This window comes from Rhyacophila brunnea, unplaced genomic scaffold (assembly GCF_057557595.1).
Source record: "Rhyacophila brunnea isolate RB1 unplaced genomic scaffold, BYU_Rbru_1.0 scaffold_19, whole genome shotgun sequence".
Taxonomy (NCBI): domain Eukaryota; kingdom Metazoa; phylum Arthropoda; class Insecta; order Trichoptera; family Rhyacophilidae; genus Rhyacophila; species Rhyacophila brunnea.
Window position 1 is genome coordinate 35,662,910 of NW_028232848.1, and position 53,447 is coordinate 35,716,356.

General features: G+C 34.2%; 5 protein-coding genes across 5 annotated transcripts; 2 read left to right on the forward strand and 3 right to left on the reverse strand.

The window, feature by feature from the left end:
* Positions 1–4,852: 4,852 nt before the first annotated feature.
* On the reverse strand, positions 4,853–11,571 carry Slc25A46a (Solute carrier family 25 member 46a). Its single transcript, XM_085945989.1, has 7 exons — positions 11,328–11,571; positions 9,435–9,535; positions 9,154–9,332; positions 8,267–8,323; positions 7,658–7,873; positions 6,463–6,673; positions 4,853–5,292 (listed from the first exon to the last, which is right to left on the reverse strand). Exons 1-7 carry the CDS (start codon positions 11,506–11,508, stop codon positions 4,993–4,995), a joined length of 1,245 nt encoding a protein of 414 aa, XP_085802115.1. The 5' UTR covers positions 11,509–11,571; the 3' UTR covers positions 4,853–4,992.
* A 1,445-nt stretch (positions 11,572–13,016) lies between these two features.
* Positions 13,017–16,885, reverse strand: LOC147072967 (uncharacterized). The gene is made up of 3 exons (XM_085945991.1): positions 16,697–16,885; positions 15,492–15,665; positions 13,017–14,307 (listed from the first exon to the last, which is right to left on the reverse strand). Exons 1-3 carry the CDS (start codon positions 16,733–16,735, stop codon positions 13,081–13,083), a joined length of 1,440 nt encoding a protein of 479 aa, XP_085802117.1. The 5' UTR covers positions 16,736–16,885; the 3' UTR covers positions 13,017–13,080.
* Positions 16,886–18,693: 1,808 nt separating this feature from the next.
* On the forward strand, positions 18,694–34,973 carry Elp1 (elongator complex protein 1). Its single transcript, XM_085945865.1, has 8 exons — positions 18,694–19,108; positions 20,637–20,862; positions 22,368–24,906; positions 26,421–26,590; positions 27,418–27,643; positions 31,610–31,814; positions 33,230–33,383; positions 34,822–34,973. Exons 1-8 carry the CDS (start codon positions 18,770–18,772, stop codon positions 34,881–34,883), a joined length of 3,921 nt encoding a protein of 1,306 aa, XP_085801991.1. The 5' UTR covers positions 18,694–18,769; the 3' UTR covers positions 34,884–34,973.
* A 44-nt stretch (positions 34,974–35,017) lies between these two features.
* Positions 35,018–40,263, reverse strand: Lrr47 (Leucine-rich repeat 47). Its single transcript, XM_085945831.1, has 4 exons — positions 39,498–40,263; positions 38,978–39,069; positions 38,738–38,895; positions 35,018–37,280 (listed from the first exon to the last, which is right to left on the reverse strand). The coding sequence occupies exons 1-4, from the start codon at positions 40,072–40,074 to the stop codon at positions 36,839–36,841; spliced, it is 1,269 nt and encodes a 422-aa protein (XP_085801957.1). The 5' UTR covers positions 40,075–40,263; the 3' UTR covers positions 35,018–36,838.
* Positions 40,264–40,528: 265 nt separating this feature from the next.
* Positions 40,529–53,054, forward strand: Uba4 (Ubiquitin-like activating enzyme 4). Its single transcript, XM_085945992.1, has 8 exons — positions 40,529–40,753; positions 41,843–42,035; positions 43,122–43,242; positions 43,618–43,843; positions 45,602–45,812; positions 47,366–47,472; positions 51,222–51,519; positions 52,852–53,054. The coding sequence occupies exons 1-8, from the start codon at positions 40,655–40,657 to the stop codon at positions 53,019–53,021; spliced, it is 1,425 nt and encodes a 474-aa protein (XP_085802118.1). The 5' UTR covers positions 40,529–40,654; the 3' UTR covers positions 53,022–53,054.
* Positions 53,055–53,447: the final 393 nt, after the last annotated feature.

Consider the following 53,447-nt stretch of genomic DNA (forward strand, 5'->3'; position numbering starts at 1 on the left):
ATAGATAGAAGAATATTTTTCATCGATGGTTTGGTTGGGCAGGGCTTAATGAATTTAAAAAAAAAACAACCACCATCTGCAATAATATGTATTCTTAATTCAACAACAAATAAGTATGACTGAAAAAATTTGCACAATTTTGTCAGATCGCCAATGCATCTTCGACATTGTCCGATCCTAATAGGATCATATGGGCCTCCACAGAGTGGAGGTTTGTATTAACAGATTTTGTTTTTACGAGAAATGGATGTCAGCCACTTGCTCAACCTATTATTAGGCCCATACTCTAACTCATACACAAATTGAAAAAATGATCGCACATAACATACGTGAACTATTATGGTTTGGTTAGGTGGGGTTTAATTGATTTTTAAAAACTAACCAGCACCATCTGCAAATTGTTTTCTTAGTTCAATGAAAAGAAATAAGTACGACTGACAAAGTTTAGTCTGCACTAGTTATGTCGAATCATAATAGCCTATCTCCACTGATTGTATACTATGAAAAGAGAAAATCACTGCGGAAGTAATAAGGTAAGGCAACGACGTCGCACAGGGGTAAGAGGGGCACTGTGCATCGAAAACGTCCACTGATTAGCCCACCCACCAGCGATTATGTCATGCTGCAGTGGTTGGTCAAAAATTCTTACTGCACTGATGTTGTATGTATCGTTTCTTACATTTTGAAAAAATCTAATTACACAGCAAAATTGACATATTATTATGATGTGGTTATTTCCAAATACCATATTGTTATTTTAATCAACATAATAAAATATAATTCAACATCACATCTGTATTTCGAGGGCTTAGTGTCAAACAACACTATCTACAAAAGTGCAACTTTACAGGAGAGCCAAAAATCGTTATTTTAGATTCTTGTAACTCAACAAGGGAAATGTTTATTTAAAACCTAATGTTAATATTTTATAATTTATTGTGTATTGTACATTTATCTTGCTTATGATGATGTTAAAATTTATAGGGATAGTTTTTAAAAAATATGAAAACAAGGGTAACTTATGTAGTTAGCGTTAAACTTTACTGACGATTTAATAGGAAATTAGAAAAGATTGACATAACATTGTTTGACTATTATGTAGCCGTAAATGTAAAATAACGTTATCCCAAAAAAAAATTTTTTGTGGATAACGTTGTCTGACTTTAAGCACTCGATTTATTCGTATCATTTTAATTAAACGGTTTTTTTGTACAGTTCTGGAAAGTTATAGATCATTACACAAAGACTATATACATAGATATGTGGACTTGAAATAGATGCTTCAAATTATTATGTATTGTCTCAAAAATCATATTTGGATATATTTGTGTTGTCATCAGTTTATTTCTGTCTGCCAATGTATAGAAAGAAGCACCCCGCAACTATAGTATCATTACATTTAATTATACCCCATCTTTTTCTATAATGTGGTGAAAAGATTTATGCACGAAAGAAAAGATAGAATATACATAGTAAATACGTTTTGATCATTGAATTTTACATGCATTTAAAAATTTTGATTGTATAGTGTATTCATCTCATGAAGGCTCTCATTCTCAGATGTTACAATTGCGTTACTACACATTCTGCCTAGCCGAGTGAGAGTGAGCTTTCGTGACGTAAATAAATATACTATACTATTTTTATTTTTTTTTGACAGTGATCATAATATAGTATACTATAACAATGCTTTAAGGGCCCACATGTCATGTAATTTATTGAATGGGTAAAATGGCTTTGGAGATAATAAAATATTAAACCATCATAAAAACTATTAATCATGGCAAACGCAAAATATTACGATTTCTTCGAAAGTATTAGTCTACTTATTGCAAATTTACTGAACCTATTTTTTGTTTATAATTTTATGTATTTTTCATTAAAATTAAAGGAATTAATGCACGCCTATAGCCACAGATATATTATGATATACTAAAATATGATTATATTATCAATTTATAACGACACTTACAATAATACCCCTTTTTATGGTACCTACCTATTAATAGTATATTTTATAAAAAAAGAGGGAATAATAACAACATATTATTATATTATACAATTTTCCTACAAAGTCCATAGATTGTTCAGACGTAGCGACCTTTACAGAGCATGTGGGCCATTAAACTAAAAAATAGTTTTAAGCTTTAGGGCCTCAATATAATCTGCAACACATGCATTGGTATAAAATATAAATAATGCAGCAACAAACACTCAGACAGACAATCTTTGGATTGATTATAATCGGCACATTAAAAAAAAAGGAAAAAAATGTCTTCCTAAACTATTTTTGAGTAAAATAAAGAAAATATTTTCTCACAATGCGAAAGTATATTATATATAAGACTTTCTTTAAAATATTGGTTATGCTATACTGCTGAAACCATCACCAACATACCAATGACATATTATTTAAGTATTCTACGTAGTTGCCTTTTTTTTTAAATTATTGCCATGCAAACTAGAATATTAATGTGTATCATGCTTTATGTTTTATGTTTAAAAAGATATTTTACATTTATATAAATGATTCCATAGAATCTACTATTTACAATTATTATCAACCTTTTCAAAGGCTCGTGTCCTCACCTGCCTAAGTATCCACTGGTCTTTACATAATATATATAAATTTATCCATTATATTTTTTTTGTTTCGGTTGACATGTAAGGATAAATTTTACATAAAATAATGTAGTACACCTGCCTGTCGCTAGGTTAAAATATAGACTCAGAACATGATATTATATACATATTAAATAAAAATGGGGATTCCTCTGTTCTCTCAGTCAAGTAGTTGTTTAAATGAATCTACCATAATAGCGGTGATCAGTTTGGGTGAAAGTTTATCATTAATTATGGGCAATTAGATTAGTCATCTGAATTTTGTATTTTTATTATAATTTTCCTTGCACAAAACCCAAAGGACCAATATAAGATAGGATACAGAAGTTAGCAAACAAAAGGGGCAAAGTAGGTTTAACGATAAATGTAAATTTGTAAATACTCATCAATGGAACTCAGGTCAACAACTATAAATGTTTTATCTTGTAGAAATGTCTACAATAATGGAGATATGTATGGTGAGATTGTTTGCAGAACCAAACTAGCATTCAGCCACCTGAAAAGTACTTTCAAAACTGACCTCCATTGCGCCTAAGGCATAGTGTGCATCCAATATGTGCTAGCATTGCTCATGTATGTATGTGAAACATTAGCGGCGATGGGTGGAGGTAGGCTGTGGGTATCCGACATAAATCATACGCAATAAACTTTATGAGTCGTACTTATTTTTTTCATTGAATTAAGAATACAAATTGTATATGGTAATGGTTAGGTTTTAAATTCAATTAAACCCATGCCATTTGTATTTTTAATTAAATGAAAACAAATAGATATGACTGATAAAGTTTATTGTGCATTTGGATGTTTCCAGCCTACCTTTCACCCTTCACCACTTTGAAACGTAGACCTTTAATGTAAAAGAGTTCAAAAAATGAATATCAGCGTGGTATGGAAAGGTGCACGTTGAGCATCATTCGGAAAGACCACAAAAGAAACCAATGGATAAGGAAGTGGACTCGAGTACATGATGTGATAGATGTTGCCATAGGAATTTGCAATAGGCTGGACATGTTGCTTGGCGAATGGATAAATGCAGTCATACAGTAGTATACAAGGAAAACAGTGCCGCCTTAAAACCCGCCGGATCGATGAACTGATTAAAACTGCCAGAAATTCATGGTGGCGAAAAACTAATAACTGAGAGAAATGGAGGGAGCTTGGAGAGGTTTGCATCCAGCAGTGGATCAACCCCTGACTGATATAATAATAAATATTAACAATATATAAATATTCCTAATTCTAGAGTTTTAATTCTACTTTCGAGCCTCATTGTCCTACTAAAAGATTGCAAATTAATATGAATTATTGAACACACTATGATTTAATACTGTCACTTTAGGGACATTCTCAATCGGACTTATTCCTGCAGAGGCTGCCTTATGCTTTTGGAAATCAAACAAACGTTTCTGCAAAACCTAGATTAATAGATTGAATAATTTTGACTATTTTAACATAAATGTACGGAATCACTGCAATACCATTTAATTTAAAACTCACACAAAGAACCATGCATCAATGGTGAAGACTAATTACTTTTTACCACGACTCATAAAAATAATTAAAATACAAGAATTACCTAAACAAAATATGTATATTTATTTATCAATCGACCCGTAAATAATATTACGACTTGAGAAAATAGCACCACCTTTAAATACTAACAAATTATCGAGTCTGTAATCGTAACTATAGTGGAACTACTTAACGATTAATATACGCAGATGTGATTTCTTCCTGTGCGCTGGAGGAACTCGGGGCGGCGCTAATGTGTTTATTGTTTGCTATTGCGGGCTTTGCTAAGATCATGGCAGTTGTATCGCCCTGGTACATCTAATATGATAGGACAAATTGCCATAAATTACTGTATAATATGTCCTTGCTTTTCCCTCTACCACCCCCTACATCTCGACACCTGTTATGCAGTCCAGGCACCCGTTAATCCCAAGACCTTCGTTGGTATGCATTAGAGTGTGCGTAATTCCTATTATGATATTATAATATAATTATTATAGTCAATCAACGATAACAAAAGACCATCTAGAAAGGGCACTATATATCCACAGGGACTCCCGAAAACCTGCTGGATAGACGAACTCATAAAGTTCGATGGGTGTAAATGGCAGCCTAAGGACCGAGAGGAGCAGAGGGAGCTATGAGGAGACTTTCAACCAGCAGTGCATCTATTGATCTGCGCTTGGCACGGCCTTTGTTTATACCTAACAATGGAGAGCATGCACATTTATCAAAATATATATAGATGCTAAATTCTGATTCAACAATAACATCTGCAAAAGTATGTCCGTACCGAGTGATACAGTATTTGCTGTTATTAATTAAAATATGTTCAATAATGCAATCAACCAATTATCATTAATTAATTAAATATCTCTGTTGACTGTACAGAGATTGCTGTGAGGAGGACGCCGTGATGGTCGGCTTGGGCGGAGGTTTCAGGAATATGGTGACTTCTGTTATGACCCATCGAGTTAGCTTAAGGACGGCAATGTGCGCTGCAAACTGCAGAACCAGTGCACCAAAACCTTTGTACAATCCCACAACACCTTCTTGGTTGAGAGCAGTCCTATAGCAGTCGATGAAGCCTTCGTAACCCGTCAAAATGGGAAGGACCGAATATCCGGTATCCAGATTGTCAATGATGGTTCTCGTTCCCTGTTGAATGAATTATTTGTCAGTAAATTGGCAGAGAACTTATTTATTAACTTGCTATACTTGTTTGATTGACTTTATATGCCCTACAGACGGTTTGATTTGGTTAGATCAGACATGACTTCAGGGGGCGTGTAAGTATGTCATCTGACATAATTCTGCTGGTGATTAGTAATGTCTGGTGGCAGGATAATCCGACTGCTGATAATAGCCTGACCAAATGAGATTATCCGTAGCAAATCCTGATCTCGTATTTCAACAGCGGGAGTAGGCAAATGCTTGTAGATACTGATCAAGTCGACAATCAATTTAAAAGACATACCTACAGATAGATATCATTGGCAAATTATATTTTTTGTAGAATATAAAATAATGAAGTTATTATTTAAATATGTACAGTACTCTTTCAGTAATCCGCCACCCCAAAAACCAGACAAGTGTCCAATTAGTGAAAGCGGCGGATTATAGTGTATGCATACAAAATATGGTAAAAATTAAAACAGGTATTTCGTAAAAATTTGTACTAGCAAATTACGGTTTTATTTATAATCAAAATTAAGAATTTACTAAATTATATATATTTATAAACTAAATATTAAACAGTAAATCACTTGACACAACCAGTTGTTCAGTGGGGCAGATATTCTTGAATGGCTTAGGATTCCTGGCTTTCCCTATGACCAGAAGCTTCATTTTGTGTGTCCCGGTTACATTGGAGCACGGCATAATTTGTGATGCGGTCCATGGGCACTTTCCTCCCTGGTACATTACTTTCTTCGCGATGAACGCACGTTTTACAAAGGAGAAGTTTCCAAAATAAACCCGTCTCATCTGCGTTGTATACTTGTACGTGGCGGATTACTGAATTTGACAATCGAATACCGGCGAATTATAGAGCTTGATTTTGTGCTTTCAACTAGTAAACATAACAGCGGATTATAGTAGTTGTCGGATAATCGAGCAGCGGATTACTGAGAGTATTGTATTAAGGCAATTACAAATTATTTTTATTAAGAATGTAGGCTTTAATTAATCGTGTAGTATGGAGTCTTCGCCATTGGAGTATAGATTAAGTCGGGCTGACCAAATCTCACGTTCCAAAATCCACTTGTGCGTCAGTAGGTGGTTTTTGGTTTCATACGAAAATATAATAACAACATTGTTAATATGAACCTGTAAATGAAGTCTGTGCATAATGGTTTCCATCGGATAAAACACGATTTCACTGATGATGAGAGCAGAGACAGACGAGCTCACATCGATGTCGTCAATCTTCATTATCTTTGAAGTCTCCCTGCGACTTTTGGGATATGAGTCTTCAATCTGTTGAATGTTCCGTTGGCGGAAGCGTAACAGTTTGCTGACAACTCCTCGGATAGAGACACTGTAAAAAACACAAAAGAAAAATGATTACATCATATAATAAGGAAGACATTGCTCTAAATGGGACTAAAATTAAGAATTTCAGGTATAAATGTACATATATGGGTAAGTTTAAGAATAAACAAGTCATAAACTTTGTTGTTAAGATATTTGTGTCATTATGATGCTCTATTTATTCTCTATATTCTTTGACTTTAGGAGTGGAGATAAGAGAACGAACCAAACAGCCTCTCATCACATTGAAAGTGAAGAGGCCACGTGCTGCAGATGCCTCAAGCAAGATTCAATTTGGCCTGCCAACCGAATTGCAGCGTCCTCGAAGGCCGTTAAATACTATCCAGAAAGTGTATACGGCAGAGCTACAGAATGCTGGCATGACATGGAATGACGCAAGAAGACTGGCGAGCGACAGGGATTCTTGAAAGTGCCGTGTCTTATCCATATGCACTAATTATTAAGGGGCGGGCATGGTCGAACAAGAAGATCTATTCTCATGTATGGATAATGATCATTAAAGACAGTTTTTTACACCACATTACATATTTTAAATCTTTTCTTCCAAAATGTTGAATAAAGCCATATTTTATTTAATATGATGACCATCGTAATTCAACTTGTTTATAACTATTTTTTTATTAACTGAGTATTATCCATCATATACATATTACAATATATATATATTACCATCCGAGTTTGCAACATTGCGCACCTTTCTGCCTCACAGACTCTGGAAAGCTCATCCTCCAGCGCTGCTACAAGATCGATCTATGCATCACAAGTTAAATATGATGTTGGCGCAACCTTGTGTGCTTGTCCTGTGCTCGGATGTTAGTTCATGCTAGGGTGAATTAAGTAAGAATACCACCACTTGATGACTTATGCTACTTTGTAATCTACACCATAAAAAGAGCGTGTAACTATAGCAATAGGTGATCCATCTGCTGATAATGAACAAATACAGACATATTATATAAGATACACTTACTTGAAGAGGTATTTGGAAACACCCAACACTACTGTGGGCACGACAATTGCCCAGAAGGGTAACATCCTACCCTTGCTCGGGGCACCCCATGATAAGAGCCTCACCGCACCCTCTTTGAAGACATCCAGGATTCCTGGTTTCTCGCTGGCAATGTCACTCTGTACTGTTTCAACGAAGCTCGCTGAATAAAATGGCGTGACGATAGCAATACTCAAACTGGAAAATAAAAAAACAATTTAGAATTCGCATTCAAGGACTGAAATTATAGATTATTATAAATAACATTTTTTAAACTATAGTAAAACTTCAATTTCTAAAGCGAGAGTGCTGTAAGGCAAATAGGCGCTAGGTTAAACTATAACCATTTTCTGCCTCCATGGCAGAATATAAAAAAACAAGGACACTTTACATAAGAACATTTTAAATATTTGTATTTAAAAAAAAAAACTCATAAACAGTTTAAATAGAATGTTTATTTGTTGACGAACAGATAATATATCTTAGTCTGAAATAGGCATTCACCAAGAATAATCAAGATTAAGTTTAGTGATAGATTTTGTAAGAATAATAATTAGTATATGTCATTGAATATTGAAAGATAATACTCACGACTTTAAAAATATATGCTGACAGAAGGTGACAAACGAATTGGTGTTATTTATATCCCTGAAACATAAAAACATATAAATTATAAGCAACTTATTAATTGAGTCAGCATTTACTTGGTAGAATTCCACTTTACGAAAGATGATATTAATTATATTAAATTCTACAGAGTGTCTCCTTAAGTCGATAGCCATATTAGTTATAACACCTGTAGAATTTAAGATAATTTATATTATCAGTAAAGTTGAATAATCATTTTATTGTTTGAAATGAATCCATGAGCTGAATAAGATGGTCGATTTAGGAAACAATGAAAATATGTGAAATAGATAATAAAATATGATAATCAACGGACATGTGGTCTTGCGGCGCGTTACCGTCCCTCTGGCGTAAACATTAAGTTTTTCGACGCTGATGTATCGTTAACCTTTCTACGTGTCCCAACCAGCGAAGTCTTTAAAATTTTACAATATCCAGCTCTTCGCAGACATCATACCGGCGTCACCATACTCCATTTTCACAGATTGGCCCAAGTATCTTTCTGAATAACCTACACTCAAACAGCAGTTTTTGAGAATCAGTGGAGCACAGGGTCCATGTATCAGCCCCGTATGTGAGCGAGAGTTTTATACAGCTGTATCTTTGTTTATCTGGATAAAAGTTTTGATGTAATTTATTTTAGTAGACCGTAGAAGCACCTATTATCTGACCGCTTTACTTATGCGCGATACGATTGAGTTGGGCACCGAGTTGAGAGACCAAAACTATACATATTTGTGATGGCAATTCAACAGGGTTATAATTAATTAGGAAAAGAGTGATGAAATGTTAATCATAAGCCATTTAAAACATAGCACGGTTCGCATAGTCCTTAATAAAATTAAGCTTACTTTGGCCATGGAGTAACTTTTGAAATGAGGTCTTCCACGGCAAGAGTCATCCCTCGAACCATGCACACCGAACCGATTCCCTTCCACAGTGTTGTGAATCCTTGCCGCTTGTGCAGATGGACGATAATGGGCGCCAAAGACAACGGGACCAGATGAAACCTCTTCGATGCATTGTGAACCTAAAATTTTAGCATTGCTTATGAATTTTATTGAGAGTCATTATCAGAGTCCAAGTGTATCCAATCACATAATAAGTTTCTGCAGATCCTTGGGATATTTACCTGACATTGTCTCCTCAGTACAACAAACGGATGACTCAACAGATTCTCCACGATCAGACTCGCGAGACTAACACCAGTCCCCACATACCTTTTTACAGAATCTGCAATTGTAAAAAAAAAAAAAATTAATTTACTATGTTTTTACTAACAGATGTTTTAAATAAATAATTTATCTTTTACAATAAAACATGCTATTTTTAGACAGTTAAATATTTTATGTATCATCACGTATGATGTAATATATTGTAAGAATGTTACCAGGTTTTTGGAACTGGAAAATGTCACATAATTTTATTATTGGATTTTATTAACTATCAAAGATTCATAAGATGGTATACAATAGGGGTAGGGAATCTGCGAACTTATAGGCCAGGGATGGCGAACCTATGGCACGCGAATGCTTCATTTTGAAGAGAAAAGATATATTACTATTTTTAAAAAAGTTTTACAAATAAATACTTATATACTTAAGTAAGTACTTACTTATATATAATATTAAAATAATTAAGTACAAGATGAAAAGAACTTTTTATATACATTTTTAAATTTTCTATTGAATCATATAAACTTGACTTGACTAGCTTCAACGATCAAAAAAAATTGTATTTGTTAGAAATAATACTGAAATGTCATTTTGACAATCATATTGATTTCCATAGTAACGTACGTATATATTAATAATTTAGTTGTTAGGACCCTAGCAACCAATAATAGTGGATTGGATTACGGATTTCTTCCGAAATAACTTTTCATACACAACAGAATTAACTGAAAATGAATTTAATTCTACTTAAAAATGGCTAAAAGTTAAAATTCATTGGCACGGTGTTCTGATATATTTTAAAACAGCCTTGCGTATTTTCTTTGGTTTTTCATATTATGTTTAGATACCAATCGATGCGGAAACGGAGAAATACGATGGTATTGGTTAGTTTTTAAAAATCAACCTTGACTAAACCAAACCATGATAGTTTTGGTATGTTTTGGGCGATACGACAAAATTATGGACATTTTTTCATTCAAATGAGATTCATTGGAGAATACATATTATACATAATATTGCTTATTTTTTTAAATTCATTAAGCCCTGCCTAAACTAAACTATAATAGATAAAAAATATTATTCGATCTATCAAATATCCAAAGTTATGTATGTTTTAATTGCATGATTTTAGATATTTTATAGATAGATGAGTATTTTTTGACTATTATCTATTATGGCTTGGTATTCGCAGGGTTTAAATGAATTTTAAGAACTATCCAACACCATCCGTAAATTATAGTCTTATTTCAATTAAAACGAATACGTATGAGTGACAAAGTTTAGTGTGCATTATTTATGACAGATCTTAACAGACTACCTCCAACCTTCGCCACTGCTTTGTACCTATAAAAGTTTACACAATTGCTAATAGATTTTAGTAAAACTATGTGATTAAGTTAGATAAGTGATACATTTAATGCCATCACCGGGTTTCGGCAATCTATATAGAAGGATTCAAGGTCTGAAGAGGAACAGCACAATCAGCCAACAGATGAGTGGTTATTTGAGTAAGAAATTAATAGTTCAATCATTGATACGGGGAAAAGAGCATATTATTGTTATGTATGAAAGTAATCTATAATGTACAGTAGGTACACTTCAATGTCTATCTGTCATAAATGGTGTAGTATCAATTAATTTAATGAAAAATGGAACAAAGGAATATCGTCACATTTACCAACAGTGTCAGATAAAACATACTGGTTGTTCTTATAAAAAGCCCATTTATAACCAGCGAATTACAGATTAAAGAACGATTATGTCAAATAAGAAAAATTGTCGAGATCAGTTCAGATTTTCGAATGTGCAATGGTATATCAGAGGCTATATAATATATTATATAAAATTACCATCTTCTGGGTTTTCCTCCAGCACCAAGGCCGGTTGAATGGGGAAACTTTGAGCAGGTTGAGACGGTAAATGCTGTGGAGCTTGTTGGAAATGACTGTTGTAGAATTCGTCCGTATTTCTCATCGGGTCGTATGAGAATGGACGCGAGTTGTAGCCGGAATATTCTCCAAAACCAGCCATTGTAAATTATTATTACGAATCAATTTAATCTAATGTCAAAATCATCTTGTTTGGTTATGTATACCTACTGATACCTACTTTCAATTTTCGCGAAACTGTCAAAATATTTTTTATGGCTGTTCTGTTTGGAAAAAAGCAATCTTCGGGGAATACTTGAATTTAAAAACAATTATTTTTTTTTTGTTTCAATTAAACGATAAATTCTTTTAATTCTCAGATTTAATATTTAGATAGGTCAAAGAGATTGTCCAATCTCTTTGAGGTAAGTACATAATCTTTAATTAGTAAATTGTACATTTTTGCTCTTGTATCTTCACAGATTTTTATGAGGAATGGTTGTTAACCATTCGCTCAATCCATCAGGCCCTTGCGACACATATTGAAAAACAACTTGTATTTTTGCTAGAAATGGCACTCTTTCAATAATTTATCAAACAAAATTGTATGTTGTATTATTCCATTATGTTTGGAACACAAAGAAATATGACGTACAATCTAGCCATCGTGTTTTTGCTAGAGTTTATAAAAAAGAATGTACCGACTACAAATTAAACTCAATTCAGAGTTTTCATGTCAAAAAAACTTCTCTCCTAGGTAGGTACCTACTTAAAAATTAATATAGTTATGAAAAAATAATGCAATGCACATTATTAACTAAGAATTGAATGTTTTAAATTACCTGTTGGTCAATTTTATAATAGGTATCATCATTAGTAAATATGAGTTATACTTATATGATTAGGTATAGTTACTAAAATCTAGATTGTTTTTATCTATTGCATTTTTTCCTCTCCGTTAACATAATAATATTATTAATAGTATATTATACTATTATGTATGCAGAACCCTAAGGACTCAAAAATCAAAATATTTAGGAGTACACATCTTGAAGCTACATACATTTAAGTTTTAATGTACATTTTTTAGTGTTCACAGAATAAATTAATAGTGAAAGACTTTTAATCATAATTTTAGATTAACTGATGACCCCCTAGAAATTACACGATCCACGAGTTGGGAGCCAATGATTTAAATTAATATTTTTTTTACCTACCTATAAAGAATTTTGAAGTGTTTTTGTCCAGAAAATGTTTTCTGTATACCTAATGATACCTATAATATTATCATTTAATTAAAGAAAAACCTTGTAATTTTTATTTCGTGACTAAATTGAATTGGAAAAAGCTGCTCTACAAGATTTAAGATAGAATAATTAATCAATTTAAATGATACAAGAGGATAATACAATGTGTCTAATAAAATAATAGTTGAATTGACAAAACAAAAATCAATTTTATAGTCGCTTTTGTCTTTTGTTAATAACACTTAACTGGCCCACCTGCCAAGCCAGGTCCGCAAACTAGAGCTCTGTCAGCCCCCGCCCCCTGTGGGGACCAAGACCTACTTTGCACTTTTACTTACTGTGTACTGTGGCGCAGTGACCAATTACCGTTTTGCCATATTTTTTCTGAATAAATAATAAAGGATCAGGAATAAAAATACAAAAATATGAGTAAAGGTATTTATTTTAAAAGAACTTTAATGAAACAAATCACAAGTAGATTTATTACATCAGTCAAATGTAACTTTCTTTCCTTGGAAAGGTAATATGGCCATCTTTTGTTTCTTCGCTTCCCATGAAGGATGTAGCTTTTCAGGGACTTTGGCGGAAGGCATACTTTTATCGTTACTATTACTCTTCGAGTAACTATTATTCTGAGACCCATAATCTGTATTTCTTTGGAATTTGGGCGAATATCCATCTTGCTTATTTACATCCTTAAAGTTTTTACTTCCTTTGAAATCTGCCATTGTATTTGATGACGTTTTGTACTGTTTTGATTCAAACGATTTCTTCATTCTAGGAGCAACACTCTTTCCAAACATTGCCGCTCTTCTTAATCTTCTATTTGTATTACTAAACTGATTAAATTCCCCATCACCAGAATCATTATTTATTACATCTGGAGGCCTAGGTATTGCCACAGTCAAATAATTGTCACCAGATTCTGTCATGAAGAATGAATCCACAGTCTTTTGCGAAGAAGAATTTATATTATCATCGTCCATATCGACAAACATTCGTTTATCTTGGTGCTTATTTTTGGAAGCCTTAACAAGCTTTTTAGGTAGATTATCTGTTATGCATTTAGAGACGTGATCTTCATTACGCTTTCCAATTTCAGTTTGATCCTTACCATCAATTATTTCCGAATCTGAATTAGAAACTTTAATGTCAAGTTCTTGATCGCTACCGCTTTCTTCATTGTCACTTTCAGTTTGTTCGGATTCATCATGAACTTCTTCATTACTGATATTCTTGGAGAATTTTATTTCTTCTGTGATATCAGCACTATCTTCTTCATCGGTATCAATGGCCTCAGATTCTTCACCATCAGAACTCTCGGCCGGCTTCACATGTTTTTTAGCATTTGTGTTATAAAATTTGTTTAATATTTCATCTCCATCTTCTTCCATATCTTCAGTAGTAGATACCGCATTACTTTCTGGGATATTTTTAATATTTGCTGACGATTTTTCCAGTTCTGCTTTTTTCAGTTTAGATTTTTCCTTTTTTTTCTTCTTTATTCTTTGCTTCTTAGGATCGATCTCCAATAGTTTCTCAGTAGATACATGAGAAAATTTATCTTTTATCAATTGTAATTTCGGATTTAAGGCTTTGTGTGCTGCAAGTTTAGCCATAGCTTTGTCTTTAGAAGCTAGTGGACTATCCATAATTTTTGTTAGTTTATCAAAATTTATCATAGCAAACCGCGCTACTTCATCATGTTTTAGTTTCTACAAAAAACAAAACAAAACCATAATAATATGACTTATACACATACATTATTATTTTTCCTTTACTATATGACTAAATATATCTTTCATCCATAGCACTTTAATAAAACTACACAGACATATTAAGTGTAATATAGCAAGAAAATTTTGATAGTATTTATTCCATTCTGACGAATGTTATATTATAATGTTGTCGGGGTCTTGTTTTAAAATGATAGTTCGTAAATGTTACCCATCTTGCAGTGTCATTTTAGGTGACACTGCTATGAAAACATTACACGCAGTCATCAACAAAAACATGGCAATACGTTTTAATCTTCTCCACCTTATGTTACACTTTATATTATGTCACAATTTATTTGTAATTTAAAATTTTTTAATGATAAATAGGCAAATATTTTCGTTAAAAAAGCAAGATCTGTTAAGATTGCAGAGATAACTGCGCAGAAGGCATTTATTACAAAAGAAATTTTATAGGAGAAAAAATCTATGTCTTTCAATGGATTTTTAAAATGATTCTCTTCTAACTAAACATGTTATAATCCACATACAATTATTGTATTTTTATTAATCAAACTGATTTCAAGAACAAATTACGTCATTATCACAACCAGGATCCAGTAATCAGGTTGACAGCAATCATGAGGCAGAAGGAATTTAAAAAAAAAAGAAGGCATAGTCTATGTTGAGTTGGGTGTATCAATATCACTGTATATCAGTGGTGAAGGGTGGAGATAGGCTGTTAAGATCCACCATAAATAATGCACATTAAACTTTGTCGGTTATACATATTTGTTTTTATTGAAATAAGACTTTAATATTTTTTATCTATTATAATTTGGTTTAGGCAGGGCTTAATGAATTTAAAAAATTGAGCCAACCATATGTGTAATATGTATTCTAATGAAAAAAAATACTTATGAATGAAAAAGTGTGTACAATTTTGTCATATCGCCCAAAATATACTTACTTACCAAAACTATTATGGTGTGGTTAGGCAGGGTTTAATTGATTTTTAAAAACTAACCAACACCATCTGTAAATTGTAGTCTTAGTTCAATAAAAACAAATACGTATGACTAACAAAGTTTAATGTGCACTAGTAAGTACAAATTGTTTAAGATTTTGACAATCTTGCTGATGTGTGTATTTTGCCAATAAAATTAATAGCAATAGAATAATACCTTCATTAAAAATATTTCTGCAACGGTAGATTCCAATTTGCGGTTATTTTTTTCTTTAATTTCGTCAGGACATTTCTCTGAAGCCTGAGAAGCTTTTAATTGTTTTCCTTTTCGCGAGAGATTGTTGATGCATTGCGTTTTTGCCTGGATGAAATGTTTTCTGATTTTCAGGACCTACAATTTATTCCACCTTTAATTCTTATGTGTAGTAGTACAACACATTAAAGTCAATAATTTACCGGGCTTTATCCAATATTGTACAGTCGAACTTGGTTATTACGAGGAAGATGGGACCGAGTGAATTTGCTCGTTATAAGCGTTACTCGTTATATCAGAGAATAGGTATTTTTAAATGAGCGGTCACATAACACAAAAAGTCGCAAATCAAACAAAAATACACAGTTAGAATTTTTCCCCGAAACAAGCATGGCATTCATAAACTACAAAAGAAGTTGTTTATTGTACGTAATGAACGCTGGTAGGTGCCTACTGACTTCACATACCTTGGATTTTGTACATGCAATTTCAACCATATGCGTGTATACTTTTTCAATATTGTCAGCGAAAACACCAATTAGGTAGGTACTTAGACACTTAACTAGTGTTATAAACGTAATCCAATCCTGGCGGCATCCTGTCCGGTCGGATTATACTCGCTTAGGGTCGAAATGTTTTTAAACGATCGACACATTAACAGTTTTAAGAAAGTTTTTGATGATATTTTAGCTCGGTATAACCGATAAGTAGCTTGTTATACAAGTAAATAAATGTATGGAAAAAATCATAAACTAAAATGTCAACGAATGTTTCCTCGTTACATCCGAGATCTCATTACATCCGTGATCGTAATAACCGAATTCGACTGTATGTAGATCAAGAAAGGGTTTTCTGAATTGTATTTAAAAAGTCTTTTCATAGATATGTATGCAAACTGAGCATTTGCGGTTATTCACTACTTTCTATAGTATAGTAAATGCATAGAAGGCTGTGGCTCATTTCAAAACTCATAGGAACAGGGTCCTCATTTTCTTGTTTACTATTTACTTAATTAAAATACTTTACGAGCTGACGTCTATAACTTAATTTTTGGATATGCTACTAGACTTATATGCTGCATAATTAAAGGGGGAAAGCATGCCTGATATATTAAAATCAGTTACCAAAGAGCTTCGCTATACATTTAAAATAAATATGTTGTTACTAACCTCATTGTTGTAATCAAGTTTTATTTGACCCAGCTCCATGATTGGGTAGTTAATATTCAATTTAAAAAACAATAATTAGTATTGGCATTAATAAATTGTTTTCAAATAATAATAGTGTAATAGAAATTAGTTAATCAGGAATAGGTACGATAAAATCCTAACCAAAACGTGTTAGATTATTTTGACAGTGACAGATTATTTTAGGGTTACCAGTTACCAGAACAGAAGTATTCTTCGGAGTATTATTATGTCTATGGTATATTATGGCTGATAGTTTTTCAGATCTTCAGTGTCTCCTTTCTTATGGAGAATAATAATGGAGGCATTTTTCCATGACTCTGGGATGTTCTCTTTGTGCAGACAAGACGTGAACAGACGTGCGAGCACATCGCTCACCGTCCTCCCGGCCCGTTTGAGAACATCGATAGTCAGCCCATCTTCTCCCGGGGCTTTCCCACTCTTCATGCACATTATAGCATATTCCACCTCTGTGGTATTAACCTCGGGAAGAGGATCTCCATATTCTCCGTTCACCGGAAGATCTGAGTTGATGTCAGTGTCATCTTTGTATAGAGCGCTGTAAAACTCTACAACAGTGTCCAGTAGATGATCCCAGTTACGCACGATACTTCCATCTTGCGCTTTTAGTGTCGTGATCTGCCGTCTCCCTATGAACTCCCTGAAAAACTATCGACCAATAATTAGTCTACTGCCAATTCTGTATAAGGTTTTCACGAAAATACTCTCAAACCGTCTCGAAACAGTTCTAGACGAGAACCAACCAAGAGAGCAAGCGGATTCAGAAGAGGCTACAGTACTATGGATCATATACAGGTTGTCAGGGAAATCATAGAGCGCTACCAGGAATACAAACTGCCATTATATCTTGGTTTTATATACTATGAAAAGGCGTTTGATTCCATCAAAAAATTCTCAATTATAGACGCCCTTAGCAACCAAGAAATTTCCAGACGCTATATAAACAAATTGAACAGTATATGCAGTGATGCCACAGCATGCGTGAAACTCCACAAACGGTCGTGTAAATTTCCCATTAACAAAGGTGTCCGGCAAGGTGATACCATTTCACCTAAACTATTCACCGCTACTCTTGAGGACTTATTTAGGAAACTTGATTGGGAGGAAAAAGGTGTTCCAATTAATGGGGAGCACCTCAGTCACCTGCGATTTGCAGATTATATTGTTATACTCTCACAAGACCCGAAAGACCTCCAAGATAGAATGCAAGAACTCGCGGATGTCAAACGGTCGGTCTAAAGATAAATGTCTCAAATACAAAAGTGATGAGAAACTGTTTTTCGGACTCTGCGATTATCTGTATTTCTGGCACCCAACTCGAGCAAGTCAGCAGCTACGTCTATCTCGGACAGCAGGTGTCCATAGACGGAAGCATGCACGATGAAATTGTGAACAAAGCTGGGATGGAGTGCTTTCGGACGTCTGAATAGTATCTTCAAGAGTGACCTACCATTATGTCTTAAGCGTAAGGTGTTCAACCAATGTGTGCTACCCTTGCTCACGTATGGCTGCGAGACGTGGACCCTCAACACGAGAGATGTCCAAAGGCTAAGAGTCACACAGCGACGCATGGAGAGGTGCATGTTGGGCATCACGCGAAAGGACCGTAAGAGGAACGAATGGGTTAGGAAGCAGACAAGAGTACGCGATGTAATAGACGTTGCCAAACAGCTGAAATGGAGATGGGCGGGGCACATTGCTCGCCGAAAGGACGGCCGCTGGTCAAATGCCGTCATCCAGTGGTACCCAAGGGGTACGAAACGGCCACAGGGTCGCCCTAAAAGCCGCTGGATTGACGAGCTGGTAAAGTTCGGCGGAAATACGTGGCAGCGAACGACACAGGACCGAGAGAGTTGGAGAAAGCTTGGGGAGGCCTTCATCCAGCAGTGGATTGATCCCGGCTGATGATGATATTATGGCAATTTTTCATAGATAATTTTATAATCATTTTATTATCTATTGTTCGTGATTTCATGCGTCAAAGTCAAACGCATGAATGTTTTGAATGTTGAAATATTCAAGTAAATTGTAAAAATGCGCAACTTAAAATTGCATAGCCACATTTGGCTTGCTTATCCTGAACTCGGACTCGTTGATCACTTTTTGGTGCCGGAATATGACGCGCACGAAATATACGTGTGCCATAACCTAAAAGTATCCAGAATAAATACTACGAACCATGAAATATCTCTGCTTCTGGACATGAGCAATGAGATTCCGACCGAAGGAATAAAAGTTATCAATATATTATATTTGTCAATTCAAAGATCCATTCTATTGGCGTTAAACACTGGCGATTTGCTCATTTTAAATATTGATACTTTGCAAGTTGTGGTACCTGATTTGAACTTCTTCATTCATGACGGAATCAAGGTAAATTTGTTTTTTATGTAAACCCAATGACATGGGTCGAAGGGATGTAATTCAATATGCAGATCATTTTCATTACGCCCAACTTATGGTAAGAGTAGACATATACCCAAACACTGAGAACCGTATAATTATTGTGCAAGTGGTAATGGAACCATTACTTCATAATTTATAGAGCCCGGAATTGAAATCTTATGAAAGTGTGTGGGTTCCATGTTTTTTTTATAAAGATTCATTACTTACCAGCCAGGGTCGGTTCACTGCTGGATTAAGGTCGCTCTAAACTCATTACACTCCCTAGTTCTTCTCTATCCCCACTGAACTTGATGAGTGTTTGTTGATCCATCTGGCTTTTGTAGACTCTTATAGACATACATTACGATACACAATTTATGACCATCCAAGGTCATCAGTCAGTCACACTCACCCCATAATATTATAACCAAATTTTATATGCAAAAGTATAGTAATTTTTTATACGTCATTTATCTAAAATTTATTGATTAAAAAATACTTAATCTGGCTACACTAATCACTGGCTACGTCCATTTAATCAACGTTTAAACGGAATATGTGACAATTTTTATCAATACACCTTTGGCAACGTGTATGTGAATAACAAGTAATATTATTGAAAAATATTAATATTGTACTATTAAATTATATTGTATTATTAATATTGTTATATTGTACTATTAAAAGAAAGGATCTCATTACCCAATATTTTTAACTCTAACTGTTATTTTGACCATCTTTGGGTAAACATAAACTGTGAACACTTATTGTCGAACAAGAAGTTATTGTCCACGTGTTAAGGAACGCCCCAAATTTATCATTTCATTTTACACTCTCATGGTATACGGATCTATCAATTTACATAATTTTAAGCTTTTTATGATAAAAATATGTCTAAAACGATCAGGACTGATGTTAAAATTATTATTAGTAAACTTTTGGTTTATTTTGTAAAGAAGAAAAAGTGTCACATCTAAAAGGAGAGCCGAAACATTATTTAAACAAGCTACTAGCAAGCGTTGCCGCCATGACAGGTACCTCACTGAGAAGTCTTCTATATGCAACTACAGCGACTTCCTGTTATCGCACATTTCTTGTTGTCGAACAGTATTTTCGGCGATGAATTATTTCAAATCGCAAATAAATGTAGTACTTAAATGTGTACGATTAACACAAATATTAAACAAACATATTATTAGATCTCAATAAATAGTAAAAAATAATATATATTTTTGTGTATCAACTGTAAATTTAGAAAAAATATGGTCTTTTTTGGTAAATTTACAATAAACCATTGTGTAAAAAGATTAATATTTTGGCTTTTTTATTTTATTTATCTAACTTTTCTAACATGTGACTATTTTTTTCAAGATTTTTGTATATAATTTGACACACAGATTTTCCATTCCTCGCATATATTATGGTACTTACGAAAATTTCTCCAGATCAGATTAGGCTGGAATCAAGAGAAGTTTGATTCTCTATGTACCAATTGAGAAATCCTGTATCTTTTCAGGCTGCTGACGTAAGCCCCGACCAAGATCTGATTACCGTTGTCACGAACGACCTATCAGTAGTCTTATTGGATTGCACCTTGGAACAGGTCAACATCGTAGACCTTAAGGATAAGAGTTTTGGTGATGGGGAATTCATCACTGTCGGTTGGGGGAAGAAAGAAACACAGTTTCATGGATCCGAAGGAAAGAATGCGGCCAAAGCTAAAGTAGTCTTGCATAATACAGGTATATACTTAGTATCTAATAACTATTTTCACCTAAAACAACCACCCCTTATACCAGTTGTGAAGGGTAGAGATAAGCTGTTAAGATCCAAGATAAATAGTGCATACTAAACTTTATCAGTCATACTGAGCCAAGAGGACCCTGAAGGTCAGATCGACCGGGTTTTTCTGTCGAGGATTTCCTTACCTTAGCCAGGGGTCAGGTTTATGTCCTCCGCCCCCTGCTGTTAGCTACAGCTTACACTCCATTGCCCGAAGGTTGCCGCGGGGAAGCCAGCAGATTGGACTTGCTGGCAGTTGGCATTTCGTTTGACGGTAAACTGACGTTTAGTGGTCATATAGATACCATTTGTAAAAAGGCGCTAAAGATGTTGGGCTTTGTCTTGCGTACTTCCCGGGTCTTTTCGGATGTTACGGTACTAAAAATTCTCTATAACTCCTTAGTTAGAAGCAGACTTGAGAGTGGGTCTATCGTTTGGGCCCCGCATCAGTTGAAGTACGGCCTTATGGTGGAGAGAGTCCAAAAGAAATTTTTAAGACTCCTTTACTTTCGGCTGTATGGATATTATCCGTGGCTCTATCCAACTGATTTTCTCTTAGGAATGCTTACATACTGTAGCTTAAAATTTAGAAGGGATCTTTATTTAGCTACATATTTTTTCAGAATTACGCGGCGTAAATGTGAACTCTGCCATTCTTGGTGGTGTTGGCTTATGTGTCTCTGATAATTACCTTAGGAATCGAGGGCACCCGTTGTTTGTTCTCCCACGGTGCAGAACTAACCTGCCATTAGTAATGCCAATTGGGAGGGTAGTAACCATGTTTAATGAAATCGCTTCGGATATTGATATATTCCACATACGTGAGGGTGAATTTAGGTGGACGTTGTTTTATAAGTTTTTAAGATAGGGTTTATCAAAGTTCACTCTGTGTGCTTCCATCTACTTTTATTTTGTTACTTATTTTATTTCTTATTTTATTACTTATTCTGTTTTTTTTATTTTTAAAAATTATTAACACTTATTTTATGTCATGTCATGAACGCTTTGAATTTATAATTTGTTATGTTCATTATATGTAAAATAAATAAATTTGATTTGATTTGATTTGAACTTTTGCTATGGACACATCTACTGGCGTCAATGTGTCCACTTAGGGCCGACCAGCCGTTGACCACCGATACGGAATGTCAATTGGGTTTAAATATTTCTGACCTAAATTGTGGAAAATAAAAATATAAAGCTGGAAATTAAATGTACTAAGATGAAACTGGACTACAGAAACTACACGCAAATCAAACGTGAATTCCGGTCATGTAGAATCAGGGTTGCCTCATAAACTGTTAACGCATAAAACCTATGCGAAATTGATTAAAAGCGTAACATATACCGTATCTTAATGGTTATATTTGAGGACCCTGGAATAAAATTATTGATGGCAGGTTAAGCTATTTTATCCCATGTTCCTCAATTAAAATTTGTAAATACTATATTCTATCAATTACAGAGCTAGCGTTGGACGATAATTTGGCCACTATCACCTGGCGAGGTGACGGATCATTATTCGCTGTCGGTTTCTGCTCAAATTCCACTCACATCTTTAAAGTGTTTGACCGAGAAGGTGTCTTAAAGTTTACTAGTGAAACACATCCCGGATTGGAATGCAACTTCACGTGGAGGCCTTCCGGAAATCTGATCGCTACTACACAGCAATGCCCTAACAAATACGTCGTCGCATTCTTTGAAAAGAACGGTTTAAAACATGGAGAATTGGTTCTTCCATTTCTTAGATCTGAAAAATACGTTAAAAAATTATCGTGGAGCTCGGATTCTGATATATTATGTGTATGGTGCGTTGATCTTTCTACAAATCAATCGTCTGTGTTGATGTATACCGTTAATAATTATCATTGGTATCTTAAACAGTCGTTACCGTTTCCAATCGACACTAAACTGTCAGCTTTATTTTGGGATGATGGATCTACTCCAGGCAAAGGAAAATCCCTGTATATGTTTCTGGAAGGCGGTATATATACTTGTTACAACTGGCGATGGGGTGTGGATAAAAGTAACGGAAAAACCAGTCAAGATAATGCATTGGTTGGCGTTATCGATGGGAACAAAGTATTGATTACTGCTTTCCGGCAAGGTGTTGTTCCACCACCAATGTCATCGTACTTCATTCAATGCGAGAAAAATGTTAACGGTGTCATATTTGGTCCGATTAATTCAAATAATGACGAATGTCGCGAATCTGACGATTGGGGACAATTTATAAACTCAAACAGTATTTGCACCGTTTTGGATGACGGATCTGTCAGCATGTATACGATTCGCGATTACAAATCTCACGATTTGATCGGTTCAGGTTGTTTTGATGTAAAAGATATTGTTTTACCACTTCAAATGCATCATCTGTTATGGCTGTCAACGTATTCTTTACTGTGTGTATCCAGCCGTAACGAAGTTTCCGAGTGTAACGTTGTCAATGTTACAATGGGAAACAAAATTTCACTTGAAACTCGCAACAGTATTTCACTTCATGAGAACGTTATCGGTATAGTAGCGTTACCCTCAAAATTTGAAGCTTTATTGCAATGTTCTTCTGGTAAATTACTTAATTATGTATCAGGCGATACTGTCAAAGAATATAACGCATCATTTCCGGAAGTCTGCCATCAATTCGAAGCGACCATTATTGGCGGTGAATTCTTTGTTTTTGGTCTGACGCCGCGTAATAGATTTTATATAGACGATAAAGAAGTAGCCAATAATGTCAATTCATTTTTTGTGCACTCAGATTTTTTAATGCTCACTACGATACAGCATCAATTGCTGAGTTACAATCTTACAAAAGATGTTATAAATGATTTCCGAAACAGTCGAAATACTGTTAGAAATAAAACTATGGCCGTGTCTGACCAATCGAATTTGACAGTATCAAACAGGAAATTGGAGAGAGGTTCACATTTGATAACTGTCGTTTCGTGTGATACCCGAACCGTTCTACAACTCCCGAGAGGAAATCTTGAAGTCATTCAGCCGAGAGCTCTTTCGGTTAAAATTATCGGAAAATATCTGGATAACTGCAAATACTATGAAGCATTCGATCTGATTCGTAAGCAGAGAATTAATTCTAACCTGATATACGATCATAATCGAAATAAATTCATCCAAAGCATCGACAAGTTTATTGCAGACATTAAAAATTCATCATGGATTTGTCTGTTTATTTCTGAGCTAGACAATGAAGACGTTACTAAGACGATGTATTTAAGCTCATATATGGATTCAGTTGAAAAAGAAAGTTCTAAATCAATACAAAACAAGGTTAAAGTCGTCTGTGATGAAATGAGAATGGCTTTAATCAAATTCAATGATTTTGATAAACATGCTTTGCCTATATTGACAACATATGTAAAAAGTGGTGAAATGGCCGATATAGAAAAGGCTCTGCTTGAAGTAAAGAATCTGAAGCAAAAAGAAATATCTCTTAATAGAAAAGGTGCTATATCTTCCGACGAGGCCTTGAAGTATTTATTAAATTTAGTGAATGTAAATAAGCTGTATGACGTAGCTCTCGGTTTGTACGACTTTGAGCTTGTAATGCACGTAGCACATCATTCACAGAAAGATCCGAAGGAATACGTGCCATACTTGAACAGTTTAAAAACAATGGAAGACAATTACCAGCGATATACGATAGATAAACAGCTGAAACGATTCGAATCAGCCGTAAAGCATTTAATTGCGTGCGGGAAAGATAAACAATTTGAGTTATTAGAGTTTGTTAAACAGCACTGTCTATTCGGTTTTGTATTACGAGCGTTAGATAGTCACGATGAGCGTTATCAGCGCTGCGCTCTGGAATACGCCGATTACTTAATGATCCGTAAGCACTACAGCGAGGCCGGCAATATGTACAGAAGATGCAATAATTTAAATAAGGCTTTGGATGCTTTTATTGAAGCGGCGGATTGGCAGTCGGCAATGCACATGGTGCAGCAGTTAGGAATGACTGATACTGAAGCTGAAACAATAAGAAGGTTAGACATTTTTTGATATTTACGAATAACATACACATTTTAAATATTTAAGTACATAATTATCATCCAACAGGTAGGTATTAGAGTATAAAAGATGTTTTACGCATATTGTTTTTCAATTTGTGTTTCCAGTCAAGAATAATAACCTAATTAGTTGAGCAAGTGGCTAACATCCACTTCTCGAAGAAACAAAAATCTGTTAATACAAACCTTCAAACTGTGAAGGCCCATATTATGATCCTATTAGGATCGGACATGGTCAAAAAAAAACATTGATTTTTATATTTTTGTCAATTACTGAATTTTGAAAATATCATCTGACAAACTGCAAAATACTCTTTACCATAGACTAATCTTTGATTAACATAATAGCGCTAGTACATGTGCATGGATTAACTACCAGCAATACAGTGTAAATTAAACTACAGTCGAACTTGGTTATTACGATCACGGAAATAGCGAGATCTTAGATGTAATGAGGAAACATTCGTTGACATTTTAGTTTATGGTTTTCTCCATACATTTATTCACTTTTATAACGAGCTACTTCTCGGGTACACCAAGCAAAACTGTTAATGTGTCGATCGTTTAAAAACAACATTTTCGACCCTTAGCAATAAAATCCGACCGGGCAGTTAACTAGACCGATGCCGCCGGGATCGGATTACGTTTATGACACTAGTTAAGTGTCTAAGTACCTAATTGGTGTTTTCGCTGACAACATTGAAAAAATATCCACTCATGGTTGAAATTGCATGTGAAAAAAATAAACTTAATAGTCTATGAATTCCATGCTTGTTTCGGAGATTTTTACGATGGTTTCCAGATTTTTTATGTTCTATGCTTAAATAGAATGTGGCGTGAAAAATGTTATATAACGATATAATGAGTAATGCTTATATTGAGCAAATTCAGTCAGTCCCATCTTCTTTCCTTCCAGGAATCATGCTTAAAATATTAAAAACAACATACAAACCTGACTTACCCAAACTTTCCAAGGAGATGCAAGGCCATTATTCACATTTAGTGTTTGTCAGTCATTGTCATGATTCAATTTTATCGATACTTTACTTAATAAGATAATTATTACGGATGATATCAAGTTTTATTCTTTTTACCTATAATTTAACTTAAAATTTCAACTAAAGTTTATTAGTTAATAAACAGTGTACCTACATATATAATTTAAGTTTAAGAAATTTGGCTCTCAAAAGACATCTCAATCGTTGTACTGTTGATATTTGGCTCTGTTGGCTAATGAGTTTGCCGACTACTGGCCCAACCCATTAGGTTCTTGCTCTGCATCAAACATACTGAAAAAAGCAATGTGTGATTTTTGACAGATGTGAGAATCTCAACCTGCACCGCTTTCGAGGCAAGCACTGCTACACCGTTCCCAAAACTACCCAATAATGTCGTAATATACTATACGGCGCTCTACTGATATATAAAACAGCTCCATTCATAGCTTCCCTCATGAAGATTTTTATAGTTAGATTGTATTTGTTTTTCAGAAAAATTTACGGTCATCTTACAGAGATTAAAAGATACAGTGATGCCCTGTCTCTGCTTGAGTACTGCGGGAGCACTACAGTGGAAGAACTGGTTTCGTGTGCCTTAGAAGGAAGACTCTACAAGACATCTCTGAGTATTTGTCACAAACACCAACGGAATGATTTAATAGGTACGTTGGCTGCATGTATTTTGAATCCTACCTAACTTAAATGTGGATCCAAGATCTTTAATCAGTCATTGAAGAATTTTTTTTTCTATATATAAACATGCATGCAAATAATTCCTCATATCTGATAAAATATATTCAAAAATACAAATACAATAATATAAAATGCTAACTATCATACATTGCATAGTTGGTTACATACGTATGCTAGACCTGGTACCTGACTTAAAAAGTATATATTTGATTTAAAATACCAACATAGAATCGTTCTAATGGAGAGTGAAATATTTGGATTCCTCAAAAAACACTACTCTTGGTTGTTCCCTGATTACTGACCACCCTGAAATTCAGTTATCTTCTGAACGACACAGACTTCCCACCTGTCTCGATCCTCAGTGTCTTACAGGGCAGAGTGAAGGCTGCCCCCAGTAAGCTCCTTCAATCGATTGCTCCAACCCGCCGGCACTCTTCCTCTGCTTCGCCTTCCCTGGAAACTACCCAAAACCACTAGTCTCTCCAGGTTATCAGGTCCAAGCCGAAAAATATATCCAAAAAACTGTAGAATGCATCTCAGACATATTGTCAAGAGCTGTTTCTTTTCTGCTTTTGTCGGTAGATGCCGATACTATCAATATATTCAATAATGAAAAAAACCTAATTTTGAACAAAATGTCACTTACGAGGTGTCGTTTCTTCACCTTCGATATATGATAATGAAGCTAAACACTAGATTACTAAGACCCGATTTCACATATTACAGGCAGATTAAATTTGTGCTCTATGGTATCTTTTAATTTAAGCAAAGTAATTCAAATATCTTATTTTTTCAGAAAGTGTCCTACAGCCTGCAGTGTTAGATCAGTACACCTCTACCAGTTCGTTGATTTCGCAAAGCTCGGAGCAGTTCATTAACCAGAAGCAAAGATTATCTGTGGTGAAACAAAACAAACTTCTTAAAAGTTTGAATGCGGAAAATAATGAAGATATCGCAGGAGACTGCGACTTGTTCTCTGATACAAGCAGTGTCAGAAGTTCTACGGGGACAAGAAGCTCTGGGTAATAAACCATACCTTTTGAGAAAGCTTTTTATACTTATAAATTATTAACAAACCTTCTTTGTTCACTTCTCCAAAAATCACCGTTGCTCACCCAACATTCCGTAAGTCTGTCGCATACACCATATGCATGGTATTTAGATTTAGCAGTGGCGAAGGGTGGAGGTAGACTGTTAAGATCCGACATAAATAGTGCACACTAAACTTTGTCAGTCTATTTGTTTTCATTGAAACCTAAACGAAAATTTTCTTTTTCTTTTTTTAAACGGTACATGTTCAAACACGCGCGTTAACAGCATTTTACTCCCTACTTCAATTATAGTTTGTCAATTTATAGCTACGGCAGTATGTTGTAGCTTAACCACTGGGGAATGCCAAAAGAAATGGCGTATTTCAAAAAAACACTACCTTATTCTTAGGTCAATAATTATTATAAAGCAATCATTATTCGTAGGATGTTTATCACACTTGAATGGTCAAAGACATAGCTTATAATGAATATCTTTAGAATTATCTTCAAATGTGTTAATCTTGCCCATTTTTTGAATAATAAAATGCCTAATTCTTGTCAAATTTGGGATCACATAGATTATTAACACTTTACGGTCCGGGAACGCCACATTGGCGTCCTTATCGAGCCGAACGTTACGATCCGGGGACGCCAACGTGGCGTTTTCACTTACGCATATCTTTACTGTGAAAAATAAATATGAAATTTAATATTTGGTTGCAAGATCTATCGACAGATGGTTGAATGACATGTGCAAGAAGTAAAAGCACGATGGAAAAAAAATATTTCGCGGTTTTTACAGAGATGGCGGACATAATACCATTCAGTATTTTTTTGTACCTATACCATTTTTTTAATTAGTTACAAGCCCGTTTCTAGGCGGGTGAATCACGAGACATTAACAAAAAAGGTAATAAACACTCAATGTTATATTCCAGTGTCGTCACTTCAACTTCGAAATTTTATTGTCGACCCTTTTCAGTGGTAGTCAACCATTTATGAACCTGCATTCTTTTTTTAAAAAATTAACGCGATTTTTATCTATGAAATTGCGTGCTATTTGATATTTTGTCTTTAATGGTTTACTACCCATGAAACGTCCACCATGCTTCATCATCCATGATAGAAATTTTATCTTGAAAATGAGAACAGTTATAAATGTGAACTTGTATCGCGTTGTTATTTTCGTTCGCTTTTTTCGGGAGATTATTGCTTGTGTAACTGCATAAATAATAGCTATTATTATTTATATTTGTTGCACTAATTTCATTGAAAAAATAATTAATCTAAGTATATTTTAGCTAGGATATATATTTTTTATTAGTTTTATCTCCAAAAACACTTTTTAAAATGGAGGACCAATCGTTTTTAGAGGAAAACTATGCGGATTGTATGTCAGATATTCCCAGTGACTGTGAAGATATCGGAGATTTTAGTGATATTGAAACAGACTCATTTGCTCCTTTGAGAACACGCCCACGTACAACATATTTCGCGAGTGATTCTGAGGATCTCCGCCGAGAGAGAACAAGCTATTTGAAGGATTATCAGGAGTAACATTTGACACTGATAATTTAAGTCCTGAAGCTAAATCTAAAAAATGAGTGGACATAACCATGTCGGAGTTAAAAAAGTGGTTCGGGTTGGTGATAATAATGGGAATTGTCAGAAAAGCGACTCCGTCTTATTGGTCGACAAATCCACTTATAGAGACTCCCATATTTTCGAAAACTATGCCACGTAAGCGGTTTTTCAAATATTGCGATATTTACAATTCACTAATAATGAAAAATGAAATTTCACGATTTTTTGTTGAACATAAAGTTTGGATCGAGGATATACAGACATCTGAATCAATTGATGTTGCGGAAACGCATGTACCTTCTATATCTTCTGATACAGATTCAACCCATAAAACCAATTCACCTACTTCATTAAAAAGTATAGGCAGTATAAAATTACATCAAATATCTCCGCCATTTTCAGTCACAATCAAATATTTCCGCAACTAATAAACGTTTAAGAAGAAAGTGTGAAGTGTGTTCCTCACATAAACTTCGAAAAGAACCTATTTACATGTCCAAAGAGTGTAAAGTACCTCTACATCTACATATTGGTAATTGCTTTTCTTATCATTTAAAAAAGTGTATTAGTTGTTAGTTCATTTTACATTCATAGTTTTATAAACTATTTCAAATAATTTCAGCTTTAGTGTTTGATTTGTTTTAAATCTACTCGTACACTATATTATTATGTGCCAATAATTATTTCGTGCCTAGCCAGTTATCTAAAGGTATTATCCATAAGATTGAGTGTTCATTCAAATATTTTTGTGGAATATAAGTAGATGTTTGTTTTACAATTTATTGCTCATAGATTTTGTTATATGATTTTTTTACGCACGCCTCTGCACTGTTATTGGATTGTCTAGATTCTTACAAAAATACCAAATTGTAATAAGCGGTGGGAATGTATATGCGTGCATTTTATTTAATTGAATTTACTCGAAAATATGCACGCCACTGCACTGCCTCAGCCATAAAACTCATAAAACCAATAAATCAGTCATTAGTGTTCGTTCGGGAATGAATGTGCATTTATTTTAAACACTTCACAGTTTGTGTGAAGTCTTTGTTATTTTATTATATTTGATAATCAGAGATATGAGTAGCTAGCGCTAAAAATGAATTGATGCGTATTCTATAGCCGTGTAAAACATTTTGTATTTGAATATTTTATTACATTTTTTAATTAAAAACTAATATATTGTGATTGCTTTATATCAATAGGCTGTTTCCTTTACATTATATTTAACAAATTGAACTAATCTAATAACATATAATAAACAATTTACGAAAATTTACAAATTATATACTTTACCTTTATGGAACGCGGGCCAGAGGTTGACTAGTGTTGAATAAATGACACAATTTGATGCATTGATATATTTTAAGTATTTTCTGAAAATTTTATTGAAATATATCAATAGGTTCAAAAGTTATATCATTTTTAACTTCGCGATCGAAATTTGTTGATTTTCATTTAAAAATACCGGATATTGGTGTAGGTACGTCGCGAAAATTCGCGGACCGTATAGTGTTAATATGATTTTTTATCGTAAATATTTCACTATAATAATGTCGATATAAATTATACTGATGGTTTTATAAATGTGTTTAAAAATTAATAAATGTAAAAAATATTAACACTACTGTACAAATATTATGTACTGAAATATGACTATATTCTAAAACATTAGAGCGAGAGGTTTAAAAGAATACTATTTTATGTAATAAAAATACTTTATGCAGTCATCAAATGTTTAAAATAAATATAAAGGATAATAAGGCTTCAAAATTATATAAATAGATTATCTACAACGTTTAAGGTATGTCCAGGATCATGCTTTGAAAATAGAACAAAAGCTCCATTTTGACATATGCTGAGCATGTCCCCCCTTAAATCAAGCCATAATGATAATAGTAATATATATATAATATAAATAATATTTTAAATTATGCCATTAAATCATACATAATTTTAGATATTTAGGTAGAAGAATATTTTTTTATCGATTATGGTTAGTTCAGGCAGGGCGTAATAAATTTCAATAAACTAGCCGATACCATCTGTAATATGTATTTTTAATTCAACAAAAGTATGACTGAAAAAGTGTGCACTGTTTTTGTTGGATTGCTCATAGCATACCTAAACTCTTATGGTTTGGATAAGGCAGAGTTTAATTAAATTTTAAAAACTAACACCAAGGTAATTAATATTCCTTGATTTAAAACACAAAAACCGATAGTCAATAATAACGCAATTTGATAAGCATTTCATTGAGGACCTACTAATTTAAATTATCGCAATTAGGTAGGAGGCTCGTAGCTTAATTGGTTAAGAAATGCAGTTAAGACAGTATTATATTATTATATGTGATTGTATTCTTCTTTCTAGTCGCACTTTCCGTTCGAGTAAAAATCGACGCAAACACGAACGCAAACTGGTTTCCTTGAAGGAAGGATCACGTTTCGAAGACGTGGCACTAGTTCGAGCTCTGCATGTGCTGGTCACATCCACGTTTGACATGAGGGGCGAAGTTTCCGAAGTGAATCATGTTCTGCAATGGCTGGGCAAGGACGACTTGGTGATGCAATTACAGGTCAGCTACTTGCTACTTTACTTGTTTATGTAATAATATGCTTTGCAAGGACAATCAAGAGACGTTGAAGAAAACCTTCGAAAGGAAATAATATAGTAATTTACCATTTTCGCTTGTAAGCACAGCATGGGGGCCTTCATAGAGTGGAGGTTAAATCAACAGGCTGTTATATGAGGAATGGTTGTTAAATAACATTACATTTTTTACCCACTTGTGCGATCGAACCGCAACTCAGCCACCCTACTAAAATCTCCAGAAGACAAGAGCCAAAATATATGAAAGTGATGATCAAAAAGCCTATAAAAACTAATGATGAAATCAGTCATTTGTAACAAACTTCACACAGTTAACACTCATATCTGTCAAAAACCGCAAGTACTTCGTCACATTATTAAATTCGCTCAAACATTGAATGCTGTGAATTATTAAATATGCAAATATTGCCACGATAAACCCTGAAACTTGCATTTGTTACAAATAGATTGACAATTTTAACATGAAACATGGTAGACTCATACCAAAACCAAAACATTCACATTATAATGCAATAATGATCCTGTGAAAGGAAAGACTGTGTCAATTAAAATATATAGGAAGGAGCCAAACACACCGAACCACCCTTATTTAGAATATTTTTATGAACAATCATAAAAATTATGATTTCCTAAATTCTTACATTATAAAAACGTAAAATATGTAAAATCTTCTTTCAGGTGGAGCCTTCCATTTCTCCATAAGTCACTGAAAGCGATTTCAGTTTTTTCTTTTGTTGCAGAGTTGAAGATTAGTTGTCCTTTTTTACAATCACTTTCATTTGTTTAGGCTCCATCTCTATACAAGAAGGTTTTGTTCAACATCTTTGGTATTACGGATCGTTTGGAGACTAGTCTTTATGTTAGTGTCGTGAAAGAACCCATTATCACTCTGCCTTTCTGGGCAGTGTTGACCTGTGTCCCTGATAACTATTTTAGAAATAGAGAGCATCAGTTGTTTATTCTCCCAATGTGCAGAACCAACCTGCCACTGGTAATGCCAATTGGGAGGGCGATAACTATGTTCAACCAAATTGCTTCGGGTGTTGATATATTGAGTGAGTTTAGGTGGACGCTATTTTACAAAATCTCAAAATAGGGTCTCAGCAAACTCAGTGTAGTTTTTTGAACTTCTATAGATGTATAATTGTATTTTCACTGCTATATGTTTATATTTATGTTATGTTTTTATAATTTTATGCTTTTATTACTTTTTTTTTCTTCTTTATAATAATGTTTCATGTCATGTTGTGAACGTCTTAAACTTATAATTTGTAATGTCCACAATATGTTAAAAAATAAAATGAATTGAATTGAATGACGCAGTGCAATTGTGTTGCCAACTGCTTGCATGAATATAACACATTATTTTGATTATTCCAGACGTCATTAGACTCATTATTGAAAATGATGGTGAAGAGCTTTCCTGAGATTTGGAACGACGATCTTGTAATCGACGCGAGTAAATCTGCATCCGACTTAAACACTCTGACCGATTCACAAGATCAGATTAATAATGAGGCAGCATCTTCATTAGGTAAGAACTGTTATATGTTAGTGACATTTAGGCGAAATATAAACAACTTCACCAATCATCAATTAATTGACAGGACAAGCATACGTTGATTCACAAATTGGTTTTCTTACATAAATTATCTTGTCTGTGGTCTGTTTTGGCTTTCTAGTAGTTGGTAAGATAATCAAAAAATCGGTGTGTGTACTTATATACGCGCGTTAGAAGTTATACTTCTTTGGCGTAACAAAACAAAGTCAAAACTTGTGATACACTAGATTCTTCAACTAGCTCTTAATTATCTTGTTAAATTACACACTCAAAAAAAAGGACCGCTTATTGGAACGCCGTTGGTTTATTTCTTTACACTTTAACTTATATTACTAAATAATATAATTATTTATCGTTGTTTTTATTTTTAAAGTAACGACTGCCACTATGACGTTTAATAGTTTGTTTACGTAAGGAATTGCAAATGGTTGACAATAATAAATTCGCTGCCTAGGCAACGGAACAATTCTAAACTATAATATTATACTGTATAATCGTCACAATTGCATTATCATACTGTGGCGTAAAGGTAGTGCGTTCGGCTGATAACCGAACAATCGTGGTTCGAATTCAATCGAGTGCGATTTTTTTCGTATGAAAAAATAAATTATGTGTTACATGATACACGCCAAAAATATACTCTGATCTGATTTTCCAAACGCGCCTAAAGAAGTATAACTTCAATAATCACAGAATAATCCATAAATAATTTTATAAGTTATTGGTCCGGTCTTGATGATCACTCTTAGCTGGGTCGCACATACAAACTCGCAAAACAAATAAGTTTAATTGACTAAGTTTGGTGTGCACTATTTATGTCTCATCTCCACAGCCTACCTCCACTCTTTGCAACTGGAATGAACCATTTATCAAAATGTTATTGAGAAATAAAGTACCTTGTTACTATGTTTGCTTTTACACAATTCAAAATTGTTTCATTAACGGTATTGCCGATACATACTGATTTTAGCCAATAACTAGAAAAGAATTGGTCTATTCTTAAATTTGAATACACAGACGAACGTGTCTTCTCACGTGAATGTCAAAAATTTTTTCAATACTTTACATATTATATAGATACTTTTTGAGCAATACTTTGGTATTTAAGTAGGCTTTTCTATCAGTATAACGCACCTGTATTGTTAATTTCTTTCTATACGACATCCCTACATGTACCAGTATAAAAATGTGAATCATCCGCAGTATTGCATTTAACTTTTATTCTGATCTCTATCTGAGGGATCGGACATATTGAAAACATATCATGTTGCGAGGTTGAGAATTTTGATATTTCCCAAACAAAAAGTATCATGAAACAAAATTCATCTTTTCTCATTTTTCTCGGTCACAAGCTCAAACTACACAAAGCGTTAAATATGTATGATAGAATAATTTTCTTATTTCATTACAGAACCGCACATAAGAATAGCTCCCGTAATACAAGATTTTAAATGGAAATTGGAGCTCCTATAGGATAAGATATATATTTTGTAATTAAACAAATTAATGTTGTTTTGAAATCTTTTATTTTAATTTTGTAACATATTTTTTTAATAAATAATTTATAATAGTTAAAAAAATATATATATCCACATGTTTTATTTATTGTATATACGCCAGCGTTGCCAGATGTCCCGATTTTAAGCAAAAATAGATTGTTAACTAGATTCATGATTATTCAACAAATACAAATAAGACATAACCATGAAGAACGAAATAAGTTTCGTAAGTATAGAGAATTCGGTGTCTACATTAATATCGACTGGAGAAGTAGATATTATGGACCTAATGTATGAAGAATTTAACTCGCTGAAACCTTCCGTTGATGTGATGAGGTGAAAATTCAAAATATTCTGCTGTACAGAAATGGCATCAGTTATTCAAGAAAATGAGACTAAAAATATATTCACGCTAATTTCATTTATTTTAAGCATCTAATTGCTATACCGAACAAGTATTGTAGATGAATTTAAAATGGGTCAGATGCAAGAAAAAGATGTTCTATTGAGTTGATAAAATCGGAATTATTTGTCCGATTTCACATATCTTTCCGTATATCCGTTTTATAAAAAGGGCGAACCAACCAATTTGACAAAATTGAGATTTTTGTTGAGTAAAAATGGCGAATTTGTATCTCCACAGGAAAGTACTTCAAAACGATAATTGTAATGGTGAATATGCACTTAGTGTTAAGGTTAAAAAGCAAATGTGACATATTAGGCTTTTTAAAATATTATATTATAAAGACAGTATTCTTTCTAAGCTTCCTGTAAAATAGCATTTTGGTTAATTCATCCTTTTTACAAAACAGACTATATCGTCACTGCTCTGGCAGAAGACACTAATTCGAAAAAATTACATTTGAGTTAGTTATACCAAAAAGTTCCTTATTTCAAACTTTACCGTCTGGAAACCTTCTTAATAAATAAACAGTCTTTATTTTAAAGTCACCCTTTTTACGATTACTTAATAAACTCACATTATAGACCATTTCAAACATTTTAACAACTTCAAAGTCAAATTACTCAAAACTAGTATTCTCCAGTTAGTGTGTTCTGCCAGAACAGAGACGATATACTGGTGCTGAATTTTACCAATACTTACATAGGCGAGTGTCAGGAAAAAATATTGTTTAATATTATCATTTTGATAGTTAAAGTTCTGTAGTTTGTGTTGTGTCATTTATGATTGATATTATAGAAATATTGAATTATGCGTTTTTAGGTTGTCCCGCTTTTTGCTCCAAATCCTGATTTTTTTTATTTCACATGGTAAAAATCCTGATTTGGTAAAATAATTATCTGTAAATTCTATTTTATTTCAATTAATGACTTAGAAAAAGGTAAATTCCCACATTGTTCAAGCCTAAGCGGAATATTATGAGCCTTCACAGAGTGGATGTTACATTAACAGTTTTTTGTTATTATGAGAAACGGATGTTAGCCATTCACTCAACTTATTAGGTTCGTACTCAAATTGAAAAACAATGTAAATTTGTCACACCCAGGATTTAAATCTGAGACCGACGACATTATAAGCTTACATAATACCACTCGGCCATCGTAGGCGATCGAGGACTTGGAGGGTACATACTCGTTTTACTTATCGAGGAAGCTCAATAAATCAGAATTTTGAGAAAAGTTTTTGCATAGTAAACATCAAATAAATAAATATTTTTTTGATTTTGTGTTTAATTTCCAAATGTTCCAAGGTTTTTAAAAGATATGTCAACCCGAAATATCAAAAGTTTAGATCGGAAAATCGAATGCAGTAATTGTATGTTTTTTTTATACCGATTTCATAATAATATTGAACTTCCTATAAAACTACGTAATTTAACCATAATCCAATTAGAAATTAGATCGCTGAGATACAATTCTGATCGCATGGGACTATTTTCTCTTGGCTATGGTCCTGTTAATAAAAACTTACACTAAGCGAATTTGTGCCCTTTTTTTTAAATTGCTGAATTCATTGTAACATTTAACGGAGCAATAGTAACAGTCTAAATAAACAGTTTTGGACATATTACTTTCCACAACAACCACACGACACATTTGCGTCAAATTAAATTTCAGCATGTCGTATTTCACAACGTCCAACGTGGGAGCGCCGCACATGCAGTAATAAGACATGTCCAAATATTCGACGAGCGTGAAAGGAATTGTTCGTTTGCAGTACGGGAGTCGGTTTTTTAACACGCAGGAACCGGCCATCTCCACAAGTCTGCTCAGTCGAAATGACCCGTTGATATCCAAAGGACTCATAGGTGTATGGAAAAAATTCGATGATACATCAAGCGTGTCCAAGTTTAGCATTCTTATGTTCGCGGGAAGAGATTTCAGAATGTTATTAGAGGCGGTCAGATATCTGAAAAAGAAAATTAATTTTAAATTATCTGGGGCGGGCCTGACCACATAATATTATGTACACAACGTAACTCATAAAAATAACGTGGGTATAATTGCGATTTAATTGACCAGCGAAAAGTATTGTATGGAGGGAATAGGTGTTAATGTCATAATATAATAAAATAATTACAAGATAAAAAGAACTTTTTATGAACCATGTTTTTAAATTTTCTGTTGAATCATATAAACTTGACAATTCTATGTATTAATAAATACTTTTTTTTTAATTTTTTGATGATGAATTATTATAATTAGAAATACTGAATAAATATAGAATACTGAAATGTCATTTTGACATTTCATATCGATTTCCATAGTAACGCACGTATATAATATTAATAATTGTGTTATTAGGACCCCCTTAAGCCTCAATTACATTGAGCTTCTTTACGAGCTGTTTGTTGGCGAATTTATAATCTGCCTGTAAAGTCGCCCAGTGTAATCATCGAACATGTTAGCTTGTTCGATGATTACACTGGGCGACTTTACAGGCAGATTATAAATTCGCCAAGACACAGCTCGTAAATAAGCTCAATGTAATTGAGGCTTTAGCAACCAATAAGAGTGTTATTTATTATATTTAACATACAAAACAGAATTAACTGAAAATGAATTCAATTCTGCTTAAATATGGCTAAAAGTATTAAAAAAATGGATTGCAATCGTGTTCTGATATATTCTAAAAGTTTCAAATGTCTATCTAGTCAGGAAGTTAGTTAAAAATCGATAGCAAGATTCGGACAAACAAGAAAAAAATTGTACTCGTCAGACAAGAATATGAGCTAATAAAAATGTGGTAATTATATCATAACATATTGTGTATTTGTTTTTCCCATTAATTTTAATCATTAATTAAATTAATTTTATGTGATCAATGGTACTGCATTAAGCCGCGTTGACACGGTCCAAGTACACTTGGATCGAGTGCCATCCAAGTGACAGCTTCATACTATTTATTCCCATCCAAGTTAACTTGGATGGCACTCGTATGAGACATCTTCATACTAATTATTCCTATCCAAGCTACTTGGACCGCGTCCTACTCATCCAAGTTAACTTGGATAGGAATAAATAGTATGAAGCTGTCACTTGGATGAGACATCTTCATACTAATTATTCCTATCCAAGTCTACTTGTATCGTACTTGGACCGTGTCAACGCGGCTTTACCTGAAGATTCTGGTTTGATGCTCTCTGATTCTACGATGCGAACGTTGAAGGAGGTAAAACCAAATGGTAGGAGTTACCTAGTTACACTACTGTTTTCAGTCCCATCCACCAATTATGAAAAGATTTTTGTTGACATCACACTTTGGAGACAGCTCTATAGAGTTTGTGATTTCTCACATTTTTTTGATAATTGATATTTACGTATTTAAAAATGTACTGGGGTTATAATATTGGTTTTTTAACTTACTTGAGATTATTCATCTTTCCGATTCCTCTCGGCAAATACGTCAATTCGTTATTATCCAATTTGAGTGTGATGAGCCTCGCCAGTTTTCTGATAGTGTGCGGGAGCGTCTCTCCTAATTTATTGTGACTCAGATCGAGGAGTCTTAATTTATGTACTATCTAAAAAGGAAGATGAATTCAAAAAAATTCAAAGATATTTATTTTGCTAACTGATCACTAAATTACTATTAGAAACGTTTACTTGATCGCCTTCGAGCCATCTCCAATCTGGTAATTTGTTTAAACCTAGATCGTTTTTTCCGAGATATAATTCCAGCAGGTGTGGCAGCTTTCCTGGAAAAAGGCATTATGAAGTTATCATCAAACGCTCCATATACTACAAATGATGTTGTCTAGGTGTTTATGTGATTTATTAGTAAACTACTGTCATTTTACCACATGGCCTATGTTAAAGTTCCCACCACCACCCGTCATATATGCACGGCATATATAGACATCCATTTCTCGTAAAAAAAAAAATTGTTAATACAAACCAACACTCTGGGGCAGCCTATATGATATTATTACGGCTAATAATGGTTGCAATATAAAACATCATGGGGGCATCTTTTTTGCCAGACTTTGTATTGGATGGATCCAGCCCAGAATCAGAATTAATAAGTATTAATTCAAATAAAGATTTAAACCTGAACCCCATCAATCAAAAGATCAGTAAACTATCGTCAGCTGCAATGTGAAGGATTAAATCAAACAATTAGTACCAAGTTCTGGGGGAATCATCTGTATTGAATTATCACTCAGATCCAGTATTTTTAAACTCCTCAGCATCAGAATTTCTCTTTTAAAGTTGAGCATTTTGATTCCGCTGATTTGAAGATGTGTCAATGTCCTGGGCAGGCCTTTGGGTGGATATTTATGAATGTCTAAGATTATTAACTTGGTAACTGATGTATTCTTCGCTGCCACAGATACATTCGATAGACTGAAGCTCTTCAAGCCTTCTGTGTCGCGATTCAACGATAACTTTAGCGCCTTCAGGAAAACTTTTAATTGGAGAGCATCTGCCACTATACGGATATCGTTCGGTGGATTTTTCAATCTGATCGTTGCCTTTCCTTCGTGGCAATATTTGCAGAACACTTGTTCGATGTTGTCGTTCACTTTGAACTTCGTTCCTAGTTTGGACGCCGAAGAGAACAATAAAAGGAAGTATGAGTTTTGGTCTCTCGGCTCTCTCCCTAATGCGAGCACTGACTTTGCTGCGCGCTTCTTGGATGAGACCACGTTTAAAGTCGGAAGAAGGCGATTGGAAAGATCGATTTCGCAATGTAGTTTCATTGTTATTAAAGTTTCCAATGATAAAACCAAAGTTTGTACAATAGTACAACAGTAATGAATTTTTACGCTGTATAGTCACACCGTAGGCTTACGCACGGGTGAGATAAAAGCTTGATATTTCACGACAGAAAACTTAAAACTCAAAATAAACTTTTCGAGTTTTCGACTATCGGAATCAGCGCGGGCGCCTTTTTTTGACATTTGAATTAAATTTTCAATGCTGCCAGCACCCCTACAAATAAATCCATCTATTAAAGCAAATTACACAATAAGAGGATCATTATGTTAGAAATACTGTCGTCATTTTATTTTCATGAATAGACGTATATATTGATACATTTAAAATTGCTATGTATTACTTTTATTCGAGACAAATAATATTGATATCATAATAAAATTATTAACAGATCACATAATTATTTTAACTTTGTGGCAGCACTTAGAGATTCGAATTGAACTGTCAAAAAACTGTCAAAGTGGTCGAAAAACAAGTTTTGTCGCGTGCTGGCTGTAGAACAATAAAATATTAATTTTAATTAATGAAATGTTATCAATCACATAGATCTACTAAAATAATAAAATGGATGAACAAGCTTTGGAAAAAGAAATATTGGAACTGAGAAAACTATTACAGGAGAAGGAAGAAAAATATGCACAACTCAAGACAAGCCTTGAGAAGGTATTGTGACGAACTTTCGTTCCACTCATCTTAATTTGTCTTTTATGAAAGCAACAGCCAGCGGTGGTTTCTGGCTGCCTCTAACAGCTCACCATCTGTCCCTATACAGAGTGGCCACTCACCGATTCGGTACCCAGTCATCGATAGCTCAATTTACCTAACCCTGTTGTATAACTATCTTTACTGGTAGTAGTAGTCTCCCAACCTTCACTGATTGAACTGTGCTCACATCTTCATCCAGACTTTGGATTGGTGTTTTTCTCAAATAATTATAGTCGAGCTCGGTTATTACGATCACGGATATAGCGAGATCTCGGATGTAACGAGGAAGCATTCGTTGACATTTTAGTTTACGATTTTCTCTATACATTTATTCACTTTTATAACGAGCTACTTAACGGGGTATACCGAGCTAAAATACCGTAATTTTTTTTCTTAAAACTGTTAATGTGTCGATCGTTTAAAAACATTTCGACCCTAAGCAATAAAATCCGACCGGACAGGATGCCGCCGGAATCGGATTATTTAAGTGTCTAAGTACCTACCTAATTGATGTTTTCGCCGACAATATTGAAAAAGTATCCGCGCATTTGGTTGAAATTGCATGTAAAAAATCCAAAGTGTGTGAAGTCAGTAGGTACCTACCAGCGTTCATTACAATAAACAACTTCTTTTGTAGTTTATAAATTCCATGCTTGTTTCGGGGCAAAATTCTAATTGTGTATTTTTGTTTGAATTGCGACTTTTTGTGTTATCTGATATAACAAGTACTGCTTATAACGAGCAAATTCAGTCGGTCCCATCTTCTTCGTAATAACCAAGTTCGATCTGTTCGAAGTTGTATCTATAGCGCATAGAAACGGCGGGAGATTAATCTTTCAAAAATGTTAAGCTTCAGATTTCCAAGTCATAGGTGGACACCGGTTTTACCGGGACTTGAAATATCTTAATTGACAGTATTTAATTAAAGTAATTAAAGTATCGGTAATAATGCCGCATATGACCGCTTGATCTTTTATAACTTTCTTTTTAGACTAAACTTGAACTTTTTGGACTGTTCTACACCTATTATTTATATATTTATTTTAGCCATCAGAGAGCTATATTGATGTGAAGAATCTTCCGAAATGGGCGATAGAACGGTACAGCAGGCAGTCTCTGGTATCAGAAATAGCCCCCGTCGGCGAAGTAACCAGAACTCTGATGAACAGCTCTGTTCTCATTGTCGGGGCAGGTGGATTGGGATGCCCTACTGCTGCACTTTTGGCTGGGGCGGGAATAGGTACCTAATTAATTATTGTATTTTTAATACCTCTATAACTTATTATTACTATTTTTTTCTCAATAAACCGATCCTACCTCTCTATGATGAGATATTATTATCATTGGCACTACAACGTCTTTATGACATCTTTATCAAGAATGCTGTACTATTTCGGGTTTAATTAAATTTTAAAAGCCAGCAAACACCATCTGCAATATGTATTCTAAGTTCAATCAAGACAAATACGTAAAGTGTGTAAACAAAGTTTAGTGTGCACTATTTTTGTTGGGTTCTCCACAGGCTATCTCCACCATTCGCCACTGCTGTAAAGCACAGTATAATTCTTTGTGGCCCTCGTAGTCCAATGCGTAAAGCATTAGCTTCTCATCCAGGGCTCTAGGTTTGATTCTACTATATAATATATATATAGTAGATTACATTTTAGACAATAACATGTTTTTTTTTTTTAGAATTATTAATAATCATGTCCTTGCTTTTTCGTACATGTTGGTTGTTGGTAATTTTGAACAATCACAATCACAAGGCATTGAGAAAAATACATAAATATTGTGTCCTCACCGTTGGGTCGAACCCAGAACTCTCGGGTGGAAGGCCAGCGCCCTACACACTGCACCACGAGAGCCACCCATATATGTAACAATAACTTGTTACAGTATGGTTTGATACAGTGAATGCAGTCGATGCGTCTTTATATAAGGTTGAATTTAAACTGAATTGTAAAGCTATTTTGATTTAAGTATATTATAAAACAAACATTTATATTACCTATGGCGATGTTAGAGGGAAGTTTGAAACAATAAGCAATAAATCAAATCTTTATCAAAGGCATTGCCATTGCCAAGACAAGCTCAAATTGCGGGGCTATAAGAATGTGACTTTCTCAAAGCCTGGGTGTTTCTGTAATTGTATCAGTAGTATTACACCACTTTCATTGAGTCTCATAGCTTATTGTAATTTAAGAAGGTCATGCTGTAATAACCCATTAATACCAGCGAATATAATTATTTGATTGTATTGTGTTTATGTTTAGGCACTGACAATATTAATCAGCCTGTACCGCTACATGATAGTATCATCTTTCAGGTCATATAGGAATAGTGGATCATGACGAAGTAGACCTGTCGAATATTCACCGTCAAATTTTACACTCAGAGACGACAGTTGGCATGAGAAAGGTCGACTCTGCGGCCGTTGCATTGAGAAGGTTAGCATATCAGAATTTCTATTGAATTAACCCTGTTGAATTTCATCGTGCTTTTTCAGTGCCAGTTCCAATAAAATTCAGACATTGTGATCTCACTAAACTTGTTATATTTGCATCACTTCTGACCTCATTTTCCGGGGGGCGATTTTGCAGCGTGAAAGGGAAATCATCGACTCTGTCACCGGTTATCAATTGAAATGAGATGTCTCTTTAATGTCATTGTTTGAGTTCTAAAAATAACTCATTTGCGAAAACTTTGCAAAATAATTTATAAATAGACAAAACTTAGAAGCCATTTATCTCGTGAAAATGTCATTCGATCTTAATTGCAAAATGCCACCCAATTGTAGTACAGTTTCTAATTTCTGTTTCTAGAATGAATTCTAACGTTCGAATAACCCCATTCCATATGCTGTTAGATTCGTCAAATGCATTGAGTTTAATGGAGAAATTCGATTTGGTAATCGATGCCACGGATAACGTTGTGACACGTTATTTGCTGAATGATGCATGTGTCTTAGCTAAAAAGTGTCTCGTTTCGGCCGCCGCATTAAAACTGGAAGGGCAAATGACTGTGTATAACTACATATCCAAAGATGGGGTAAGATATCATGATTGTAAACATATATTCCCTTATTTGTCATCATTCAGTTGAATTACGTTTTTTTTTTATTTGTTCTACAATACGATGTGGATCTTGGCCAAGTTGTACGAAGAGGTTTCGTAACAGGTTTTTTTTTTACAAGTAACGAATATTAGCCACTTGCTCAACATATTAGGGTCTGCTCTGGATCAAAACACACAAGTTGTGAATTTGCCAGACCTTAACGACTTAATGAGTAGATATGTTAACACTCGGCCATTGCGATAACACATGTTACAGGAGTTAAGGTCATTTAAGAGAACTTTCTCTATATAGACACAGCTTATATATTATGAAAGTGTAACTTCAAAAAAGGTTACTAAAATTAATGATCAATTTAGCTGCAAAATTCGTCTTGTAAATTCATTTGTAGCAAACTCCACACCAGAGGTGGGAAAATTGGTCGATTTTGAAGACTAAGTATACTTACTACCAGTATAAAAAAATACTTAGTATCGAAACTTCTTCCAAAATACTTACTAGTATTTGAAGTATGGGCTTCAATAGAATCGCTAAAAATACGCTGAGCTCGGCTTTTCGAAATGTCCCATTTATTATAAAATTTTAAACACATTTAAAATTTATGAGTTGTTTTTATGTTAGGTTATAATATTCTTGTTAACATAAAATGAATAACAATGATTATTTTTTAATTTTAAACATGTTTTGAGCGGTCATAACAAGCCTGTGCCGTCACCTCACCACATTCCCGAGGGAATGTGCTGCTACACAAAATTTCTGACCTATTGTTCATACATAAGATTATGTCATTCGAGTGCATAGACTAATAAATTAAAATATACTTGTATTCAAGTGCTATCTCGCTCGCACGCATTTAATGTCAATAGTGTTGAAAGTCTACCAACTAGCGAGCGACTCGCGATGGTATCATCGCAAGTTTTTTGTTGGAACAAGTTTATTGGGCCACACGTACTGAGTATGGGTAGTTTTATCCGAGACTTGAGTACACAAACTGGTGACAGGATTTCCAACTCACCTCTACTCCACACTCTCATCGCACACATCTGTTAAAAACTGCAAAGATTTCGTCAGTTAATTCCTTAAAGAAAATTATTAAACATACAGATTTTCCCAAGATAAACCTGAATCTTGAATTTTTAATGAACAGACAGTATTGCTTTTACATATTAATTTCAATATATATTGAATATTTCTAACACGAAACATGTTCTACGTGTACCAAAAAAATTATAATACCTACCAACCAAATACCAAATCATTTATTATAAATAGTGTCACTATCATAATAATGTATCGGGATAGCTTGTAACCGATCCGTTATTTAACTTGATCTAAACATGCCTAATTTTATAAATTAGAATTTCGTACCATTCTTACAACTCGCCGTGATAAGTACACAAGGACACGCAAATGACGCGCCAACCTTTCTCGGCTACCTGGAAATCAGTCAGCCATTAACCATTCCTTTTATTTTTGTCATTAGATATTTTTTTTTCTTCAAAACATGTAAGTAAGGCAATCGTTTTGTTACACAGGGCGAGGGAAATTATTCAGTTGTAACTGAACTCCCCATTCTGTAATTAAATGTATAATTGTAAAAGATCTTATGTGGTATCACTTAACGATGACTGCGATTGTCTCTCAGGTAATTTTTTTGCGACCTGTTAATGACATCTTTCAACCAGGTTGATTGTGATTTCAAGTGCTGATCTGGAGAATGGGTATCTTTTACAGCTAATCCGGGGACCGTGCTTACGCTGCGTGTTTCCAGAGCCTCCTCCTGCGGCTACTGTGGGTTCATGTTCTCAATCAGGGGTTCTGGGCCCTGTCACAGGCATCATGGGAAGCCTACAAGCCATGGAAGCCATCCACGTGCTTATGGATAAGCCTCGTTCCGTCGGTACTCTTTTGCTTTTCGACGGAGAACAGATGACCTTCAGGAAAGGTGATGATGATAATTTTGTATTCAAATTTTTTCGTAACACATGAGAAACATACTTATTATAAAAATTCAACATAAGCGTAAGGTTCCATAATTTTGTTAAAAAAACAAGACATAGGAGGAGAGCGAGAGAAATCGATGGAGTAGACATGATGTAAGTAAAGTCAACAATGGTCGCATTAACTCTGACTAATTACTGCGCAGTAGAAGAAATTGCATCTGTGCATATTCATAGTTAAATGGTTCCACTATAACCTTGATTCCTAGATGGCTTCAGGATATCTTAAAATTTTAGTTTTAACATACCTTGCACTTGTTAATTTTTAATAATATATTTTTTAAATTCAAATACAAATAATTACGTTACACCTCCATGTTCGATCCTAAGAGGTTCATATGGACCTCCACAGACTGGAAGTTAATCTTGCTTAATCTATTAGGTCCATACTCCGAATCCAAACAGACATTTAAAAATCAACAGTGACCATTTACCAGACCCGGGATTCGAACCCGAGAACCACGACATTGTAGGCCTACGTATTAACGCTTAGCCAGCGTGGGCAGAAGCCCAAGGTTTAAGAATGTAGTATTGAATGTCCATAATTTTTCATACAATACCTGGTTGAAATTGACATGCTGCTTTATGAGCCCATATGATCCTATCAGGATCGGACATAGTCGAAAAAAAAAAAAAAAATATTAAATGTCTCCCTATGTTAAAGTAGAGGTAGAGTGCTCATATCTGAAGCCGTGGCGTGGCGGCTGGTTATAAATCTGCATCTGGCATAAAACTATGTATAGTACTCTCTCAGTAATCCGCCATCCCAAAAACCAGGCAAGTGTCCAATAATTAGTGAAAGCGGTGGATAGTGCATACATACAAAATATGGTAAAAATTAAAACAGGTATTTCATAAAAATAGTTTTTTTTTTTTTTTGAGAAAGCTAGTACTTACTTTACTAGCAAATTACAGTTTTATTACAACGTTTTTAACTTGTTTGTCGGGTGGTTGTTTGTCCAGTACAAATCTTACAATCGATTTTTAACTAACTTCCCGACTAGCTAGACATTTGAAACTTTTAGAATATATCAGAAAACTAAACTAACTTCATTAACCTTTTTACTGCCGGTAGGATTATGTATGGCGGTACCTTGCATGCCGGGAATTTTATTGCAAAAATAAAAAAAGTTAAAATCAATTTACGTTTCAAGTGGTAAAAACTAATTCTGTTTTCAGTCTGAGTATATGACGATATTCCCATTATTTATGTCGTTGTGTTATTGTACGTATAATATTTGTATGTTTAAAATAATTGATTTACGTTAGTAAAATCCCGTTTAAAGCGGTACGTCCAAAGACGTCATTTTTGTATGAGCGGCGTTTCGTTCACGGAAAAGTACGCGTCTTAAGACGTCATTGGCAGCCATCCGGTTAACTAAATATTAAACAGTAAATCACTTGACACAACTATTTTTTTCACAATTTGAATTTAAATAAAAATTTTAATAATCAAAATAATATGCCAGTATTACATTATTTAACTTTTTCTTTTTAGTTAAGCTCCGACAAAGGAATCCAAAGTGTGCAGTCTGCTCGGATAATCCTCAAGTGACTAAATTGATTGACTATGCAGTGTTCTGCAACTCTCAGGCCACCGATAAGGTACGCATCTCTTCATGCTCCTTATATTTTCAAAATCATAATATGGGAATGGCTAGCCTAAGTATAGGGATTGCAATACAGTGGAACCCCGATCTACCGTTCTCGCATAAATCGTTTTCCCGCACGGATCGTTCATTTTTTGAAAGTTCCGCCAAACACCCATAAGAACAATGTTAAATAATCCCGCATTAACAGTTCCCCGATTTATCGTTTTCCTCGATCTATTGTCTAAATATTATGGTATCATCACAAATATTATCCCGATTGACCGTTTTTGTTGAATATTTTTCATTTCGCTTTCGTAGAATTGTTGATACATACAGACCTATCAGTCGTGTCGCTTTGTTTGCACAGGTCGGTCGGCGCTCAGTCTTGCCTCGCATCTCGTATCATGAATTTTTATAAGTCGCAACTAAAATGTCCCCCATGAAGAAAACTAGAACTCTAGCTGAGAAACTGAAAATAATTCAAGACGTCGAAAAGTCGAGTTTTTTTTAAAAAAAAAAATTAAGGTCCCTTGAAAACCGCAGAATCGGAGTTTCATTGTACCGGTATTAGACAATACCGATATATTCGATATTGAAAGTTAAAACAAAATGTATTAATTAACATAAAAGGTTTGGCAGGACTGTAATTTTTGCTGACTAACGCAATGACTAGTTTACTTCCGTTACCCTTCGATGTCCATGGTGAACGGCAATGACACATGCAGATTTATGAAATACATTTGCATTATTAGGTAGTTACTTCGTTTAATTAGGTTTGCATATTATATGTACCTATTTAGATATTTTTGCTATAACATAATGTTATAAGAGATATATATATATATACATCGTCGTTGCGCCTTCAAAATCGGCTGTGTATTTTTCAAAACTTTACAGGAGGCTAAAAACAATGCGAATTACAATGCATGTCGCCTACAACATCGAAATATTTTTTAAAGCAATTCCATAACACATTTTATCATAATCAATATATTTTTTCCTTGGTATAGACGGAATTATTATAAAATTTTTGGTGCAAAAAACCTGTTTTGTGAAATTTATGTCGATTTTGAAGGTGCAACGACACATATTTATCGGTAGATACTGGTGTTTTCCATATATTTCACAAATACCGGTATTCAATAGGAAATACCAGTATTGGTATTTTCGGTGACCGGACAAAACAGAACACGACAAAACAGAACAGCCAGGGGAAAAATGAAACATTAATTTTTGTGGAATCTATTTATTAATTAAATTTTAAACGAAATACATATACTTATATATAAATATTTAATATTTAAAAAAATAAAACATTTTTTAAGTGAAACCATCAAGGTATAATAATACTTACATTTTTTTTACAATACCGTTATTTTGAAAATAATGCATTTTTTATATATATAGAGCATGGTTTCCCAAACTATGGGTCGCGAGCGAATATTGAGTGGGCCCTCGCCACTGTATACATGAATTTAAAAAAAATAGGAAGTGATAGATTTGATATTTCATTCAGCTATTTATAATTCCTAAAAATTGAAATAAACTTTAGTCACGATAAAATTTGAGCGAACATGAAAAAGCTTATATTGCAGAAAAGTTGTATTGAGAATGGCAAGTATGATTGTTTTGAAACACTTGAAACTTTTATTATTGAAAACCAAGTGCAGCCTAAGATGAACGTACTGTCTGAAATTTCCAGTCATTTATCACTGTTAATAAATAACTTTGACGACTATTTTGGGGAAGAGATGAAAAAGTTTGATTCGTTTCGTTGGATTTGTAACCCATTTCAAGACGACTTACCAACTAGTATGTCAACAAAAGCAAGTGAACAACTCATTGATTTATCAGAAGATACGTCACTGAAAAATAGTTTCAATCGTAAACAGTTAACGAAATCCTGGCTCTCAGTTGCTGATAATTATCCTTGCCTGTTCGATGAAGCTATGAAAGTCCTCCTCCTCTTTACTACGTCATATCTATGTGAGGTCGGATTTTCGGCTATGGTTAACATTAAAACTAAATACCGAATTAAATTGAATATATCAAACTCACTGCGATTGAAAGTAACTAAAGTTGAAGTTGATGCTAAAACTGTAATGAAAAATAAGAAACAAATACATCCTTCCCATTGAAATAACTTTGTAAAAAAACCTTGTGTAGGTATATTTTTTTTTTAATTTATAATATATTTTTTTTATTTAAGTTGTTTTTCTTATTTCAACAGTTTTTCATTCATATTGGTAACACTTACAAAAAATATTTTTTTTAGTTCAATTAGAACAAATAAGACTGCATTAAGTAGTTCCACGACTCGCCACTAGGGAATCTGAGCATTACCAATATTTATGCCCTCTTTTCTCTAAGACAGCTAAGAGGTGGGTCCCAAGATTGGATTTTTTTGTTAGATGGGTCAGAGCCCAGTCAACTTTGGGAACCACTGATATAGAGTATATAAAATTGTATAATGTAATCACTGCATGTTGGCCATTTGGCGTAAATACCTATATTTATCTGTTTGATTTTGATATCATGCACGACTATTGCCACTCGATTACCAAGTGTTTCATACTTTTTCTTTATAACTTCAAGACGACCTGTATGAGCACTGTCTAATAATAATCGGGGTGCCGGACGAAATCAAAAATCACAAAAAAATTCTTTTTTGTCTCTCCTGTAAAAAATTGCGCAACACTAACACTTATTTTGAATTGCGCATATTTTACAAGAGAGTCAAAAATCATACATTTTATAAAAATTGCGCAATTCAATAAAAGAGTTACAATTGCGCAATTTTTTGCAGAAGAGACAAAAAAGCATTTTTTTATCTTTCTTACTTATTTTTCGGGATTTCAACCTAAACCCATCATAAGCTTGCCGGCAACACCGAGTTAAGTTTATTTGAGGCTTTCTAGCGATTAGTAATGCAGAAATTAGGTATATAATTTGATTTATTATGGCGTATTGAAAATCTCTGCTATTAAAAATCTATCAATATAATAGAGATAGGACAATTTCAATATTAAATTTATATTTTTCCTGAAATATCATAGTTATATTTATCATTGTTCTGTTTTGTCACTGTTCTGTTGTGTTCTGTTTTGTCACCGAACCGGTATTTTCATTTGGTATTACAATTCCTAACTAGGTAGGTACTTACTTTTGCCGCATAATAATTTGACGAGTTCATTTATCTACCCATTTTTTTTGTATAAAATATACTTCACATATGAGTCTATGATCTTCTTCTTCGGCCATGTTTAGCCCTTAGTTGGAGCATACACCACACGGCGCCTCTGAGAATCCCTGTTGCTTGCTAGTCTCCATGCATCTTTCCAGGTCATGCCAGCTTCCCACAGCTGAGCCGTATAAACACTGTGGATGACAGTATTTTGATGATCTTTCAGGACACCGCAATAGGTTTGAAGTACAAGCAAGCCATGTTGAAATTTTCTTGGGGCATCCACAGCATGTGGCCAAGCCAGGTCCATCGTCACGTTTTCACACTCAGTGTGATGAGAGGCTGCTTGATCCGCTCTCTTATCTCCTCGTTACGCGTAAAGTTAAACCAGCGTACACCCAGTATCCGCCGCAAACATCTGTTCTCGAAGTTCAGTATATGGTTGCTCTGAGCATTCGTAAGGTGCCATTACTCGCTACCGTAAAACAGCACCGTTGGAATGCAAGCATCAAAATCAAAATACTCAAGAATGTAACTTTAAATTAAGTTAGTAATCCAAAACAAACATTTTCTTTCAGGACCTTGCACTGAATATATTGTCTATGGATGAAAGAATAACAGCCAGAGACTATGCGCACAACATATATCCAGATTTACTAAAACACTTCAAGACTAAACGAGATCATAGTGTCGACGCATCTGACAATTCCGAATTTGATATTATTCTAAATGGAAACAGTATACTACTGGACGTTCGATCAGAGGGTGAATTCAATATGTGCAAAATTGAAGGCAGTGTTAATTTACCTATTGATGACTTACCCAACAAAAAAGATCATTTAGCAAATGTTTTAAAAGAAAAGAAAGTCAATGAAGGTGGGTGGATAATATGCTATCACAGTCGAACTTGGAAAGACAGTCAGCACTTTTACGTGTAAACAGTTATTGTCACTATGCAATCGAACTTGGTTATTACGGTCACGGAAATAGCAAGATCTCGGATGTAATGAGGAAACATTCATTGACATTTTATTTTATGATTTCTCCATATATTTATTTACTTTTACAACGAGCTACTTCTCGGGTATACCGAGCAAAACTGTTAATGTGTCGATCGTTTAAAAACAACATTTTCGACCCTAAGCAATAAAATCCGACCGGGTGGTTAACTAGGCCGATGCCGCCGGGATCGGATTACGTTTGACACTAGTTAAGTGTCTGTAACTAATTGGTGTTTTCGCCGACAACATTGAAAAAGTATCCACGCATATGGTTAAAATTGCATGTAAAAATCATAAGCTTTGTGAAGTCAGTAGGTACCTACCAGCGCCTGCGGCTCAGCACTTCATTACAATAAACAACTTCTTTTGTAGTTTATGAATGCCATACTTGTTTCTGGGATTTTTACAATGGTTTTCAGATTTTTTATATTTAAATGCTTAAATAGAATGTGGCGTGAAAAATGTTATATAACTATATAACGAGTGATGCTTATAACGAGCAAATTCATTCAGTCCCATCTTCCTCGTAATAACCAAGTTCGACTGTATTTATAAACTTAAAATGTCCCAAATGGGTTGATGCAAGGTCATCTTTAGTATACAAGCCAAGCACAAAGTTTAGCACCAAAATTAGGTACTTAGTCCTATTTTGCAATTGTGCTGCAATTATTCTTTCATAATATAACATAATAATATATGTAATATGTATGAGACTTTGGAAATTCATACAAGACAATCATTTTTGTTTTGATATAATATAATATTATCTCTCTTGAGTCTTACATGGTTGTGGTTGTCATCGATACATCTCACCGTAAATACGGTGCGGCAACTACAGGCGGCCCTCGCCTTTCGAACGGTCTATTTTCGTAGTTCGCTATCTCGTACATTTCTTAAAATTTAGATTTTTGTTGATAATGTAAAAATTGTGCGCTTCCATTCAGTCGCTCCCATCTCCTCCGCTCCCCATCACCTTCTCAAATATGTAAAAGGGTGGAATTCAATATCTCTTGACAAGTTTATAAAGAAAACACCTGACTGCTAATACGCCTCGCCAACTTTATTATACCCATTGATAAATAAATACCATGTACATTTTTTGATGTTTTTTTTTTACATCCCTCATTTTTCACTCAACATTTTCAGTAGAGGGCCGCCTGTAAACTTAAATATCTAATTACCTATTGAAGAATGTTATTTTTTGCAGTTTATTTTGTATGCAGACGAGGAAATGATTCCCAAATAGCCGTCAGAGAACTGAAAGAAGTTTTAACCCGCAAAGATCAGCAGACGGGATTTGAACCAATCATCAAGGACATCACAGGAGGCTTACACGCCTGGGCAAAGACTGTGGATAATAATTTTCCAGTATATTAATGTTATTTATTTTTATTAACAAAATAAATCATGAAAAACAGAACTGTATCATTTAATTTAACAGGGTACACACGTGAAACACAAAAATTTGCAAGGTTTCAAGACACTTCGCGAGTGGAGAACTACAAGGTTCTAAGTGTTTGTCCTTGGAGAAACAAAAGTAACAATGAGGCAGCTTAGAATACTACTTCATTGTTGGGTTTGTTTTTTCAAGGACGAACACTTAGAACCTTGTAGTATTAGGCTCGCGACTTGTTTCCATAACGAACATCACAATATAAATAAACCAATATAGAATACATACCGTCGCTGCATATTCAATAAATCGTATGTGTCATTTGACACATTCTGAGATAATCGAAAAAAACTGTTTTAAAAAATAACTAAAAATATTTTATACATTTTTTATTTTTTTTAAATTCGACC

What these genes read in the sequence shown, in the direction of transcription:
- Slc25A46a (XM_085945989.1), bottom strand. Translation starts at nt 11,508, where the DNA reads ATGGCTGGTTTTGGAGAATATTCCGGCTACAACTCGCGTCCATTCTCA. An exon ending in TACTGAGGAGACAATGTCAG is followed by an intron (nt 9,333 to 9,434) that starts GTAAATATCCCA and finishes CTAAAATTTTAG; the next exon opens with GTTCACAATGCATCGAAGAG. An exon ending in TGCACAGACTTCATTTACAG is followed by an intron (nt 5,293 to 6,462) that starts GTTCATATTAAC and finishes TTCATTCAACAG; the next exon opens with GGAACGAGAACCATCATTGA.
- LOC147072967 (XM_085945991.1), bottom strand. Translation starts at nt 16,735, where the DNA reads ATGGAGCTGGGTCAAATAAAACTTGATTACAACAATGAG. An exon ending in AACTTGATTACAACAATGAG is followed by an intron (nt 15,666 to 16,696) that starts GTTAGTAACAAC and finishes AATAAATTGTAG; the next exon opens with GTCCTGAAAATCAGAAAACA. An exon ending in CAGAAATATTTTTAATGAAG is followed by an intron (nt 14,308 to 15,491) that starts GTATTATTCTAT and finishes TGTTTTTTGTAG; the next exon opens with AAACTAAAACATGATGAAGT.
- Lrr47 (XM_085945831.1), bottom strand. Translation starts at nt 40,074, where the DNA reads ATGAAACTACATTGCGAAATCGATCTTTCCAATCGCCTTCTTCCGACT. An exon ending in GATGGCTCGAAGGCGATCAA is followed by an intron (nt 38,896 to 38,977) that starts GTAAACGTTTCT and finishes CTTCCTTTTTAG; the next exon opens with ATAGTACATAAATTAAGACT. An exon ending in GGAAAGATGAATAATCTCAA is followed by an intron (nt 37,281 to 38,737) that starts GTAAGTTAAAAA and finishes TTTCTTTTTCAG; the next exon opens with ATATCTGACCGCCTCTAATA.
- Uba4 (XM_085945992.1), top strand. Translation starts at nt 40,655, where the DNA reads ATGGATGAACAAGCTTTGGAAAAAGAAATATTGGAACTGAGAAAACTA. An exon ending in TCAAGACAAGCCTTGAGAAG is followed by an intron (nt 40,754 to 41,842) that starts GTATTGTGACGA and finishes TATTTATTTTAG; the next exon opens with CCATCAGAGAGCTATATTGA. An exon ending in AGAAAAGAAAGTCAATGAAG is followed by an intron (nt 51,520 to 52,851) that starts GTGGGTGGATAA and finishes TATTTTTTGCAG; the next exon opens with TTTATTTTGTATGCAGACGA.
- Elp1 (XM_085945865.1), top strand. Translation starts at nt 18,770, where the DNA reads ATGCGCAACTTAAAATTGCATAGCCACATTTGGCTTGCTTATCCTGAA. An exon ending in TCATTCATGACGGAATCAAG is followed by an intron (nt 19,109 to 20,636) that starts GTAAATTTGTTT and finishes GTATCTTTTCAG; the next exon opens with GCTGCTGACGTAAGCCCCGA. An exon ending in GAAGCTGAAACAATAAGAAG is followed by an intron (nt 24,907 to 26,420) that starts GTTAGACATTTT and finishes TTTGTTTTTCAG; the next exon opens with AAAAATTTACGGTCATCTTA.